The 72,089-nt window shown below is 40.3% G+C and overlaps 2 protein-coding genes across 2 annotated transcripts; both read left to right on the top strand.

Moving 5' to 3' along the window:
• The first annotated feature begins 8,490 nt into the window (after positions 1-8,490).
• Positions 8,491-14,423, top strand: LOC141014568 (phospholipid scramblase 1). Its single transcript, XM_073488415.1, has 7 exons — positions 8,491-8,515; positions 9,092-9,182; positions 10,157-10,199; positions 10,291-10,511; positions 10,691-10,852; positions 11,351-11,512; positions 13,145-14,423. Exons 2-7 carry the CDS (start codon positions 9,114-9,116, stop codon positions 13,172-13,174), a joined length of 687 nt encoding a protein of 228 aa, XP_073344516.1. The 5' UTR covers positions 8,491-8,515; positions 9,092-9,113; the 3' UTR covers positions 13,175-14,423.
• Positions 14,424-25,376: 10,953 nt separating this feature from the next.
• plod2 (procollagen-lysine, 2-oxoglutarate 5-dioxygenase 2) lies at positions 25,377-63,733 on the top strand. The gene is made up of 20 exons (XM_073488037.1): positions 25,377-25,778; positions 39,624-39,715; positions 40,735-40,871; positions 44,324-44,487; positions 47,726-47,838; positions 47,936-47,999; positions 48,288-48,385; positions 49,516-49,617; positions 52,158-52,283; positions 52,371-52,492; positions 53,654-53,758; positions 54,716-54,841; positions 56,210-56,351; positions 57,593-57,655; positions 58,931-59,044; positions 59,353-59,418; positions 59,587-59,691; positions 61,192-61,338; positions 61,551-61,676; positions 61,833-63,733. Exons 1-20 carry the CDS (start codon positions 25,676-25,678, stop codon positions 61,986-61,988), a joined length of 2,271 nt encoding a protein of 756 aa, XP_073344138.1. The 5' UTR covers positions 25,377-25,675; the 3' UTR covers positions 61,989-63,733.
• The last annotated feature ends 8,356 nt before the right edge of the window (positions 63,734-72,089 follow it).

The following is a 72,089-nucleotide window of genomic DNA, read 5'->3' as shown; positions in this document are numbered from 1 at the left end:
TACGCCCTCCCCCCAGCCTGCAAGACAACAGGATGGCACCACAACAGCTGCATGTTCTGCAGCTTTGTCCATTTAAAGCGTATTTCATAGTCTTCATGGATTTTTTTCTCCCATTTATTTTGGTGAAATGGAGACGGCGTTGTAGCACAAAACATGGAGGACTCATTTTGTGTAGGCAACTTGCGAGCATAGAGGCGCAAAACTAAAATGGAGAGGGTGATTTCATTTTTTTTTTGGGGAGGCAGTAGTGTAGGGTTGCAATGCACCGAACAGCATTCTCCTCAAACATGGACTTGGAGCACCCTCTACCCATCACAAGTCAAAATGCAGGCCCACTCCAGAGTCCAGCCATTACTACGTCTGTAATCGTCTGGGAGCCAGGCCTTTGCTCCGGCTCCCCAGAATTTTAACAGAAACCATGAGAGGGGAGGCTTCTTTAAAGGCTTCATCAACTGTGACCAACCGCCGTCAGCAGTAACCCATGTTATACAGGCCGCAGTTATGACACCCTCAAAGGGCTGCCCCCAAGGAGGCAGGCGACAGGGAGGGGGGTACGAGGGGAACAGGGCCTCAGAAGTTTCCCACCTTCCCTTGAACTGCAGCCGCACACCCTCGGCAGGAGGTGGACGGGGCCAGCTTTGAAAAATAACACCTTTGTGATCCCCAGTGTTTGGGGATGGATTGTGGTCTGCAGATGGCTCCGGATGCTCTCTGGAAAGACAGAGAGAAGGAGAGCAAACAGCTCAGAAAAAATTAGACGTCTGAGGATTAATGTCGGAAAAGTTTCCTATTAATATGATTCTAAGATATTATCAAACATTGCATAGTATTATGTCAGTTGAGTAAGCTTGTTGTTATTGTACAAAATGCAGTTTCAAGATTGTATCAATAGAGCAGGCTTGCCTAAAAATGCTGGCAACACGTGGAAATAGAAAACTGAAGAACTGGCACACTGAACGCATACAAAGATGCTTAACAGCACGTTTAAAGCCCAGTCGTGATGATGAAAACGGGCTGCAATTAAGTTATACGAAGAGCCGCCATCATCCCAAAGTTCACACGTGTCCCGCATGTGGCTAGCTAATGGGCGTGAGTGCAAAACCAAGAAGCAGACGCAGGCACGGCGAGCCGAGCAGAGTTTTGTACAGGGGGGAATAAATTATTACAGGCCCGGCAATGGTGACAGCGTTTTTCCCTCAGTCTGGGGGGAAGAAAACAGCGCGCTGAACTTCTAACCCCGGATTCCGAAATCATTTTTAGCCGCAGTTGACAGTTAGTAACCGGCACTTGACAGCGAGCTCACGAAAGGCTGGTGACACTTTCCTGCGGCTCAGCGGGCTCCTCGGATGATCCAGCCCCTCTGTAAAGGTGATCGGCTGTTTTTGCTGTTTTTCTTTCCCTCCTCTTGGCTCTCACTGTGGAATAGAGCAGGTTTGATCCCTTTTCCACCTCATTTACATGTTTCTCTTTTCTTGTTGGGTTGCAATAAAGATCAAATAATTCAAAGGCAGATGTCACAGTATGAACATCCTCCTTTTAGTGACCAATAATAAATATCAGTGGCAAAAATGATGGATTTTACTTTCATTTCTTCCTTTTAAACTTCATTCACATGGGCCTCGTCTTGGAGGCTTTTCTACCCACAATTTTAACATGATGATTGTGTTACAGTATTCGTGTAACAACTCGGCTCGCAAAGTCAGCGTGAGTGCCAGTCTGGGAGCTCGGTGCAGAAGACAGTGCCTCGTGACGGCTTGTGTTGCCTCCAAACAGCTGTGGTGCCTCTTTTGTGTTATTTGGAGGGCCTGTTGCCCCGGCTCTATTCAGGGCTTTCACACCAGTCTCACTCACTTCTCACTCCCTGGGTTCCTCCTCACAGGTCATAAATTAAGCGGAGGGAGGGGAGGCTTGAGATCAGAGAAAAAAGATCAGTCAGGACCTCATTTCGGTTCGGTTTTTATATCACGCGTTCGGTGGTATAACGGTGGCCCGAAGAGTTTCATAAGCGGTAGACGGTAAGAGGCAAGGCTGCTGCTCGGAGGGCAATTCTCTGATGTAAAGACGAGACTGTGGATTTGTGAGTTGAGACGGAGCATTTTGAGTTTATCCACTTGGGGCCACACTGCTGTTGACACTATATGTTATTTTAATGAGTGTTGCGGCGTAGTGGTTAATGTGGCCACAGCTCATGGCTCAGAGGTGCTGCAAGGCTGTGCATATGTGTGTGTGTATGTGTGCATGAAAGAGCTGGTGGGGGATGGGGGGGGTCACAATATGGTTATGGTGACAAGCGCTGGGATAACTCATAGCGCCTCTCCTGTCAAAACAAAGGCTACTTGAAGTGAATGAGGCCGGCAGCGATGTACTTTACAGCAACTGGAGGAAGCTGTAGCCACAGACTTTCTATTCTCCTTCATGTGACTTCATTCTCGCTATTCAGATTCATCTTTTTTATATAAATGCATCATGATGGACATATTGTATTCAGCAAGGCCGCCATACTCAAGCCAGCAGTGCATACTGTGACAATGACTTAATGACATGAATAGGGGGAAATATTGCACAGTTCAGTGGCTCGTATTGCGTGCTATTATCCCTTTGTGAAACAGAAAGATCAAAAATTATAAAATATCATGCGACACATGTGGGATCTATTCAGCGGTATCACAAAACTCCCATTGAAAAACGGTTAAATGGCTTTGCGTGAGGCTGTGTACAGAACCATATGGACGCCTCCACATCTCCTCATTTCATACATGTTTCTTTTGACATCAATAATGCCTCGGTATCCAGTGGCGCTTGGAACGCATCCAAAACAATTATAAAGTTGCCGTGGAAACTGAGGTCCTGTGCCAGGGCGAGGCATACTGTCTCCGCTCAGATAACCGCATGGAAAGTCACAGCAAACAAAGCACTTGACAGGGGTGCAGAAATGGGGAGAAATAAAAAGAGGGAGGGAGGTGAGGGATGGGCAGAGGTGAAGAGACAGAGACGGAATAACAAAAGGGGTGAATTTGGACATCCACGGATGATGACAATCAATTGATTTGCATTTTTGTGTGTGTGTGAGAATTACAGACATATTTCATTAGAGGACCTATTCTTCAAACATGAGTAGAAATGGTCAGGTTTAGGCTGAGCATCAGTGTTTTGTTGAGGATCAGTTAAGGGTTAGGTTCAGGAACACTGTGTGTGTCTTTGTGTGCGCGTGAACGAACATTATCACCGGGAACTAACACACAACCCCTCAGTGACACATGCAATTCTGTGTGCGGAACATTTGGGACTGGTGTAATGTATTGTAACCTTATGCTAACCTAATGAACAAGAGGATGAAAGCGGTGTAATGGAGGCGTTTTTACATTCATCTTTAGGCTCCTCATTATGCGCCCGATATGACAACCTCGTTAGGAGTGCACGAAAGATTACCCATGCGGGTAAAGAGCACCACCTTCACGCTCGAAGAAAAAAAACAAAAAAAAAACACAAACAGAGACAAAACAGGTAGGAATGTAGAGAACAGAGACTGTACAATTGGTTCACACACCCACACACACACACACTGATACACAAGCCCCTGGTGGGAGTAACTGGGCTCTTGGAGTCAGAAAGACAATCTGCATGGCTTTCAAAGACCCCTGACTGTCCGGTCTGTTTATTCAGATGGGAGCACAGAGCGCCACCATTTCAAAGTCATCGCATTAGTTTGTTTTGATCTTGCTGATGAAGAACATAAGTTTCAATGTTCTGGTTAGACAGTTGGGGTGATAAACAGGCCCCCGATGCTACCAAACAGTCCAGCTTCATCTCACATGTGGTGTTTAAAGCTAAATTAAATATATATACCTTAATATAACTGTACCTTATGTGAACAAATAAGCAAATATTTAATAGATGTGTCTGTTTGTAGAGCAGAAAACACAACTACTCATTGTATATGCAGTGTTTTCTAGGCTGTGTCAGGTCACTACAGGCAATTACTGTAACATGAATCAATTAAAAAATGTTTTTAGATGTCGGCGCCTGAAGTGTCAGCAGATCTGCGCACGAGTCATCATTTGTTCTCATTAGTGTTTCTCGGAGAAATCAGTAGCGCTTGAGGAAATCAGGTAATTTGTATTCGCAAATAAGGATACTCGACCCAACAACGTCATGTCATTTGTAACATAGTAGTGAGTGTATTTGTGTGTGTGTGTGTGTGTGTACTGTGTGTATATCACTGTGTGTCTATTTGGGACCATTTTGTTTTTACAATGAAAAGGCAATTCCTGCATTAGTCTTAGTAATGGCCATGAGGCCGAGCATCATTAGCTCAAGACTGCTCTCCAGTGGACACAAAGTAGAAGAACCCACACGTGAAGTTCAAGTGCAAATCTGTGTGGAATGATTTGTTCTCCCTGTGAAGTTATGTTACTGCATTAAGGTTTGTGCCAGATATATTATGAGATGCTGTGCAGCGTATGACTATAAAAATTAAATGTTATGATTAGATTGCTTCTTGTTTTTGACTCTGCATCCATTACTATATTGTTCTCAGTGCTGTATCATAGGCAACTGGACTTGTTTCAGTTTCTTGAAGACATTTCACCCCTCATCAAGAGGCTTCTTCTGTTCTAGGATGAGAGGTCTTCAAGAAACTGAAACAGGTCCAGTTGCCTACGATACAGCATCAACATTACTATATTGTATTTAATTTTTTTTTTAGATATAGACTCAAAATGGGTAGAAATGCAGCTGTTAGGCTTTCAAGGAGAACAATGAAAAGACACATCACTCCTGTTCAGGCTCACCTGCTTTGGTAACCAGTGAAATGCAGAGTTGATGTTAAAATCTTATTTACATTTGTTTTTAAAGCCTTACTAAGATCGGCTACTCAATGCATTATTCCATACTCCACCGTCAGGTCATCCTCACAACTCCTCTCAGTTCTTTTCTCAAAACCAAAGTCAACCAGGCGTCTTCTGTTGCTGCTACCAGGTTGTGGAGTAGTGTCCTTACATTAAATTCTGTTTCCCCATTGATAGTTTAAAATCTCATTTTAAAGAACATTCTTTTTTTCACTTGCTTTAAGTTCAGTCTTATGCCGCCCCATGGTTTATTGCTAAGTCCCCTCTAAGTTCACTTACTGCATACTGCTTACTGCCTTCTGCATTTTTCTATAACTGCCTTTTATGTAACATTTATTTCTTCATACAGACCTGAATTGAGGTACATTCTTACCCATGTGCCTAAACTGGACACAGGCACAAGGAGATTTCATATTTCAACTACAGTACTCAAAACCGCTTCTGTAGTAGTTCCCACTATAATAGGTGTCTCTGGGAGCAACAATGTGGACCCCCCTTGCTTGGACCATGCCCATCTTCGGACTTGGCCTTCATTTTGATGTCAACTACACACCAGTGTCATTTCATGACTGTACTGTATGTTGCCCAGTTGTGACTATCATGTTGACAAAAACTGTCCACAGACAGACAAAAAAAACAACTGCCAATTGGTGTTTACTATGATGACACACGTACACAACAGCCCGAAGCAGTCATGGTTGGAAAATATGGATTTTGCAAGTACCGGTTCCAGTAAGGGATTTGATTATTTCTCTAAATTACTGTTACTATCAGTTCAGGATGAGCCTGAGGCCAAAAGGGTGATTTGTGTAAATTGGAAGAACAATCTGGTTATAAGCACTGACAAAATAATCTGGGATTAATGACAGAGTAATCAGTCTCCAGTCAAAGGCACAATATAAAGTGAGTCATTTAAAGAAAACAATATTTTTTTAGGGACAGGCTTTTAAGCTTGAGGGCTTCAAATATGGCTGCCAGAGGGTTACATCATCTGAACGTCCCCTGACCATTGTAGCTACAGTCGCCCTCCTAATATTGAACAAGATGAGAATGAAGCTCACATAAACAGACCTTAAAGGTACTTAGTGGACTTTTTGAGCAATGTTTTAGTTTAGCTTTTTCACTTGAAGATGCACATGCATGCAGACGGCAAGATATACATGTCTGCCAATGATCTCAAGCCACATCAGTAATCTACAGATGTATGATACACATCAATATACCACTGATGTAAGCAATGCAGGTTTTGGAATTATGCTTTGCCGCTGTTTAATGAGGACGGGAATATATTCAACACGGTAGTTAGACCTTGAAGATACACACGATGGGTTTTAGTGAGAAATTCTTAAACATATTTTGCAAGAAAGCTCCACAGGGCACCTTTAATTGTAGGGGCTTCCTTTCTCATGACGTAAGAATTATTATTAAGCTGTGATTGAGCTATCAGAGGGTTTTTTGTCGTGTCTTCCTAAATAGAAGTGTTATTTCTGAGATGGTGCACATTTTCTTATGTGTCTTTGTATGTGACTTGAATGATACACAGACTGAAAGCATGAGATTGTCTTGCGAGGCATCACATTTTAAAATGTCTCAACTTGAGAAATGTAGACCTTAACACAATGCATGTTTACATAAAATAATACAATGACATCAGGGGTGACGTAACACAATGAACATTGCCCTTAAACCACTGCAGAGCTCTCAGCTGCTGTGTAATTAGCATGTACTTAAATGTGTTTAAATGTATGGTTCACTGTCTTTAATGTAGGTCACACTGTATGCAGATGCACTGGGATACTGGCATGAAAAGAGGACTTCAACTGGCTTCCAAGCCAACTCACATGTTTATAGAAGATAGTCTTAATGTCCCTGAAGATATCATCCAACACCCAGCAGCCAGAATATGAGACTGTGTAGATCATTAGGACACATAAAAGAAAAACAACGCATAAAATAAAATAAAACAGAGTTACATAATACATGTGTGGAATATGTGCAGATACAACACATAAAGACAGGATGAATGCTCTCTTTTAAGTATAGCATTGATTTTCTGTGAAGGTTATGTTTATACATATCGGATGTCAGGCAATGTTTGTGTTACATCTTCTGTATTCTTGCAAATTGCATGTTATGAGAGACATTATAGTTTTGCTGTCCCTGCAAATGCAATGGGAGAGTAATCGTTGACAGCTGTAACCACAAAGCTGTGCTCCATGTCACTCCGCTGCATGCACGAGCAACAGAGACATGAAAGTAAACGTTTTCTGGGTGTATTTGTGCATAAATCATCGGAAAACATAAAACCAGCTTTAGACAGAAGTCAAAGTTGGTGTTAATGTGGTGTCCTGGTAGAAAGGATGCAAAAGTGATGATGCAAAGTGTTAAAAGTTGTACATTTTAATGGGGCTCTGTGGAACTTCTGTGTCGTGCTCAAAGCTGGTTGTTAGTTTATGTTTGCCGACTCAGTTTCTAAACTAGCAACGGTTACTAAGCAGAGAGGGGCTTAAAATGACATCCTTTGGACTGTCGCAGAAAATCCAACCCGAGTCCTTCACAAAGAAATCCACAGTCCGGCAGCATTAAAGGACTTCAACAAATCATCCACAGGCTTGTACAGGCAACAGAAAGAGGCGAGGAAGGTCTCATTCTTCAAGTCACGTTACAATCCGCTCACATATGGCCAATAAAAAAGTGATTAATACAAGTTAACTGCTACAAATTGTTACATAGAGCCCCTTTAATATTAACATAACTTTGTGTTGTGATGTTATATGAGATAAAACTACAATTCTTTTTCATACACTTGTCTGTTATTAGCAATGTTGGGCAAGTTACTCAGTAAATGTGTGTAATAAATCCACAAAGCACAGGCGTCCACTGTAGAAGCTGGGATATCATCTGCAGCTCTCTTTCAAACCCACACATTCTTGGCGCAGATATAATGTGTCGCCATATTGTTTACTGTCAACTGTCTTTTTGTTAGGGCTTTTACATTTTTATTTATTTTATTCATTTATCTCTCTTTTTTTTCCTTTGGCAAGGCAATGGTGGCTTGTTTATATGCACAAGAATCTTGGTACTTGATCTATGGTATACTGACCGCTCAAAGCGCTTTACAACACTTGTCACACACACATTCATACACTGATGGCAGAGCATGCCATGCGAGGTGCCAACCCCCAGCAATTTGGGGTTCAGTGTCTTGCTCGAGGACACTTCGACGGGGATTTGAACAAGCGATTGCCGGACGACCTGCTCTACCTCCTGAGCTCCGGCCACCCTAAACAAAAAATTAAATCTGTCAATTAATTTTCACCATAAATACCTCTTAAACACACCTAATGAAACCTCTTTAAGCTTATTAAATTCTCAACAAAACTACATCATTGCTGTATAATTAACAACCCAATGCACTGTGTATGCTTTCTGTACTACAGGCTGTTTAATTAACCAAATTAGCACTTCAGGATAGTCTGATTGGTTCTATTACATCTCGTGCTTGTCTCTTCATCTCTCTTCTGTTTGCTTCTCTTCTACACTCTCGTCTCGCCATTGGCTCCTGGAGATGGGAAGTACGATGACGTCGACCAATGGGATTATAGTTTTATTCCATAGTCCTGGTTCCGGAGTGGCCTGTTATTTTCGAAGTAGCAGGTGGAATATCGGTGAGTAATAGTGATTTCTATAAATATCTAACTGTTTTATATTTAATATGACCTGTTTGGACTCTGATGTAAGACTTGGTAATAGGCTCGCCCTGTGAATGAACTAGCAGGCACATGTAAACCTCGGCGTGCGCTCTCTTTACCATCTGATCAACAGCCCACTTTTCCACACTCACACAGACCTGCACTGATATGGCCTACGTGTTATGACTCGTGTTAGCTTTAAGCTCGTTGTTTGCGCGTAAACAAGCGGAGTAAGAGGATTTCTCACGGTGGTGTCTTCCCGTCACAAGCGTCACTTCCAGATCGAGATGATCTGCGTCGTCGCCCACCATATACGGTCCCCCGGGGGCTGTGGACCAGCTGCCCCCACACCCGTGTCCACCTTAACGAGGCCACGGACACGTCAGTGGGAGAGGATGGGCGTCCTGTTAACTTGACAGCATCAGCACAGAGAGACAGAGAAAACACATAAACCGCTGTCCATCTGCTGCGATCTGTCTCCATTTGTTTATGAGTGTCACCCACATGGGCACAAGATGGCGCTGTGTCTCACTGCACTGCATGTGTCACCAGGTCTCCCCTCCAGTCTGACAAAATGAACATGTATGCTGTGCCCAGCCCGGAAATGCCAGGCTGTCCACCAGGATTAGAATACCTGACTCAGGTAAGACACAATTATTATTGTTATAATTATTATAAAAGTCTATATTTGCTGTTATCAAGTTGAATCTGCTGCTATTAATCACCTCTGCCTCCAAATGCTCTACCATAGCCTTGTTTCTATTTTGTATACCTCTTCCTCTTGCTTTCAGGCTGCAAAAACAGAATTTCCACATTTATTGCATCTCACATCGTTTAGTTTTCGTAAAGCTGAAGCTAAAGATAGGATGGCGAAAACGACAACGCTTAAAAGCAGCTTTAAAGGGGCACTGTGTAGTTTTGGAGAGGAAATTTAAACTCTAATGTTAATGAGGTAATAATACAAACTATGATAAAAAATATTTATCTTTTGCATAACTGAATAAACAAGCTGTTCTCAGAGGAAAATACTGTTTGAAGTTCAAAAGGTGGCAGGGTCCGCCAAATATAAACAAAGTAAAACAGTATGAAATTGTGTTGTTCTTTAAGGTCAGTTTGTTTATTCAGTTTATTCAGTCACGAAAAGAAAGAGTTTGTTTCTCTTGTGATGAAAATGTCTTCGCCAAAACTACATAGTGCTCCTTTAAGAAGGGATGGTGCAAAGTAATAAAACACATGACTAAAAATAACAGAAACAGCAATTTTTCATCTGTCGTCCCTGGTCAAGGTCTTAAAAATGCTTCCTAAAATACTAAAATAAATTAAGTCATCCCATCTTCAAAACTGATATTTTTTGAAGATAGAGCTGTGATGGAAGTATTTTGATTTTTCATCTTCAGTGTGTTATGGTTGGCTTGTAACCAACTTGGCAAACAGTAATTCAAAAGAGTGAAAATCGTACAATGTAGAAATCCTCTGGAGACGTGTGATTTCTAATGAAGCCAAAATTCACAACGTGATCCTTTTACTGATTTTTTTTTTTAACATGTGACTGAAGGAGAGGTTAGTGTCAGTTAACACCCCAAGACCTTTGAATCCAGTGTATGTCTGGTTTTCTAGGTGGATCAGCTGCTCATCAAACAGAAGGTTGAGCTTGTTGAAGGTAAAGTATGTAAACGTGCATCGAAATATGTAATTTATGTTGTTTAGTACACATGGCAAACAATCTTCATACGTATTGTTAATCCACGCAGCCCTCGTTGGTTTCGAAAGCAACAACAAGTATGAAGTCCGTAACAGCATGGGCCAGAACGTGTTCTACGCCGTCGAGGAGAACGACTGTCTGAGTCGACAGTGCTGCGGTCCCCTGCGTCCATTCACCATCCACGTCCTCGACAATTTTGGACAAGAAGTCATCACCGTCACCAGGCCGCTCAAGTGCATGTCTTGCTTCTTCCCTTGCTGTCTACAAGAGGTCAGTGAAGCCACTTGTAGGTGCTCATGAAATCACAGTGTTTTGAGGTGGTTTTTGGTCATCATGTCCATTATTGTTCACACTCTAGACATCTAGTTTTACATGTTCCTTTAAAACACAATTTCTTGTGAGGATATGGCTACAAATCACACTCTGTTCTCCCACAATCCCTCACTCAGCTGGAGGTGCAGTCTCCCCCTGGCAACACAGTGGGGTACATTGTACAACAGTGGCACCCGTTCTCCCCTAAATTCCTTGTTGCGAACGAACACAGTGAGCCTGTACTGAAGATCCATGGGCCCTTCTGTGGATGGAGCTGCCTTCCAGATGTTGACTTTGAGGTGGGTTTATCTAAACATAGAAATCCATTAAATTTGTGAAAACATAACAAGACACGGTAGCGGTCTCGCCCTCTGGGTATTTTTTGTCAGGGATCCTCCTCATGCTCTGAAGCCGGAAATATGTTTCCAATCAGAATGGGCTGCAGCTTGAATGAGGCCGTCGCACAGGGCATGCTCTTGTGTGGTACAGTGTGGCCATTGTTCCACGGCTCAGCTGGTTTTATTAGATTGAGCTGTGAAGGGGATTTGGGTCAGTGATACAGACCTTTTACTAGACCCAGAGGAAGGGTAACTGGAGCATGATATTACCATCTCAGTTCTTCCCGAGCTGCTTTGAAGTCATTACTTGGAATACAAAAACTCAAAAAGCTGAAATTATTTGGGATTTTGAATTGTTCCATGAGCTCCCTCCAATAAAACTAAACAAGCTTAGGGATTGATCTTTATCCTAATGCGACACATGTCAGCATTTTGTCTTCTCTGTAACTCTTTCAACAGATTTTGACGATGGATGAAGTCAGCAAGATTGGAAAAATCAGTAAGCAGTGGACAGGACTTCTTCGGGAAGCATTCACAGATTCAGACAACTTTGGTATCCAGTTCCCCATCGATCTGGATGTGAGAATGAAGGCGGTCATGATCGGTGCTTGTTTTCTCATTGTAAGTAGCAAGCATTTTTATGTGTCTATAGTTGTTAATCAATATGTCGAAAAAGCAACACTATTTAAAGTTACATTTCTTTTTTTTAAAATGTTTCTTTTTTCTTATTATTGGTTTCATGCTCAGGGAAACGTCATATTTCGAAGCTTTACATAGTATAAGGTCAAGTACAGAATAAACAATTAAACAGCAAGAAAGAAGAACTGAAGAAGCCTCATGGATGAGAGGTCTTCAAGAAAGTGAAACAAGTCCAGTTGCCTACGATATAGCACTTCAAAGCAAGAAAAAATATGAAATTGTCAAAATAAGTTTATTACATCTATCCATGTTGTAGTACAACAACAACAACAACAAAACAAACCTTGATCTTGGATCGCAGACATGTAAAACTGACTCGTAGTTTTACATGCACCACTGTGTGTGTACCATGCATACTTATATCCATAACATATATAACAGAAAATCATATGAACACGCATACACCTGCCCATACATGTCCATACTCATGAATGCATTTACAAATCAATAAGCATACACCACACATGCAATTATATTAACATATATTTATACATACATTCAAGTGTAATACCTGTGTACTTATTGCATTGAAGACTGCATTTTTGAAGTCTCAGTAATCAACATTTAGTACTTCTGTCAGTATACAAGGAATGGATCAGTATTGTTGGAAATGTTATTGCACATTAAAGGTGTTATAGATAACAATCAACCGCTAAATGTGGCATTCCATCTCCCCGTTCCATTGCATTAACGTCACCGCATAACATTGCTATCACTAGCCAACGTTAACAAGGTGAACTCTAGCCAGCTAACGTTAGGGCAGTAGAGTATGCTGGGCGTGTACTGTAGAAATAACCCTTATTTAATATTTTAACACTATTGGCTGACAAACCTTGGTAGAAGCTGGAATCAACTGTCAGATTCTTAGACAGAGATAAACAAAATAATCATTTTGGACCTAAGAAACATTTTAAAATTATTCATTCACATTAACATAATCATGTTTTTAAGGAGATAAAAATGATTTGTCTGCATAAAAATTTTATCAATATGACCTTTTAATCTGATTCCAAGTTTTGAAAATGGGGCAAGCTGTAAACTTAATAGTGTTTCAAAGGTTTATAACCATGATTTCCCACTTATATTGTCAACAATCTTCCAGTTACTGGCTAGAACTCTTTTTGAACTCATAACCAACAGACACGATCCTTTTCTTTAAGTGGAGCCAGTTAAGTTAAATTTCGTCTTTTGGAATTCCCATTGCAATTTAAGTGTAATTATTGCCAAAATATGGCTGTAACAGATGCAGTAACCTCATGTGACCCAGTTTTCAGGGGGGAAGGATGTGTTTCTTTTCGCTGGTAGTCGGAAATTTCATGTACCTACTAATTAATGTACCGGTTAGCCCACATTTTGTGGGAAATGTGACCTGAAACAACCCCAATCACCACAAATGCAAAACAGCCTGCCAGAGCGACTTTCTGTCGATGCAAGAGTCACATTTGCTTAAAGGCTGAAATTTCAGCATGTTTCTAACTCTAATCAGGCATTAGATTTGTTGCAAATCAGATGCTTTTGCGTCTCTATTAATACTTTCTTCTCCTTTCTTCACAGGATTTCATGTTCTTTGAGACGACTAACTAGGAGCCAAACAGGATATCCATGTAAACACACGACATTCCTGGAAGAACAAGGCCACAAAGCCATAACGATCACTCCCAAATGCCCTAACACAGAACAACCTTCAAATGTTTAGAGATTAAAGAAAGTACCAACCAAAAGGTACATTAATGTTCTAAATCTGCATGAACAACAGGATAGAAGGTTTGTTTTAGTCTTAGCTGCTCAGGTCGGTTGTTGAAACACGTTACCGGGCTGCGAGTGCACAGTGCAGTGCTTTTGAGGAGGTTTTCATTTTTTTGTTGACAGAATGGTTGCTGAGTCCATCTGGGCTCAGAATCTTAAGTTACAGCTAAAAATAACTTGAATGGAGGGATAAAATCCACATACAAGTAACTGAAAAGTGAACACCATTGCAGGCGAGTGCTGTTATACAGTTTTTAAAAGAAGGATTGGTGTCATTAAGGTCAGTGTGCAAAGGGAGTCAGCCAAATAGCACTTGTGTTATTTGGTCATATTAATAGTTGAGATGTTAATATAGAACACTATGCTTGTAGCTTTATTGTGTGACAACTGAAGGACTCATGTAACGTGGTAGTTTGTAGTTCAGATATCCAATGCATTATTTATTGATTTCTACTTCGGTCTGTTGAACAATTTGTCAACATAGAGCAACGCGTGTGTTCAATGCTTCGTATGCGTGCTTTTGTGTCCGTGCGCTATGAGTGTACTTGTGAGTGGACTGAAACATAAACTATCATCGGATTCAATAACGTGAGTGTGCATTGTCAACCCTGAAGGCGCCTGTTCACTTTGGAACAGATGGGTCATGGTTTGATGTGCTGTCCCAGTGTTATCCACTAGAGGGAGCTAGAATTTCATTTAAGAATAACCCCGCACAGCCCAAATGGGAAAACTCTATATACATGCTTATGCCATAGGTTTTTATTCAAATAGTAGTGTCTGATGACATTGTATATTTTTGGACTAACTCAGGTTGATGCATGCTACTGTATTATAGCGATGGATACTGCTGGCTCCAGGAATTACACACCTGCACCTTATACTACAGAACATTATTTTGGAGGTGTTTTTTGTTCATTAAATCATCGAATTATTCATATTTCACATACATTTCCTGGCATATCAGCATGTTTTTTTTTATCTTTCTCACTGTTACATTACTTATAGTGTTACAAGTTACATAAAACCTCAATTTCTGTTCAAAGGGTAATTCCATCTATTTTACACATTAAAGTGTGTTTACAGGTCGTGGGGGATACTACTGCATGTAAAAATAGTAGTATAGAGCCTTTAGTGGCTCCAGAAGAAGTTGCATGTAATCTGATAAATTGCCTCCAGTGAAGTCACTCAGTGGCAAAGCTGCATTGTGGGTAATGTAGGTTATGAAAAGCAGTCCACTGGTGTAGCATTGCACTACTTTAACACCGTTGGACTCATGGACAGTTTAAAACAACAACCAGAGATATCACCTTTTTTTTTTTTTATTCAACACATTCTTCTTCTTGGCACACACATTACCCACAATGCAATTTAGCCACTGAGTGACATTACTGGAGGCAGTTCATCATTACATGCAGCTTCCTCTGGAGCCACAAAAGGCTTTATACTACTTTTTTCACACATGCAGGAGTACTCCCCAAGACCTGTAAACACACTTTAATGTGAAAAAATTGGTGGAGTTACCCCTTAATGGCCTCTGATACTTCCATACAACATGCTTCATGGTAAAATTTAACTGAGTGTGGCAGTTTGATTAGGGATGTTATAAAGTAAAGTATTGTAGCATAGACATTATATATGTGCTCTTTTGTAGCATAAGGACAGAAAGTGTTTTTCTCTACATGTATGTCACCTGTGTACAGAAGCCCTGAGAGGCAAGTCTGGTCCTTTTTTTTTCAATCTGTAAAAACAGGTGGAAAAAAGCAACATTTAAAGGTTTTTAATTTTTTAAATCTGTGAAAAAATGGAAAATGGATCACCAGATTTTAATTTTCTCACTTGCCTCTCAGGACTTCCGTTTCTGTGGTTTTGGAAAACTTGACAACAAAACGAAAACATCCATCTTGAGTCTGTTACTAACAGATAATTAGTCTTAATTAAAGGCATTTATTTTTGTAAGACGTATTGTTGACTGCCAGTTGGAAGAGCTAATGTTAAATTTTCCCATGTCAAGAGCTTTTTATTCTGCCTTTAATATATGACTTTGTGGAGTGGATTTATCTCACACGTTCTGAGCAGCAACTTGATTTTGATACTAAATACATGATTAAGGACTTAAGATTGATGTTTCGGTTTTCACGGCTTAAGTTGTTAAGAAAGTGCTTAATTTATATCAACTTAAATTACATTGTTGCCATTAACATTAACCTGATCATTGGCATGTCCTGCTTGTATAGTATAAGATGCTGGTGCTACGTCCTCTGAAGGCTCTTTGATTGTGTTTAAAAGCCAAAAATTAAAGTCAGAATGTGATACAAAGGGAGTTTAGCTTTTTGCCAGTCAGTTATATATTAAAAAACAATTAAAGTACTTATTCTTCTACTTTTGCACTAATACTGTGAACTAACAAACCATTTAGTCATGCGATGCAAACAAACTCTGTGAGCTAAGCTTCAATTGTGCAAACTGTCCATGGAAACACTTCAATAAAAAAATATAATTGTGATGTGTGCAGTTTTGAATTTGTTTCTTCAATCACCAAAACCACTGATCCTCAAAAAATAAATACATCTAAGCATTAGCACTCACTATGAGAGGTCTGCAGTCCTTTTTCAATACAGTTTGTAATGAGAAGTGTTACAATGGTCAGACCTTGTAAATGGTCATGTAAAACCACTGAGCCTCGCTTCTTAATTAGTCAATATTCTCTACCCACTGTGCCACCTTCACCTTTTGAAGTGATTTTTCTTGAATGGTCCTTGTGAAATGTAAATGCTTCTTTTGTTTTTTTTTTCATTAAAAAATCTGGCTTGCAGAGCAATTGAATGGACCGATTACGTCAAACATAGATGTCCTTCAGGGATAACATGAAAAGGGAAATGAGAACATTTCATTTAGTCCCTTTTCAAGTAAGCCATTAACCTGAAGCTGTTGACCTTGGGTGTTGCCTAAAGGATTCTTATTTAATATAGGCATTTTTAAAGCTTTTCTTAATCACATATCAATGGAAAGAGTTATTCCGGGGCAGATTAAAGGAGCGAGGTTGCTGTTGCCGTTTGGAACAGCTCATACAGTATTTTTGTCTATCTGTCATGTCTAAAGGAACAAAAGCACTTTTTCATGACATTGATGGAAAAATTACTATTATATAATGTTCTCTAACATTTAATTGGGGCTGATGTCAGTGCATTCATGGATATTGTCTACTGTGTTGAGTGATCGCTCTTGCAATCCAAAATATTTGAGGCCGCAGCTTACATTCAAGTTTACACACAATACACTGCATCTCAGACTTTCTGAAGAACTGAATTTCTGTGTCATGACAAATACCACATTTTGGGACAGTGATAGATTTTTACACTTTGCTTGGCATGGGTTTCTGGAATATATGGGCGGGTAATAAAGCTGTGGTTGACGTGAATTGTGGAGGTTTGTGCATTGAGTGCCAGAGTGGGCGTGGATAGGGATGATAATTCTGTTTTCTGGGGATCATGGGAACATTTCTAGGGACAGCAGCCAGGGACAGGGACAGTCTTACAGTTTGTCTGTCTTTTGGTTATCATTATCATCACCTATCATTCGGTAACTAACATTTATGACCAAATTCCTGCAAAACTAATGGCATTCCCATCAACCTCAGCTGATGTTGTGTTTGGTGGTATTAGCAAATGTTGGCGTACTAACAGTCAAAACTAAATGGTGAATGTGTTAAACAATATACCTGCTAAAATTATCATGTTAGCATTGTCAGTGTGTGTTGGCATGTTGACAGTATCATTTAGCAGAGAGTCCTGGTCCTTTTTAATCATTTACTGTATTTGATAACCTGATAAAATAATGACATTTTCGATAACAGAAAGTGTGTTTGGAAATGTTCTCAACTGCTTCCAGATTTGGGTTGCAGCGGTATGAGATCTTCACAGTATAATAACCATCTTAGAAAACATCACAGTATCATTGTATACTTTATTATACAATTGCAATAATAACCTCCACCAAGGAGGTAATGTTCTCGCCCGTGTCAGTTTGTTTGTTTGTTGGTTGCTTGGTTAGCTCGTTGGTTTGTCAGCGGGATTACACAAAAACTACTCAACAGATTTCTGGGAAATCTGGATGGAGGATGGGTCTTGGCCCATGTTGGGCCTTTGGTGGAGGTATGCTCTCTACTGAGTGCCATTCAAGTTATTATTAACAAAGACCCTTTCACAAAATATTATGTCCTATATTTGTCTTATAATACTAATACCATAGAATTCAATACCTTAGATAAGCAAATGTACATGTCATGAAAACAGTAAATTTTATAATGTGAAACTGGCACACAGCTGAAACCCTAGTCTGGATCCTGGTCTACCTGTATTAAAACACACATTATGACAGACAGTAATGGGACATGTGCTTTATTTTAATTCCAGCAACTGCATAAATTCATGAAAATCAAGCAAAAATGTCTCATTTGAAATTCCAGGGTGTATATCTTGTTTCTTGCCCCCACGTTTTTGAGTTATCTAACAAACAAACACAGCCAAAAGCACATTTTTAGTATTTTGCTGGCCTTCGTAACATTACAAGTTTCAAAATGGGTTAGATTTTCTCTTGTTTCTTTTGTATCTTGACCAGCATTTCTACAGGTTCTGTAATTTTGGTGCTCGGCCTGTAAACTCTCACCGTTGAACTCCTATCGACCCAACATTTCAAATGACTTCACTGGGAGCTTTCTCTACCTTCAGTCAGCGCGTTACTGTAACAGCAGTGGTCTGCAATGATTAATGTTTAACTCTCAATTATTTTTCTTCCCTTTGGAGTGGACTGTGGAGACTTCCTTCGAAATCACTCTCTCTATGGATATCCAGTAACAGATTTTCTGGAATTGTGCTTTAAATGAATTTGTTTCCCTGGAACATCTAGACCACACAAACGTGATGTCACTGATGTAACTGCAGCTGTGATTTGCAGGGTGCGATGTCCCAGACTGGGACAAACACAGATGTTTTCTCCAGCTACAGTTTGCTGGGATCTATTTTGTGTAACACCCTATTTGATTGACGACCCTCATAATTAAACACATGTGACAGCTTTGCAGCCCATAAAATGTGTGATAATTTTGTGTTGTGTGTTCAAAACTGACACAATTGGTGACACAAGTGGATTTTAAGCCTGGAAGTCAGGAGAGGCAAACAAGCAACAATAAAAACGTCTTGAACGTGGTTCGCCTTTGTGATTGAAGAAGACACGACAGTCTTGTGTTGTACTGTATTTACACCACTGACACATTCAGGATCTGTGGGCTGAGGTTCTTCTATTGTTTCTTTCACTGAACTGCTGGGTTGAAGCTCTGCCCACACTGGTGAAAGACTGAAATGAATTCTACGTGGCATTGTGAAGGCTGATTGAGACTGTTTTGTGCAAGTACGTCCTGTTACAGTTACGATAACAAATCAGTGAAACCACTGACTTAATGGAAACTATGTTTAAATTCTGGAACAATAATATACTCCCCTGACTCATTTTGGAGCCCAACACGTGCTGAGAATCAAACAAAGACTCACTCAAAAACAGCATACAGTATTGGGAATTTCTGGTATCCGTGCTGTAAACCCACTTTGACAAACAAATGGCTAAAGCAACATCTGTGCAAACGCAGCCTAGGAAAACACCATATACACACAACTGGGAGAAAGAGAGCAGATGTAGAGTATAAAATGGGGGATGGTTATTTACTTTACACTGGCATTCCTGAGAACAAATCAAAGACTGGGGAGGTCTCAAAACACTATCTACCAAAGCTGCTCATATACATCTTATGTTCAGTACATGCCTTTCATGGACATGTTTAGGCAACTCAAAGCACTTCGTTAGCGTAAGGAAACAATCATAGTTTTGGTATTCAAAAGAAAAGAAGCTAGTCCTAGGGGTGGGCAATCTGGAAAAACTAACACGATCAATGCAATCCCAATCAGGATCCACGATTTAAACTGCGATAATTGGTTTTTAACTTGTATGACGAAGTACATGTCTGCAAAACCACAAATAACTGTATGTTTCTTTATGTTGCCACTTTACGTTTGTTTAAGCTGAATTTTTTTGTATGCTCTGTTGCACAAAAAACTACTTGGTTAGGAAAACATCATGGTTTGGCTTGAAATACCTGTTTTCGTCAACACGATGACTGATGGAGATGGTCCGACTTTCCATGAAAAGTAGCCGGTTTTGGTTGCCACAAAAAGGGCTGGAAATGTTGGCAGGTCTCCTTTAAAAACACCTGCTTTTGACGCTACATATAGGGCTGGAAATATCCCCAGGTCTCCTGAACAAAACATCCAGTTTTGTATGCACAAAAATGGCTAGAAATATCCCCAGGTGTATTTACAAATATGCAATGGTGTGACTTGAACAACGGTCAACAGTTTGGCAGCCTTTTGGCTTGTAACACAAACTCGATCCCCTCAATATCCTGATGTGGAAGTAAGCTAATATGCATATAATATGAACGTGATATGCCACTACAAATGTCAATCTCTGACACATCTGTGGTTTGCAGAAATGTTAACTGTTAACCTTATATCCTGCCAACTGGGCTGCGATTATAGCAAGATTTGAAATAGCCATGAATTGGCTGGAATTGATGCCAGCTGACATTGAACAGGTCGCCAGTTGTTGACATACTGTATAATGGCAACATTCACTTTATTGGTATGTTCCAGTAGCACTGATCTGTTAGTCAACGAGGTTATATGAAGTCTGGAGACAGAAGTAAGTGGCCATTTCATAAAGGATTATGGACGCCTTGAAGATTTCAGATCAATACTGATCTAAAATCATGAGAATGCCCACCCCTGCTAGTCCTAACAACATCTGGGACACAGGACACAAATCTGAGTTTATTGTACCAAAAGTCCTGAGCTTTCTACTGTAGAGCTATCCACCCAACCTCCTCCCTATGGCGTCTGGATAATATGAAGATGTCATGTGGTTTGAGAATTGTTGTCAGTGAATGGAGGCCAGGCAGCAATTATGCATCCTCCAAGCTGTATTTACCAAAGCTAATTTGTAGTGTATGAACATTATTTTTAAGGTGATAAGGTGGCACTGGAAGGAAAGGATTAATGCAAGGCTGAATCCTCCTCTCTTCAACCTACTTCTTGAACTTTTTTAAGCCTTGTGGTTTTAACATGGCAGCCTAATGATGACATTCAAATGAAAGGCTAGCAAGAGAGCTCATTATGTGTAATTTGGAAGGAGCACTGCCCTAAAACCCCAGTCCAGTCGGTGAAAATGCAAATTTATAGGACTTAAACTCACACAGGTTTGAAAATTGCAAACATATTCAAGTGTGCATTTAATATAATTTGCTACTCAAATCTTCACAGTAAGCTCAGGATGTAGTCTGAGACAATAGATGAAAGACCGCCCATGATCAAAGTGAATTAATCCACGTTGAACGCTTTTCACCCTTTTGTGGTCAGACTGGGTTAACATTAAAAATGTACTTGCTGTGCCTGTTAAAATTCTTTGGTCTAAGATCAAATGGGGTGTTGATGAAATCCCCCTCTCTTACCCCCTCCTAGCATCCCCTGGACCACACCCTGAACCAATGGATACCCCGTGGCCTCATAAGTGGGACTAACGTAGACAGAACTGAGCTAGGGATGACGTAAAGATAAACTTTCATGAAGACGAGTTGACTGGGGGAAAGCAGTGCGGCCCTTTCCATTGATCTGGACTTAGTAATTAAACTTTCTGCGGAGTGATCAAAGCATTGGGATGAAAATAAAACTCATTCTTTTACTATTATGGTGCAATTGTGGGTTCTCAAGCAGGGTTTAGGGGCCAAGTGACTCACCAGTGCAATTGAAAAACCATCCGGTCGTACCACCAAAAGAGGGTTACGTCAAAAATAGAGTAGAGAATAGAAAGAAACCCAAGGTGTGTCCCAACCACTGACAGCTATGTGATTTTGATATTGCCTAAAGCAGTACACTGACCTATATAAATTTGACACTTGTTTTTGTAGATTATATGCCTGGCATTATGTACAATGGGGTGACAAATTGGAGGAAAAAAAACATAAAGTGTATAATTGAGGTGTTGTTTCTCTGTGAGGCCAAGAACAGCTTTAATGCTATTTGTCAAAGATTCAAGCGTGTGGAACTCTATTGGAGGGATGGTGGTGGAGAACATTCAGAACCTTCTCAACTAAAACTACGTAAACCTCCTAAATGACCCCCAGAACCTACTCGGTGGCTTTCAGAAGGCTTGAACCTTCTCAACGGCCATTAAAACTCTGAAAGTACTGAAGAACCTCCTTAGTGACAACTATAATCTCCTAAACTACCCATATAACTATCGAACTGACCACTGCAATCTTCTTAAAGAGCCTTTAGATTCTAAATGCCATTGATAATGTTCCTAAGTTTAGAACACTATAGCTACTAAAACCTCTTACAGTTTCTCTAGGACTTCCTCAATAGCCATCAAAACTCCTCGGGTACCATAGAACCTCATCAATAACCACTAAAACTTACTAAACAACCCCTAACACCTCTAGAACCAATGACCACACTAGCCTCATAACGGACTGCTAGAACCTTCTTATATACCACAACAGTCTCCTAAAGGACTCCTCAGACCTGTTTTGGCCATCAAAATTCCCTTTATCAGTTACAAAAAGAACCCAAAGAATCTCCTTAAGGACCTCTAGAGCCTAAACAACCTCCAAAACAACCCCGAAAACCTCTGAAAAGACACATAGTACTTCTTTTGAATCTCGCATCAATGTACTCATATATGATTGAAAAGGAAGTATAACACAACCCAACAAGTGTGTCAGTAAACCTTGAAACAAGGTGCTTTCTGTATACAAATACTGATGGTAGTCAAAAAAATTAGTGAAGAAATTGAAGAAACATTTCATCTGTATTTTCCCTTGTGTTCCTTTTCTCACTGACTTCTCTTTTTCTCCATTGGAAATTTATTTTTATGCTCAATATTGGGCATCACTTTTATAGTTCTCTCCCTAACGAATCGTCTGTTTCTTCTCTCAGCTTGATTAAATTTAAACAGTGTCTGTAAACTCACTGTCTCCACAACAGTGCTGAAAATAGAGGACGAGGTCTACCATCATCGGGAGGCTGCAACACTGTTTAGTCTTTTACTAATGCATCGGCAGTGAAGGCTGCAGGCTTCTGTGTTTTATTTGGCGCTGAAATGAACCAAAATGAAAAAGCCTGCTCAAGAGCACACCACCTGTGCTGTTAAAAGGTTCCACACAGTCTGTGCTCCCTTTTAAGGTTGATAAACATCTGTATTTAGCTGTACTTCCATGCGTGTCTCCCAGCTTCTGTATCTGCCCATTTTTGTGTAATTAAAGGTAATTTTCTCACCCACACCACATGCATCCCAAATTTAATTGTCAGTACCTCTGCCACCACGAGCACTTACAATGTGTCGCCTTTCTGCAAATCCTGACTCAGAACAGTAAAGGACTATCATGTTTCTCTACAGTATCTCCCATTCTCAATCACCAGCCTCTGATGGGATATTAAACCCCTTATATAACTTCTGTAGGGTCTAATCAAATCCAGAGGACATTTTAGTGACTATTCCAACTGTTTGGTGGGTGTTCCGACATGAGCCAGTGACTTGGAGTAAGACATAGCAAATTCCCTATTGCACGCTGCCAAGATCCTGCATGAGGTTCTGTACCACAAACACTTATATTTTCCAGCTGCAGAGAGTTCCCTCACCAGCCCACGGGGCAGAAATCCCTGTTTGTCACTGAGCCGTTTTATTGAAAATAATGTGATTGATAATTCAGTTTGAGTTTGTTCGAGTTTCACAGTAGCTTTTTAGGTTGACTGTGTTTCTATTTAAGAGATAGACAGCAGAACTCAAGGCGGTAATTTTCTCGTGACACACTAATTTCCATAAACATGCCTGCCCTGTGCTCACTACAGTGAAAAGAATGTCTGAAGTCCAAGTATGTTGGGTTTTCTGGCAGGGCTCTGCATTTTCAGGGTTTATCAGGGCCTCACTGGAAAAAAGTAATTTAGCACGTAATAAAGTTCGGTTTGTACTCCCTCTGCATTCAAAACTGGGAACCCGGTGATGTCATTGAGTAAAACAATCTGGGCACTGGCAGTCATTTCAATTGCAAGCCGTTTGCCAGACAGGAATGGTTTTTAGCCGGGGGGCACGTCTGTTGCTACTAATAAAAAATGAGAGACAAAATGAGACAAAGTGCTGGCTTCAAGGTCAGCTGAGAAACTACGAGACACACAGACAGACAGATACAATCCAAAGGTAAATGGAGGCTGGGATTTAATGTTTGGTTTCTGTTTTCCCCTTCACTTCTCCCTCGTGTGTGTATGTACATTGCTGTAGGGAATCAAGAGCAGCTCCAACATCTGCAACATCAGTTAACTGTATCATACACTCAACAGCTGGATGACGTCATGGAGTTATCTACTGTACTGTACAGGAAAGTGCTGGAAAGAAGAGCTGAAGTCATTAGTTGGATAATGATTAACATAAAGATACTTGGCAGAATTTTTTTTTAAAATTGATTAATTAGTTAATACATTTATCTTAAAAGCAAATTGATGATGTCATCTTGGCATTTTTTCACTATTTCTGACCTTTCAATGACCAAAAGATTAATAGATTAATGAAGGAAATACTCAGCTGCTGCGGCTCCAGTGGAAAATAACTGAGTACACATTATTACTCAAGTAATAATGTTTCACATCAGTATTTACATTTGATCCTTTAGCTTTGCTGAGTGTGGGAAGAAATAGTCAGATCCTTTACTTGAGTAAAAAAAAACTCAAACCGCACTGTAAAAATACTTAGGCTTAAGCTTCTTTAAATTAAAGGGGACTGTTAAACCTTGGTGGAGGTATAGTTTGCAGTAAATCATGTTTTAAAAGTGCATCATATTCTTTGTTTGTAATCTCCATTTGTAAAGTAACTATGTGTCATGAAATGGCAAGTAAAGCACAGATACGTATAATTTGTACAGAACAGTAAAGAACTTTAGACACTTAGATACATTCAGCGTATCTATGTTGCAATTCTTAGTGAAATGTTAACACACTACATGTCCCACATCTATACTGTGAAAAATATAATCATATAATCAATAATAATCACTAATAAATGGTAAATATAGTTAAACTTAATAGTTATTTCACTGTTAACAAACAATGAAATGCTTCATAAACCATGAGTAATTGTTTATTGTAAAGTTGCAACTGATGTTAATAATAATACTTTGTAAAAGGTTAATAAATACTGTGTAATTTGTCTATAAACAGTAATTGTTTGGCCATTATAAAGTTACAACTGGTGTTTTCTAAATCTTTACAATTGCTTATTAAATGGCTAATAAAGTGTTTCATTTTTCCCAACAGTAAAATAATCACTATAAATTAACAATTTATTAATGATGGTTATTATTAAGTGTTATCGTAATTTTTGTAGAAAACATGATGTAAAGTTATAACTTTATGTAGCTCCACCTCCACCAAATAAAACACCAAAATGCTGAATCTACATTCATGTATCCATAATATTGATGTAATATAGCCTACACATGGTACTTCTGATACTTTAAGTACATTTTTCTCTGTTCGACTTCTAAGAGATTAACAAAGTAGACTACATTTACATTGGTAGGTCTATTTCTACCTTAATTTAAGGATGTGAGTGCATTTTTATGTTATATAACCCCATGTACAGTAAAGGAAAAGTTCACTGGTGGTTGGATAGTCTGTGTGATCTGAGGGGGGAAAACTGATATCAAAATCCTTTTTGTTTGTCCTTTTACTCCACGTTTGATGCGGCTGAATGAGAAGTCTGTTATGGGCTGGGTGGAGAAGTGGAGCAGTGTTGGTCAGACAGGCGCTGGGCGCTGCAGGGGGAGGGGACCAGGGGGAGGGATATTCAGCAGTCGTGGTGGGGGGTTCAAATACAGCTGTGCTCGGTCACACTTTCACGCAGGACGTTCGTTCCTGTGTCAGGGGGTGTACACGGTCATCTTTCTCCTCCAGTGTTTCTCTTCACGGCTCTTCACTTCACTCCACTTCACTTCACCGGGGACTCAAGTGGCAGCTGTTGCAATTAAGGAACCGCGCCTGTTGCTCTCTAATTCCCTTGCCTTTGCACCACTTTCACCACCGTTCCCCTGGAGCAAAAGTCTCAAGAGCAGAGGATTTCTTTTTCCTCTTTATTGTTTTATTATCGCGAGAGAGAGCGCAGCCTGCATTAGGAAGGACCCCCTGATCCTGATCCTGGATCCTAACAGTCCAGCCGGTCACCGGGAGCGCGCACAATATAACAGCAATGGAGTACCTCAAGTTTTGTTTTGTGTTTTCATGCTGGCTGAAGTTTGCAAATTCTGTCTACTCTACTGAAACACCTCAGGCTCCTGCGCCTATTCCTAAAGGTGAGCAAAAAACCAAAACAAAACAAAAAACTTTCTCTCTTCTGTTCCCGAAATCCAATAAATACGCGAAGCTGCATCATATTTTATGGCTTTTGTCGAACTTTTTTTTTTAAGGTCTAGCTGCATCTCAGATCTGTCATATCTGTCAGGTGTCCAAACAGAAGAATATCTGTTTTTCTGGGATGAGATTACTGTACAAGAGGTGCAGCCGGCATGCCAGGGAAATCTGTCCAGCGCTACATACAGTATGTTGGAGCGTAAAATGACATGATGATAGCGCACCGAACAGGAGAAGCGTCTGCGGTTTCTCTTCACACTATCCGATTTTAATTCCATGTTGTATGTTGTTTTTACAGACACACACCAAACACACACACACTGTCAGGCCAGGCTGTAAAAAGTCAATGCTTTGGTGCTCTTAAGTTTGCATTAAAAACTTGGTTTTATAGATCAGCAAGTGCGAGAAATCCATTTTATTTAACAGCAAACAAGCAATTATGTTGCTTGAGACACAGAGAATCAGTTGTAAAGCTGTTATAATTGAAGACTCATGGGAGCACAGCCAAGATGTAGGCTGCAACCTGTTTGAGTGCTCAGCTGCTCAGACAACCTATATACTGTGCATGTATATGTTTATGAACCCCAGATGTGTCACAGTTTTATTGACTGGCTTGAAAGCCCTGCCCCTGTTAGCATGTCGCTGCGGCTAAATTGCTCCAAATTGCCCTAAAATCATTTCAGTTAAACACGGCTCCTTTCACACTCACAGGGCATCTTGTAAAAACCTGTAAACAACAACGTAAGTGGGTACATATGTTCTCTGTATACCACAGTGGTGTCACAAGCAGTGCGGGTTTATTTTTAAGATATGTCTGCTTCTTTTCTAATGATGCATGCTGATAGGAGAGGCAGTGCACCATCAGGGCACAACAGCTGCTTTCAGTCTCCACAGACTTGTTTTTGTCTTTCACACAGTAGCCACTTTAACTGTACGAGGGTTAAAATGTTTACGAGAGCCTCGTCAGTACACCTTGGATGGGTTATGCAGCTGCTTTGGACGCACACACTAAATCTACTAAATCTCTCATGAATGGAATTTGATTGGAGGTAAATCAGCAGTTGTAAATAAAAGGTTTCTTACTTTATGTGAGCGTGCAAACGTCATTTAATGGCTGATGTTAAAGACGCACGATGTAGTTTTTGGAAAGACATTTTAATCATTAAGTGATTTTTATGCATAAACAAACTAAACAAACAAAGTCTCTTTGTTTTCATGACTGAATAAACCAACTGACCGAAAAAAGGACAACACAATTTCATACTGTTTTACTTTGTTTATATGTGGCGGACCCTGCCAACTTTCTAGCTTCAAACAGTGTTCTGGGGGCCTTATTTTCCTTTATTCAGTTATGGACAAAATAAATATTTGAGTTTGTATAATTACCTCATTAACATTGCAAATATTAAAATTCTGAGTTTGAAGTTCTCTTCCAAAACTACATAGTGCCCCTTTAATATGTGATTGAATCATTGCATTTTAACTGGAACTGGAATTTAGACTTATTCACTCATTCTTGAACTACTAAAGACAGTTTTATGGACCAAACAAGGCACCGGAGATTACGTCTACAACCTCCATGAATACCCTTACCTTTTATGGTCAGATATTATAACACAAGCCGAACAGAGAAACTCAAGACCCAACACATTGTATTTTATTATATGCAAAAGTTGTAGCGCATTATGTTCTCTAGATTTTTCTCATTTTCTAATTCAAATAGCAACCAGGTGTTTTTGATTGGGTCATACTGTAGTGATAAAACATTGTTGTACACCAGTTATGAGCCTGTCTGGGTCGTTACATCAGAAAGACTTGTTTCACCTCATTTATGATGTGTTAAAAGCAACAAATATCAACTTGATGACTCATGTTTCCCTCCCCTCAACACTTTTCCTTTCGTTCCTGAAGAAAGCAGGACGTATTGTTTATTGTGAGCAAATAACAAATGCCTATATATTCTCTGTTAGAGCAAGGTCAGATGTAGCGTCAACCATCGCTTCAACAAGCAGCAGATGCGCAACTTCTTCAGTTATTTTAAACAGACTTTCCTGTAAGGGGGGCAAGATGCTGGTTGTCATAGCGACGTGGTTTAAAAAGCCAGAAATATAAAGGTTAAAGAAAAAAGGCTTCATTAACCGGTATTCGTGTTAAACGCCAGCTGTGCGAGTTGAGGTGTGGGGTGAGTGTTTTCTCATTTGGTGCAAAACAAATGCAGATATTTGTTGTAGCACAGGTGCGAATGGTGTGATTCAGCAGTGGAAAGGGATGGCAGAAGAAGCAGGAATGCAGACCTCTGCCCATTTCTCACCTATGCGCACCTGGCCGGCCACTGTGAACAGTGGACGTGGCTGTTGGTTTGTCGGTGTTTGGAAAGTTACAAAAATTGGGCGGCGTATACCCCCACTGTCAGGCCATCTGAAAGGAGCCTTTCACTTCCCTCTGACTGACTGTGTGAACAGCACTTCGGATAGAGTGTATACTGGATTTAACATGTAGTTCTTGTGGTGTGAGTCTGTGCGTGACTACTTTATCCAACTGCAAGCCAATCAAAGACTGAATAGTTTGCGACAACAGATAAATCCTCATTCAAATCATTTGTTTAAATGAATTTGACTAGATTTAGGAGGATCTATCACCAGAAATAGAATATAAGATTCACAATTATGTTTTTATTAGTGTTTAATTACCTGAAATTAAGAATTGTGTTTTTGTTGCCTTAGAACGAGCCCTTTATATCTACAGATGGACCAGCTCCTCTTCCCAGCAGTCCACTATGTTTCTTAGGAGGCCCAGGAAGGACAAACAAAACGGAGGCTCTGGGGCGCGCCTTTGTGTTTTACAGCCACCGTAGCTTCTTCTACACGCCTGAAGGGGGGGATCTGCAACCTCACTGCTCGATGCCACTTAATCCTGCACACTGGACCTTTAGGTTGCTAATCCAATCTGAATCCCACCCCCCTTAGTTACTCTTGCTAGGTTGGACAAGCTTGACAATAAGAACTATGGACAAAGATAAAAACATTTTAGGATTAATATAGTACTCTGTTTTTATTCAGGACTACAAACCACATGCTTGACCTTTAATACGTTAGCTAGCCAGGTAGCTTGCCACTTAGTTAGTGTTTTGCGAACATAATCTAACCTAAGATGTGACTAAATACAACATGATTTGATTTTGTTCAAAGTCAATCCCCTTATACTGATGTCACAATCTTCAAACAGGTCTTTGGTGATGGTGAGGTCTACCACACAGTCCAATCCACTCTCTACATGGGACAAAAGTTTGGGAGTGTGAAAGAAAAACGCACACCTCCCACACAGTCAGGGTGTAGTATTGGTTTTAAAGGTTCCCAAGGAACATCTTTTAACCATCTCGTTAGCTTGTTTTTCTTCTCAACATAGATGAACCTAGCAAATAGCACACACATGTTTAACAGGAAATGTGAAAGAAAAGAAAAATGCTCATCTGTTTTTGGGCCACAGAGCCAAAATGCTCAGGATTTAGGATTTCACAACATTGGTGTCCTGGTAAACACGTTTCAGAAAGCCAGTGTTTCTGTAGTGTTTTCAGAGATGTGCTGAACTTATTAACTTGGGAGTTTTGTATTCCCGTCAGTCACTAGTGCATATTACTTAAGCTAGTGTAAGTGTGTGTGGGCGTAGAGGACAATTACTCAGAATGATCCAATGGAATAGTCATCTTTAGATTAGATCTTTCCCAGACATCTCTGACGTGTCAGCAGGCAGAATTTTATAGAGAAGAAAAGGAAACTCCACCTAAAGTTGTCCATGCCTTGTATACTGTATAATAGCGCTCTCTATTGCCTTTAATTCCAGTCTAACAAACTAACAAACCCTGTTGGCAGGTCTAGCCTATAATCATGTCTTAGAACATTGTCACTATATCACCACAAGGTTGGTTCTATGCCTCGTTTTCAGCCAAATATGCGTTGTGTTGTCTGCTTTTTCGCTCCCCTTTCTCTTAGCTCAGTCTGAGGTGTTTTCTGCCAACTATCACAAAGATAAAAACAACAGAATAGCAAGCTGACAGTTCCCATGATGCAAAGCCTTCCTCTTAGGCAGGACTGAAAACAGACAACGTTTCAGCTGTGTTGTCAGGACTATGGCTACGGTACAAGTACCTATTGTTCTACCTAGCGAGTCATTTTAAATGATGAGTGTCTGAGAAATGAGCATCGGTTCATCTTTTGGCAAGAGATGTGTTGTCTGAAAGTTGATACAGCTGACAGGTCTACTGTCTGAATACCGTATTGTTCAAACCCACAGAACTTTTCTGTAGCATATGAGTGTAATATACTTTTTAAAAAGAGAGAAATGGCAACAAGTAAGTTTGGCCGTCGCAGTAAAAAAACAGCGTATAATTGTCAGAAGTTGGCAGGACCAGTAAACTTGCCTTTGGTTGAATCAACTAGAATAAATTCATACAGAAGAGAAAACAACAAAGGTATTTCCTTTTATTCAGAAGTTCTAGGTTGTTGTTTGAGGTTGATTAGGGTTTTCCTGTTGCAAAAGTACAGTCTTTATTTCTGGCTTTTTATGAGCTTGCGATTGCTAATCATTGAAGCCTGTTAAAACAAACCTGCAAGCTGAGAAGAACAGGCAGAGAAGCCAACGCATACACTCAGGGAGCAGCTCACTGCTTATCTTTTGCAATTTTCAATTCTTTTTCCAAGTAGAGAAACATTTGTGGTGTGGTGCATGTGGTTGAAATTAGATTAAAATGTTTGGCTCATATCCCTTTTCAACAAATACTAGCAAAATATAAAAGCTCAAATCATAAAATTGCGTCCTGTTTTTCATTTACAGTAATTTTAGCATACAAATTAATGCACTAACTGATTAAAGCATTCTTTTGAGCCTTAAATTGTTAACCTCTAAGTGCTGACTGAAAGTAGATGTGTGTTCATGTCAACCATGAAGGATCTAAAGCTCATCAGTGACCTCGGATTGTGGCCAACAGAGGAAATTTCTGTCCTAACTGTAATCATTCTCGCCTAACAACAGCTGAATTAGTTGTTTTCTTCCCTACATTCTAATTGTTTTTTGTAGGGTAAAACTAATGAGCTATTCCCGATTCAAAATGACGTCTGATGGGACTACAAAATTGTTTCCTGGCATAATGCTGGTGACATCATGCCACATCCTAAGGCTGAAGTTCCTGTGGTTAGACGCGTGTAATTGAAAGCACAGACCTTTTCTGCGGATGCCCTGCAACGCTCTTGTATTATGGATATGTTTTATCAATTATGGTGGCTCTGAAATGTCTCCAGTAAATTAACTCTTTTAGTTGTGGACAGCTAAAATAATGTCCAATTAACCGGCCTGTGAGCGTCAGGTTTTCAGGTCCCTTGGGTACCCACCTCTCAAATTTGGTGTCTACTGGTAATTACAAACACATGGAACAATCACCTAAGTAGTAACAGTGGTGTGAAATGTTTTAGGTGAAAAGGAATGTCAACACGTCTAGGGGCAACTGGCTTTTAGACATCAAAAGTGCTACTTCTCGGCCAAACCTGCTTGTAGTTCCATTAAATGTCTAATGCATTCTAAAGCTAAGTCTTTAAAAGTAATTGCAGGTCGATTAGCTTGCTTATTATGGTAGAGTTATGTATGTGAGGACTTGACAGTAAAAGAAATGCATTGGTCTTAAAAGACAAGATTAATGGATTTCTGTGTCCATTTATCCTCGTTATATGCATTCAGTCTCGCACAGAGTTTACAGATGTGTTCAAGAAGTCTTTGACATTAAGCTGCCTGTATGCTTTATCAGAACTGCTTGTTGGATTGTCAGACAGCTTCAGGAACCACCGTCAGATTGGAGGGGGCTGTGTCCGATTCTCCGTTTCTGTAACTTTCCACTTCCCGCAGTGATTTCGCCGGCTGTGCGTATGTGACAAAGGAGCCAGGGTTTGAACTTCTTCGTCTAGCTCTCTTTTCCTAATTCGTTACTCAGCTATTTCTGTGCCTTCTCATGTGCACAGCCGAGTGAAACACTATGAATGCCTTCCAGGAGAGAGAGACTGTCTGAAAATGTGCGTCATTGTCCCCGTATTTAAACTCTACGATGGCAGGCTTTTCACACCGCCTTCAAGTGTGGCCGTTTGGAAAAGTTATGAACACTTTTGGTTTCCAATATGGTTGAACAAAAACCCAGAATAACCCAGCCCTGAGACTTGAAAGCTGCTGTAAGTGTCATTTTCTAATTAAAATCAATGTTAAATAGGTCTGTATTAAAACAGTAATCACTGTCATAGACTGTTTGGTCAGTAACCCATGTCACCCAGAGAAAAGAAAGAATAAGACTTCTGGTATCCCTGTCCACTTCATCCAAGGGTTAGATACGACTGTACAATATGTGCTCACCACCAAACAGAAGACCGACGCAGTTCGTGACTAGCTGCTGAACAAAAGCAGGGCAGCTAAAGAACCAGAAATGTCTCTAAGGTGTTGAAAGTTGCACCATCGCTGCCATATCAATTTAAAAACTCTCCATATCAACTTAGTAGCTGATGATGTGTGTGTCAATATCAGAATCACTTACTGGAAGTTCTGAACTACTCCACAGTAATGAGCTCCAGAGATCAGTAGTCATGTCTTATCTTACTGCTGGATTAAATGCACGTTTGCACTGATGGTCAGATTAACACCTTCCTGGTTCCAGCTGTGACAAGATATTCCAATAGCAGCACCATATGAATGTGATAAGGTCTGCTTCCAGGTAAAGGAACATTTTTTGGATGATTTTGATTCATAACCTGAAGAATAAGTAGTGCAAGAGTTACAGTAACCTTTACAGCATACAAGAACACGATTTTTGCCCTTTTATCTTTTGCAAAATGGCACTGAGGAATGTTAAGCATGTTATGGTCCCTCTGGACAGAGATAAGCTTTGTTTCTGCTCTGACTCAGCCTGTCAGTATCCAACATTTGGATTGTGAGTGTGTCTTTGTGCTTGTCTTCTCTTTGCTGGGGTGAAAAATAAGGCCACTGACATATTTGCCTTTTCATTTCTCTGCTTAGGTATTGCTTTTCATTTACTTGGGACTTGGTGACAGATCCGTCTTCACCTAGGTGTAAAAACTACTTCAGCACATCATGTTTGGACCCTGAAAACATAGCAAAAATGTTGATTTTGCCAACCGCGCATAACATACCAACATAATACTGTAGAAATTTCCGATGAATTTTCTTATTATTCATCCTGGCTCAAAATCTTGCCTCAACACTCCCTTTCAGAGGAAGCTGCTGTCAGGATGCTGCCTTGAGTAATGCAGGGAGAAGTTTCAGCTGTGCATCTGCTAAAATTATGGCACAGCTCCAAGGCCAAGGCCCGTCCATGTAAAGTTAAGGCCTGGGAGTGTGTTACAATCAGCACTTTTAACATTTCCTACCACTCGTCTTCTACCCTGAAGTTAAATTTTAATTTCATGTGATGAGGGCCGTCTTTTCAGGATTGCGGTCATCCTCAGGCAGATCTCCAGGTTCACGAAGGGCACATTGGGTTACATGAAAGTCTGAATATAGCCTTATTTGGTTAAAAGCAACCATTTTTATTTTCCCCCCAGCTCAGCATATCTTGGACTGCACAAAATGGCCAAAAAAAACATTGTAATTGCAATATGACTCACAATTGGGAATGATAAAAACTGGAGAAGAACATTTGTAGTCCAGAGCATCTCTGCAGCACTACAGTACATCATTTTAATGGGGGGGTTTTGTCACAAATTTGACCTTTTCTTGTCATTTGGATATTGCACTCTAACATATTGCGATTTAGATTATGTCATGATTAATTATGCAGACCTGATGTAACAGTTTCTGGCTTCACCTGGAGATTAAGGGCAGGATCAGTCAAATAGGAAGGACAAAAGAACGTGGGCTATTAACTGAACTGCTTGCACTTTCCTTTGCCCTTTCACTTTCCAGATAATTTTGGAGAGCTGTTAGGTGAATGTTGGTGGTTTATTTACTTGGATTACCAAAATAGAAAGAACAGGGTTTTGTGTTCACTGGCCAAGACCGTCTCATCAAAGTGGAAAGATCCTGTTTTCCTTATATTCAAGGCCAGGGCTCATTCCCATGATACCTCTTTCCGTTCTGCAAGAAATGCTTACTTAAGCTTAGCCCCAGCCAGTGAGTCAGAACTTTTGCTCACTGAAGTGTGAAAGTTTACCTAGACGGCTGAACCCCATGTGGTACAGAGAAAGAGTGAGAGGGAAAAGCCGCTTGGCCTCCATGCCTTACTTGGAGAAGAGTTACAGCAGCACTGTATGAGCTAAAGTACGTTCCTATCCTCCTGTGGGCTGTTCTTACAGAACTTACATGAGAGTGTGCTGTGTTTACTCTGAGCAGACACTCATCTCCCCAAATCGCAGTTGTCTAAAAAAACTCTTCTTTTGAGTGTTGCCAACTGTCTCTCGGTTCTTCCTCATTATTAGTGTGATTATGGTGTTTATATAGAAAACAACATCAAACGACTGGACAGTTGGCCCTGGACTCAGTATTGTAGTTGGATTGAAAGGTAGATTTGTGCCTCTGTTGTCTGTAAACAATCATTTTTTCTCTCCTCAGGGACCAATTTGAACAATGAGGCAATATCTGACAAGCTTACTGGCAGAAAATAATATTTGGTCTGAGTGTTGCATGAAAATGGCAAATACACAGATTGGTCTGGAGACTTCCGGCACTATTTCTTAATTATAAGCACAGATAAATCAATTGAGACATTTTGGATGGACCAGAGTGATTGAATTATTTATGTTTGTAGTTTTGAGCTAAAAGCAAAGCACTATCCAGCACAGTCATGTAACCATGAGCCAAATCAGTAAGAAAATGCCCATATTCCTTAATATAACAGAGGAAATGCACACAATAGCATAGCTCTTAGCTGGCCTGGTTCAAAGTAGTCCCTTGGAATAATTTTGCAAATGGTATGAGCCTGTTCTGATAATATTTTAAATATGCAGGTTCAAAATGTAATAAGTGAGAAGAGTAATACACAGGTTGTTCACCTCAGATGTTACTTTTAAATAATAAGTGGCTGCTGATCATATAGCCTAAAACAGACTCATTCATTGGGATGTCATGCCTCCAAAAATAATCACTTCTGGGTAGACAACTGGCAGTTTAATTGCATTGCAGAAATATATGAAATCAGGCAGCAGAGAAAAACAGCGTGTAGGGCTAGAATATTTTACACATGACTCTGTGAATTAAGGGTTTTATCGATAAAACCAGAGTTGGTGATTGCTCAACCTGTGGAAAGACTAACCAAGACAGTTTTGGTAAATTTATTTTGTTTTATGATGAGCTAACGAGGCAATTAAGCTAGTCTTAGTTCGGTGAAAGAGAGGAACTTGAATTCACAAGGTGTACAGTTGTATTTTTCTTTTAATCAGGAAAAAAGCTGTAAGAATATTTGTAGTTTATTTTGTTTACTCCCCGCCCCCTGTGCATCCACACACACTTGTGTAAATGTATCCGCAAACACTGTTTGTCGGCCTGTTTTTAACATGTTGCTTCTGAAAAGATATTTCTTAGGTGTGCAAAAGGACATGATATAAGACCAGGGTTACTTTTATTGATGGTGACTAGGGTCTTCGGGGAAGGAAACACAACAAGACAACACAAGCTCTGCGGCACTTTAAAATCTGCTACTTTTCTGTATAAAAATGGTAAATCAGCATTTTAAGAGTGCAAGGTCGGCCACTTTAAGCTAGTGATTCATAGTTGGATGTACAATTTAACAATGAAGGCAAATCATAATTCTCTCCTCTGCAATTTGTGTTTTATTTGGAGACAATATCATATTATCCAGCTAAGGTTTCCAGCCATGGTTCACATGAGGCCACTCTGAATCCTAAGGGATTTTTTTTCCCACCGGGAATTATGTATGGAAAAGCCATGAGAGAAACTTGCCGATGTGTTTGAACAACATTTTTAATGTAGGACATAAAAGTGTCTATCTCATCTCATTTAAATCAAAGGTGGTTTGCATCCCCGGGCTGTACTTAACTGGGAGCTTGCTTGTTGGGATCCACTCATGTGGCCCGCATGTTTACGACGAGGGGAAAGTTTGTGGTTCTATAAGGTCAGGGAGAAGTCACGAGGGGTTAATGGGTGTAAGGTGTCAGCCTATTCCTTCCCGATGGGAAGTGTATCCTTAACATTACAGGCAAGTCAGTGGTTTTGAATTTAGTAGTTTAGTGTTAAGGTAACTGACATAAATAAGTTAAGCTTACTGAATAAAAGCAGGGTTCACAACAAGTGGCACCCTTGGCTTTACTTGCCCAAATACGAACTAAGCTACTGGTGATAAATTTCCGATTTATGGGAGCAGAAAAATGTATTAGAATGATTGCAAATACAAAACATATGTCCTGGCTGTAATCTCAACATTCTGAAACAGAGAATTTCCATGTAGGTTTCAAAATGTTGGCAAGAAATCCCTGCAGAAAATAGTTAAGGCAGCAGTACGTGGTCGGAACCGCTTGTCCGATGGTTGAATAACTTTGGAAACCATAAGATTTGCTTCACACAGCAAAAAAGGAGGAAAAAGTGTATAGTTTAATTCACTCAACATCTTTTATCCAAAGGAGTAGGCCTCAATGCATAAATTTAGCATACATAATTGCCTGACCTCGGCTTCAACCTTGCCACTGTGAGTCGAGACTGATAGGAAGCATGTAAACCTCACCCTGTAGCCATTAAAATCACTTGTTTTACAGAGCTGCATGGAACATGTGTTTCCCAAATGTGGTAGACACCCCCCCAAGCCAAGTACACGAACAGGGACACACCTGTGGCCCATAACAGGCATCTCTTCCCTCTGTTAAAACTCACTTTGTTCTGAATCTGCTCAGTTCTTTGCTATATTTCATCTGATGCTGTCAGGTTAGAGGCAGAGAGGGAATTATTTCCAACGCTGTAACAGAGCCTCTGTGTCAGAGGAGTACTGGAATGGCTATTAGAGCGATGACAGGGCCAAAGGCGAGACAGGGATGAGAGAATGGCTAAGTCACAGTGACAGGAAATGGATGGAAAAGAGCTGCAAGGAGGCTGCTTGTAAATGTACTTTATAGGATGAGTGGGGGCAGGTAATTTTGATTTTGCAGTCAAATAATGATTCAGAATCATACCTAGGCTTTTATATGGTCTCGGGGTTTGTATATACCCCTTTCAAACTGGACAAAAACCCATTATCATCTGGTTTTTGGCTTTAATGTGAATGGATCCAATCAGCATTCACTCCAGCTCTGTTGGAAACAACACCCAGGTGGACATGTTTCTCCCCTTGCTAGATATGATGTTATGATGATGACTGAAGTTAAGGTTGCACGCTATTTAATACTTTTCCATCTGTCTCTGTTCAAGCAGCACTTAAACATTGTTCAGTCGGCGCTGAGTTTGAAAGAGAGACTGAAGTAAAAGATATAGGAGATTTACACCGATCAGCCAAGACATTAAAACCACTGACAGGTGAAGTGGATATCACTTGATCATCTCGTTACGATCAAATGTTCTGCTGGGAAACCTTCAGGTCCTGGCATTCATGTGGAAGCCACTTTACATGCACCACCCACTCGTGGAAACAGCACTCCCCAATGGCTGGACAATACGCCCTGCCACACTGTAAAAACTGCTCAGGAACGGTCCAAGGCGTGGAACTGGCCTCCATATTCCCCAGATCCCAATCCAATCGAGCATCCGTGGGATGCACCGAAACAAGTCTGATTCATGGAGGCCCCAACGTTGATCGGATTTGGCTCTGACCCATTGAGGCATGGACACACAGGCCCTCAGAGGGTATCCTGTGGTGTTTGGCACCAGGGCATTGGCAGTGGATCCTTTGAGTCCTGTGGGTTACGAGGGCCTCCGTGGATTAGACTTGTTACGGTACATCTGATGGATGTTCAATTGGATTGGGATCTGGGGAATTTAGAGGCCAGGTTGATGCCTTGAGCGCTTTGTCATACTTTGGGCCATTCCTGAGCAGTTATTGCAGTGCGGCAGGATATGCATTGTCTTGCTGCCATCGATGAGTTCAGTTGCCATGAGGAGATGTACTTGGTCTGCAACAGTGTTTGGATGGTTGATTTGTCTCAAGCATCCACATGAATGGCAGAACCCAAGGTTTCCCAGCAGATCAATGCATTGTAACAAGATGATCATTTGACTGTTCACCTGTCAGTGGTTTCAAAGTTGTGTTTATGTGGTGTATATATATATATATATATTTACATTGTCAGTGACTTCCATATCACTACACAAACCTTGCCAGCTCCCTGATTGGTACTGTGAATGTGCAACTCTCAACAGAGAAGAGAAAGAAGCGAGATGTCTCACTCCTTGGCGACTTCCATTATCAACTCCAGAAATAATAATGAACCGATGTGTCTAATTTAGAATATTACTTATGTCTTCTGGATGTAGTCTGATCAGGTATATGATCTTCTGCTTTCTACTGTTACCTGTTTTTCTGTAATGTTCCTGATGACGAACTTGACACACAAGAAAAAATACACAGAAAAGCAAACTTGTCTCCTGGCAATGGGAAAGGAGTCAATCACCTATTTTTGTTTGCTTCCGTTGCTATCACAAATTTTGTGTTTCATGGCAACCACAATGGGTTTGTAAGACCACTTTATTGGGGCAGGTTGACGTCACTTACCAGCTTGAATGTGAGATGTGTGCATGGTGAGATTTGGTCAACAACACAAATAATCAAATCCAGGCTAATAGAAAATTGCTACACAAGATGAAACAATTAAGATGTGTTAATCTCTGTATTCCAAAGCTCTTAAACTAACTATTCTGGGCGGAGTGCACTTCATATGTTCTCTTCCACACTTTCAATCCTACTTGCCAATGCCTAATAAATAATTTACAGGGGTTTAGCAGAACATAGTGCTGTATATTAAAAAGAAGGCAGACTGGCTCTCCAAACATGAAAAGCAGGATTAGTATTCAAGTGGTCTTATAAAACCATATTAAAGTGTCATTAACTTTTTGTTGGCCTGTCTCCCTACTGGCACAGAACAACATTTTGCACATTTTGAAATGATCTTTTTGGAGGCTGGAAATGAATGAGCGCTGACCCTTAATGCAATAATAGAGTTTGATGAACCAGATCAGGGGTACTTCCTTCCTTGCCTCACAATCACAGATTCCATTCTTTCTAATCACAGCCACCCCCAGTTGGTTTTACAAAACATAATAGAACAAGTGAAAACTGGCTTTGTGGGTTTAGTCTGCCTCTCTCTATCTTCTCATGAGGCTATGGTGCTAATTTGTATCTGGTTTAACCCTTCCTTAAACCTCAAACTTCAGCACTCACAGCCACTGGAAATGTCCTGGAGGTTTGTGGGAGTTCTTCTAACCAAAGACGAAAGAAATTATTGAGTCCACATGTAAAAATATGTTTCTGTTTTTAAATCAAATCAAAAGTACAGTAGATGTTACTAATATAAGATGTAGGTTTAGACTGCTAACCCAAATTGTTGCCAGTTTGTTGACATAGGTTTGAGGTTTACATGAAACTTCACGGAAGTGGGAATCTCAATGCTTATAAATAAACATCAAATAGCATACATATTTCTGTGGAAATGTAACATAAAGCTAGAAATTTACAACTGGAAACTTTTCAATTTTAAGCTACAAGAGTATATTCCCCACAATCCTATAATTTGGTAGCCAACAAAACACTTGATGACTTTATAAGTCACATGTTAAGTTGTGTAAATGTGTTTTTCTTTGTTTTTCAGAAAAATTGCTCGTCCTAACTGTTGCGACTGAGGAAACAGATGGCTTCCTTCGCTTTATGAAGTCTGCAAGTTATTTCAACTACACTGTGAAGGTAGGACTGTCTTCTCATTTTTTAAATGATTTTAAAATTGTGCAGTTTGTCCCAGTTAATGATGCTACGCACACAAACACACACCGAGCCAAATGTTTTAAGCACACACTTGATTGATTAGGCCTGTTACAGGAAACAATGAAGTGCAGCAAGCTGGGAAAACATCCATCTTATACTCCTAAACGTGGGTCCAGAATTCCCCTCTGTGGTTGAAGCCAGCAGTAAAAGAAAATATAGCTTTTTTTGGGGGGTTTCAGCTCAAAGTATGTGCACCTCAAGCACTTGCGAGGTCCTCTGCCTGCTGAACACTTACAGACAGAAGCTACTTCGCTAGGTTGCTAAGATGATTCTTGTGAAGGATCTTTCTTAATTAGTTAACGTTGTCAATCTCCTGTTATTCTTTGCTGGGTTATACTGTTCAAGCTTGATGTGCATCCAGTTCTTTTAAGCAAACCCAAGTGAAACTACATTAGTCAACAGAGAATAACAGGGAACTCACAATTTGACTGTAACTCAGCTGTTAACTCAGTACTGCAGCCAATCTGGTCTATGTGGATTTTTAGTATGAGGCTCCCTTAAGGCTCACAAGCATATCTACATCTCAATCTTCAGCTGTGTGCTTTTTTCATTCTCAGTGAGATTATGTGGTATTCTGGCTGCACTTATACACAGGAGTCTATAAAATATGCCATTCTAGCTACCACTGGAAAATCTGCCAATGGGGTAGCATACTTGCCCCCTTTTTATTGCACTTTTTCCAAAGTGTAATTTTCTTGGACCCATCTTACTCTGCCCTATTTTTGAAACATTCTTCAGAATTGTAAGACAACTGAGAACTTTCCTCCCACTGGCAGAATTCCTAACTAAGGAATGAAGACATTACATAAAATGAGTGACATAAAAATCAGTGTAGATGGATAATTTTTTAAACTGCTGCCAGGCTTGCCCTCTGGTGAAATTTGGTGACAAGCCAGTTCTTGTCTGGCTCTACAACTTGTCCTCTGTGTGCTCTGTCTCAGGTGTTGGGAATGGGAGAAGCATGGAAGGGTGGCGATGTGGGTCGGTCTATCGGCGGAGGGCAAAAAGTCAGACTACTGAAGGAGGCCATGGAGGCTCTGGCTGACCAGGAGGATCTTGTTGTCCTTTCCGTGGATAGGTAAGATACTCTATTGTTTTATTAAGTTTTCCATGACAGTATTATTGGACTATTTTCATGGTAACCTCAGAACAAGGCGAGCTTTCTTTGGTTGTCTGACTTCTCTTAATAATTCAGATATATATTGTGTGTGTGACTGACTGGTAGCAGTGAGTCAGTGATCTCCTGCTCCTGCCTCCTTCCCTGAAAGAGGGAAAATAAAAGCCATCAGATGAATTGCTTGAAAAAAGTGCTTCCATATGTTTATATGTTTTATATAATCAAGACGAAGACCAAAAACTGTTATTCATTTTTTCTTTGCTCACTTATGTGTGTCTTGCTTTTTTTTTTTTAGAGGCTCTGTTTTATTGAGCTTTGTTCTGATTTAGCTTGGATTCTAAATATAAGACATTTCCTTGACAAGAAAGGGATGCAAAACACCTTTTATTGCTGTGTAGATCTATGAATTAAAAATTAAACTCATTTTCACAATCACAGACTGTAATAATTGCTTTCAAAGCGATGCTTCCTCAGTGAGAGCTGTTTCAGAGCATTTATGTAGCACTTAACCGCCCTCTACTCATTCATGTAAAGGCATTATTATAGAGCACATTCAAATATATGAGGGGCGTAATTTTCACTTGCAGGTAGCTGAATTATGAGTTTTCAAAGCCAATGGAAAGTTTTCCTGAGATAATGTGTGCGGTTTAGAATAATAACAGCTTTGCAGGCCATATTTCCTTAAATAGAGCTGAAGATGATGATACTTACTGTACCTTGTCACATGAATAATGTTAGCTATAATTGCTGTGCAAAGTTGTCACACCCTTGAAACAGGTAATTGGAGTAGTTTTTTTTCTTCTTTACAGCGTAGTGTGAGAAACTGCATCTGCATTTCACAGATGATTATGAGATTTTCAAATACATTTTGAAGTCTATAATCCTGCTGGACCACCTTGGCAGTTTCGACACTGTCTGCTTCTTATGCAGTCACAGTTTTGTCCTATATGTTATTCACTGACTGAAATATAGGTGACATTGAAATTCATTCATGGGTGTTGTAAAGCTTTTGAGCGTGGGCTGAATTCCCCAAGTGAAAAGAAAATGATTGCATGCAATCTTAAAAGCCATACACATTAAATGGAGACCACAATTGCAGTTCACAGCCGGAGCATTTTGTGTGAGTTGGCTACACATCAGTCGATCTATGCATATTTGAATTGGCAGAAATTTGTCATGTGTATAGTAATGACTTCTGAGCTGCTATGGGAAATTTAACCTGTTAGGAGGGTTTCCTCATTTCCAAACACTGTACCTCTGTAATACCAGCATGAAATTAAAAAAGGTGGTGGTTATTTTAAACTTTTAAATTCATGAGGTACGTTTCCTTTACATATTTTCAGATAGGTTTGCTCCTGTTTGGTGGGTGTGACTAGTCTAGACTACAGTGTTCAAAACACAATTTGGAGTATATTGTGTGCCATTAAACACATATTTAAGCATTGGCTTTTAGTGTTCTCTGCTAATTACTTAAAGAAGAACCATATGACAGCATTGCATGCAGCTTGAAACACAACCCTGGTTTCTGCCATCCAAGCTATTGATTGAATTCCCTGGTAAATCGGGTGCAGATGACTTTCTTAGTTAAAGTGTATTTTGGCATTTTTATAATATTTCATTTTGACTCCTTTTCCCGACGATATTGATTAGCCAAACCCTTTTATTTTTAACATGTAACCTAATTTTGTACTCAAACAAAGCTGTTGCTAAAACGGAACAATGACTCACGACTATAGTGCCAGTCATACTCATAAATCTCATATGCCATCAACCAAGCTTGGCGCATTGAGAAGGGAGTCTGAGAAGCCAGCACAGTCGTTGTCTCCCGTAATGCGAGCCAATTTCTCAAGTATACACAGTGTTGACAGACTAGCGTGGCTCTGTTAAGAAATAGGGCATTGCGTAGTGTGTGTGTGGTTGAGTTAAAGAGAGAGCGGTAAAGTTTAACATTTAAGTTGTCTAACAGCAGTAAATTTACAGTTCAGGTTACAGTTTGCCTTCCTTAATACACAAGAAGACTTTATGTTAGAATGACTGCTATCGCTATCACTTCTTATATCCATGCCTGTGCTATTTATGGTAATGTTGATCTTGCTAGATCGTGTAAGAATGGCAGTCAGTTATCGATGGTAATGGATGTACGTCTGACTAATTGTCTAGACTAGTGACTGGTTCTAAATAAGGCTTCAAATAATATTGTGATATTTTTCGGCGATACACAAAATATATCTTTTAGAGCAGTCTGATAAGCTCGGAAAAATGACATCCCTTTACTGTAATGCAGCCTTTAAAATCGGGAAAGACAACGCTTATGCCATATCACGATATAAAGATATACAAAATCTAGATGATATTGTGTCTCATGTCACGATGAAAATATAATGTTGATGTATTGCCCAGCCCTGGTTCTGAGTACCAAGAGTCAAAACCATTAACGATCTTACACAGTATTTTATTGTTCTCTAAAAGCAAGTCAAAATCAAATATCACAGACCCATCATAGTTTGCACCTTTAAGTTCTGTTATAGAAGCAAAGCAGTTTGTATCTCACCACAGTGACAGCTAAATAAATATCTTTGATGATAAAATAAGCCGAAAAACGGTTCATTCCCTGGCCAGGTCAGTCTTAAATTTATTTTGATATAACGAACTTTTAAACACTGTCATGAATGTTCTGCGGGCCATTTTATACTGCAGCAATAACTATGATTGATGACTTAACAAAGGACAGTACTTGTATGAACATGTGTCGGCCAGATGTGGGTACTGTAGAGCACGCGGGCTTCTTCACATAGGTCAGACTTCACTTCCCCTCATTACATGTGTGACTGCGGTGGTTCAGGTTGTCTAAAATCCCGCCACCTTACATAAACTGCTTTACTTTATATAGAACAGGATATTTTGGATCGGTCCAGACTCAAAGTCACATATAGAGGAGGGTGTTTTATAGTCAGTGACTCTTTGGAAATGAATCGGCTCTTGTTGTGACTTCACACCTTCAAAGTAAAATCACCAGAAATATCTAGAGTTTCCACATCCTAAAATATCTGCCCTTTGAATAATAGCATGCTTTTAAACAAGTCACCACTCACCACCAGCCAATATAAAGGGTTAGGCACTTTTTCCCCCGTCTGTCACAGAACTCTCTCGTCCCTGCATGTATCAGCCCAGGACTCTTTCGCAAATACCTTACACTACACTCCAGAAATGCTTGTCTGTACAAATACCCACTCGTGAAGAATGCCCTCTGTTTACATTTAGATTTCTATCTATCTCAAGCAAGCATGAGCCGAGGTCTGTGTGTCAGATGCAAGATAAATCCCATTTGTTTAAGAAAACTGTGAGAAGTTCCCTAAAGGGGAAATGAGAATGAGAATGATCTGTTGTGTTTCATCCACACTCCTCCCTTTCAGCTACGATCTTATCTTCGCTGGGGGACCAGAGGAGATTCTCAGGAAGTTCCAGCAAGCCAATCACAAAGTGCTTTTTGCTGCAGAGGGACTGATATGGCCAGATAAGCGGCTGGCTGACAAGTACCCCTCAATCCGGAGCGGCAAACGCTACCTCAACTCTGGAGGTGGGTTACAAAAATTCAAAATATGATTGAAATGCTGAAATCTTTTGACCTGTTCTCTCTGCTTCCATGTTTAACCCTGACCGTATGATCCCCATATTTAATTCTAACCTTATCCGACAATGCTTTTAATTCTATTTTTAACTAAAGGTTGTTAATGTTAATGGTTGTTTATAGACAAACTAAGAGTTGCTTAAATGAGAACCATTTTATTTATGACATGTCCATAGCATTTTCATGTTCCATTGGATGTGTACTGGAGTAATCCGGTTGTAAACTCATAGCATGTATGGGTGCACAATGGTTTACATCAGAGCTTGACCGATACTTGATTGTTAGGGCCGATGTCAATACCAATATACAGAAGAAAAAACGTTGAAATATATACGCACATATTTCGCAATGAACCCCTCAAATGTGATTATAAAACACTTATTTTTAATGGAGGCAGGATAGTTTACAGTTTAACAGTAAACTTTATAGTTTAAAACGACATTAGAGCACTAAACGACGAAGGTCACTGGACATGTAATAATTATTAATTATCCCAAGTGTCTTTATCTGCGTTATAATCTCTCTATAAAAAGTCTTCATATCGGCACATATAGGACAACATATACGCCGCCATCAGCTGATAATATCTGCAGACGGGTATATCGGTCGGCTGTAGTTTACATTCCACTGTCATCGGTCAAACTCTGAAGACTTGCAGACCTAGTCGGAATTCAGGGGGCTGAGCAGCAGTGCTCAGTGTTATTGCTTTAAAGAGTGTTGGGATGACTTCAAGGAATGACAACAGACTGGTGTTAGTTTTAAGATAAAAAAAAACCGCAGGACTTTTATTAGTATCTCTTTCTGTAAAATGGAAGTATATTTTTCCTGTAATCTGGCTCCTTGAGGTATTTCCTGTCCAAGTGGACAGGAGGTGACAAAAGCCCATTCATGTGAATGTTAACTGCAGACGTTGTCCAATTTTTAATCTTTCCAGTGATCATCCAGCAACTTTAAATGTTTTAAAATTAAGATGTTCGAGGCATAATGTGACATCCAGTACACAAGGGATGCTCAATGAGGGGAAAATTACTGAATATCTGGAGGCATTTCTTTTTAACAAAACAGTATGTTCTCATGCATAAAACCACGTGGCAGGGCCAGCTGCATCCTGCCATTTGTCAGTGTCCAGTCAGGACATAGAATTACTACTTTCCTTGTGGTCATCAGCCTGGTCTGACCTCCCATATTGGAGTTTAGCTGCCTCAGACTGATCACAGACTGTTTTTAGCATTCATTGTCATTGACATGACATGTGGATTTGTCTTGGCCCCCAGAATGTGCCACAGTTTGTGTAAAATTGCAGGTTTTGTTTGTGTTTCAACGGCTACCGCCCAAAATGACCATTGGGGAAGGTTTTATAGCATCTGGACACACACTACGTTGTCACAGAGAGTACAGTGTTAAGAGGATGGAATCGAGATACAGTAGGGTTGTGTTTGTGTGTGGCTCTGTGTCTGTCTATGTACATGTGTTGTATCTTCTCATCAACAAAACTAATAATGAAGAACCGGCCAGTCCTGGTCCAAAGCTCCTGTGTCTAAACACCAACACTCCCCTGGTGCTCCGAGCTCTCAGTCTGGACTGCTAGCTGCATGACTGACTGAGCTAACTAGCTAACGGTGGCGACAGTTAGCAGCCGTTAGCATTTATTCTGGTGATATATTGCCCCCTATTTGTTTTGAGTAAGATTTCAATGTCAATTCTTACATATTGCACCTTAAACACATAATCCAGGCTAAAAGCAACACAGTTACAGCAACCAAATACAGGAAGGACAGCTGGCTGTGTGGATATGTAAATTAATTGGCTTATAATCACTGCCCCATCATTAGGACATGAGTAGATCCGACTATAATTACATTTATGCATTCCATTAAATTAGTAAGTTGCTTGATGTATTTTTATGGCATATATATGACAGTTTTAGCATTACTGTTTCTGCTGCAACCCCCGCGGTATCAAACGGACTTGGGAGTAAACAAAAAAGTAAATATAAAAGCATAATTCAAAGCGGTCCTTTCATATCTTCAGGGCTTCAGTGTCAGACTGTCTCTGTTGTCAGAGAGTATCAACATAGGAAAGCACAATAAAATGGCTTTGACATTGCTGGCAGCCAACAGGAAAAAGATGAGAACCCTAACCCTCTATGAATGATTATGCCATTATCCAGAGAATTGATTGGTTTAAAAGGCACTTTCATGTGTTGATCTGTTATCTCGAACATAACCTGCTCCGGAGCAGGTTAGGTGTGCAGCCAAGTTACCATGGCGATTTACCCCGGTAAAAAGTGCACTGCCGTCGTACCCCTCAAAGGTTAACCCTAAAGGACCTCGCTAAGCACAAATCCTGCTTAATAGTACAGGCCTCAGGGACCTTCAACCTGTAAATAAAACAGTTTTCTTACATTTCCAATCCATAAGTTCTGTTGTTCCAAGTTTGTGTTCATTTTTCTTGCAACTATGCAGTCAGAATATCACATACTTCCAGAAGAGCAGTGCAAAACAGAACATTTTTCCCAGTGCATCGGGTCAAAAAGGCATGCATTTCACAGCACTTTCTGGGATCTGTTCCTTTTAAAGCCCTCATTTTGAGGATAAGCTACCTATTTGCGTAAAATGCCATGATTTCTTTTGAACCTATGCTCTAGCAATTACGATTATGTCATGTCTATCCATCGACTTGTTTACAATGTCTCGGGCTTTTTTTAAATGATGGGATGCAAAACGATGCAGACCAGAAACACAGCCAAACCCTGCAATCTGTTCCTGTGGTCAGTGTCCTTGAGCATGAGAAGAAAGAAGAGGAGACAGGGGAAAACTGGAGAAGAGATTTGCCATGAGAATGTACATTTAGAGAGTGTGTGAAATACTAGCACGCACTGTTCCAGAAGCTCAGTGAGTTGTGAGGCAGCAATAACATATAGACTAGAGCTTTTCGCTGCCCATTATTGAATTGCTTTCTATCTGAAGACTGTGGGAAGGGAAACTCCCTGCCCATTTCTTGTGTGCTTAGGATTATTGCCAAAAATCACACTTTGTGTAAGGCATTCAAGCTTGCTAGAGTGAAGTCTATGGGCTGAGAAGCCAGCAGATACAGTGTAATTGTCACCAACAGTCTGCCAGATATATATATGACCTTGTAAACACTCAAACCTATACTTTACAGCTGCATATATGTTTACTTATAGGTATAATCGGCTACGCCCCATACATAAACAGAGTTGTTTCACAATGGAACCTCCACGACAATGATGACGACCAGCTCTTCTACACCAAAATATACTTGGATCCTTTACAGCGAGTGAGTATCCTGTGTGAACGCCAACATTTAAATGAAAACGTATCCTAAAAAACATATTTTAGATGGCTAAGATACTCTGTGTTTTCATGTCTTTCAGGAAACTCTCAACATGACTTTGGACCACAAGTGCCAGATTTTCCAGAACCTGAATGGGGCCGTTGGTGAGAAATGAATCAATTTCCTGCTAATATGTATATTATTTTTTAAAATATATGCTAAAATTATATATTTAAAACTCCACTTTTATTCTGGTACTTGTAAGCGAAAAAAGGGCATTGAATATCTTGCTGCACCAGCTTAAACCCCTGTACTGTTTCACCCCAACACAAGATCGCACTTGTAGGCTTGGCAATCACACTGCACGTTATAAACCTTTACAGCTCTTGACCATGTAGTATGTCAATTTTCATAACCTGGCCTGAAACATCTCTTGTTCCTGTTTCTGGCAGATGAAGTGCTTCTCAAGTTTGGAACGGACCGCGTAAGAGTTAGAAACACAGTGTACGACTCTCTGCCAGTGGTTGTCCATGGCAACGGAAACACCAAAGTGAGTGAGAAATGAAGCCCTCAGGGGCACCTAACACATCAGTGTACTTATTGCACAACATACATACTTTTAAGTTAATCATTCTCATCTAAGACATTAGCTTCGAGCTGAATTATGAAACTCTTCTTTCCCATTTGCAGATGAGTTTCTGTTGGTCCGCACTTTTCAGATCATATCAACGTAGCATGGATTATAAGATTTAAGTGAATAAATTCCCCACATGTTCAGGAAATATAAATACTTCTCCTGTGGTACTTGTCTATGACCCATAAAAGCCAGCTCATTGTTCCATGGACAGGAGAAGTGTGGCCAAAACAAGACTATAATTCTTGTCTCCACGTGTGCCCTATTTTCTTTTTCGGCACCACTCTGTTTATTACAGTGACAGGCTCCGCCAGCTGAAAAGCAGGATGTCCGTACGATAGCATCATCTTTTTGTGGAATTTCTTTTTCCTTCCTCCATTGCTTTACAATTCTTGCCCCACCACCGGCTGCCTGTCTCTGGTCTGCCTTGGTAATGAACCAAATCCACCTAAATGTTGAGTCATTCTTCCCAGAGGCCTCAACATCTGGAGGTGAAGCTCTTAATGGTAGATCACAGAATTCTTGCCACAGCAGTGGTTTTCTGCCAAGCTCTGACTATTAGCTTATTTTAACTTTCCAGCCATCAAGTTCAATGTGGTTACAAATACATTGATGTCTGTGATAAGAGACTTGTGAACAGTAGCACACTGAAAGTGTTGTTTTCCCCATAAATTGGAACTTTTCATACACACTAAATACAGAGCGGACATAATTGTGATTGCAACATGGCCATTGACATTTTTTTAAGAGAACTTACAAAAGGCATCATTAGTGTCAGTTTAACTTTCTCGAGAGGAGACAATTAAAGCTCTGTGGTCTTAAGTCTGACAAGTGATTCAGCCTGGTGATTATATCTTGTCTTATCCCAAATTCTCCTTACAATAAATCATTGGACCAATTCCCACTGTCATACCACAAGGTAGGATATTCCAAACACATCACTATAATGAGAGGGGGCTTCACCGAATTGCGCAAAAGCTTTGGATATTTTGCTTATGCTGATACTAATTTACTTTAACACCTGCTCTGAACTCTTTCCTTTACAGATGTACTTGAACTACTTGACCAACTATGTCCCCAATGCCTGGAACTATGAAAATGGCTGTAGCCACTGTGATGACGACATTGTGGACTTGTCTCAGCTAAAAGTAAGTGTTTTAAATTAAGACGTTTTCCTTCTATTTGCTGTCCGATTTAGTCCATTCCTTAAAGTGCAGCTTTGGAAATTCTGTATGAAGCCACCTCCCTGTGGACAATGGAAAGGATGAAACATTGGCTGGTCTTCCAGCATGAACCATCCATCAGTTTCTGTCTAGACAGCAGGAGCGGAGCCCAAGTTTGCCCTATTTCAACAGATAAGCAAGACTTGTGGTGCTGCACACATTCCCTTTCCAGAAATAATAGGCTATGTGCCCGTTGGTCCTTTTGGACCCTTTTAAAAGAGCACAAGTGCCAGGGAAACTACTCGGGGGAAAAGGAAGCAGTGCACTGCTGTGGTGCAGGATATGGCTTCTGGGGTTTTCAGAAGGGCTCATTTAAAGGGGTGTCACTGTCAACCGGCTTGCCTTTTAGTGGGCTTCTCAGTATGGGTTTTATCCACAATAGTAAGCTATGGCGGTTATGCTGAAAATTTGTTCAGCCAAGGCTGGCGATGTATAGGCAGCAGGAATGACAGGCACTAGGAAATGTCTCTGGCTGTGTGGTTACATCTGTCAACAACCTTAACTTTACCCCTCTCTCTCGGGCATAGTGGTGAAGATCTGGTGTATGGACAAGATCCCAGTTAATTAATTCTATAACCTTGCTTTAAAAGGAGCAGTTTTAGTTTTAAACATTCAAAAACTGAAAAAACATTGTCAACAGGGTGTGAAGAAACAACAGTGCTGACGTTATGTCAAGGAGGTCTATGTACTGTGTTGCGGAGATATCTACTGAAGTTAGCATGTTAACCAGCAAGAGGTGATAGCAAAATAGCCTCTGTAGTTTCAGCTGAGAGATATATGCTAGCTTTTCATATAATAAATTTAAAAAAAAAACACTCTGCTGATGTCCAACTCTCTCTAGCTCCTCTTCCACGGCACGCCTCTCCTGCCATGTCTTATCATCCCCAAATTCATAGTCCTGATCCGCTGTAAATCACCTCCATACTAGCCCCTGTCTTCAAACTGACCTTGTTGGCTCTCGGAGGCTGTCTTCAATCTCAGGCTGCCAAATCCAGTTAAGCTGAGCCTTGTCACCTGTGGTGACTCCTGTGGCTCCATGGCTAAGTGAGCCATGAGTTAATTAGCTAACTGTAGCTAGCTACAGCTATGGTTAGCTGGCAAAGAGCAACAGTTACTGGTTACTCTGGTGATAAGCTGCCTATGTTTTTAGAGCTACCCTCAAATTTTTGCCATATCTTACAAATTACAAATTAGTTTGGTACAAACCTGTTCAAAAGTGCAACAAAATGTGTAATTAACATCAGGGTCTTCACACTACACAAACAGCACAATGTCTATCATAAAATGTAATACTGACACATGAATTCCTTAAGATTTACCGTAACCCTGCAGGCTCCGTAAGTAAATGTGCTCCACTGCTTTAACTGGCGCTGATTCAGTACAAACCCCAGCTACATGAAAGGCATCTTTGTAAAAGTTGCTCTCAGTGACCTTCCACCATGAATGCAGAAAAACATTGCCTCTCAATAATAGGCAAGTTAGTAAAGATGTCATTCCACTGTGCCACTCTGTGTGTTTGGGACAGAGACTTCTGGAAGATCAGGTCATGTGGAAACACTGGTCATATTGTGGTAAACCCAGGTCACTGGCAGACTAGCTTGGCGCTGTGTGTACTTTGGGAATGAGCTATGGCTTTGCAAAGACACTGTGAGTGTTGCACTACCAAAGCCTTTTACTGAGCAAGCCAGACCGCCTTCGCTGCTAGTTTTGTCGCTTGTATTTAAATCAACAGTGTTGCTTCTTTCTGCTTTAATAAATTCTTTATACTTTACAGCCCATTTTGCCACTGTATTCCTTTGACTCCCTGTCCACTGTATGTCCATAACAATTTAAGCTCAATTTGGCAAAATGCATGAGTTCCCCTTCTTGTGCCTGAAACACAGTCATTGCGGATCTTGCAAATTAGACGGTTCTGCGCCGATCCCTTTTCATCCCCGGCCCAGACCTTTGCTGTGAACTGGTCAAGAGGATCAGGATTCCAGACAGAGCTGTGTGGGCTGGAGTTGGAGTGTCATGGGAAAATGTTTCCTCCTCTCTTCTCTGTGTCTCTTGCTCTTTTTCTCTTCATGTCTTGTTTGCCCAGACTGTCTGAGCAACAATTTTGTACATGGGCTTTCTTCTGAAAAGAGTTAAACGTGGCAATCTCAGGTCAGGAGTTAGAATACCTGTACCTGTTTAGGACCGTAGATCACTTACATTAACCGGTCTATAGAACCAAGAGATGATCAGTCATTCTTTGCACAGGTGACATTATATTTTTTAACAAGGCGACAGAACAGAGCACAGAAAATAACAGGGATTGCATTGCTTGATTAAGTTCAGTAAGCGATGTGGAAGTGTTTGTAGCAACTTTGCTTATGTCTGACGAGCACTGTCAAGCAATGTGATTAATGTTAAATAGTGTTCCACAACGAAGCCATTTTGTTTGAAATATAACTAATTTGTCTCCCCTCTAATCTAAACAGGAGTATCCAAATGTGCTGGTTGGAGTATTCATTGAGCAGCCAACTCCATTTCTTCCGGAATTCTTCCAGCGGCTGCTGACCCTTGATTACCCCAAGGATAAACTCAACCTTTTTATCCACAACAATGTGAGTGTATGCAGCTGCAGTAGATCTCCAACATGCATGGCTCCTAATACGTGGCTTCTGATCTATTAATATTGGTTCCCTGCTCAGGAGGTTTACCACGAGAAGCACATCCAGAAGTTCTGGGAAGAGAACCGGAATGTCTTCGGCAGTTTCAAAGTTGTGGGACCAGAAGAAAATTTGAGCCAAGGAGAGGCCAGAAACATGGGCATGTATGTGGACCATTTCCTGAAATCTATCATCTCTGCAAACTCTGTGGTTTGAAGGAGAAAACTGATGAAACCACATGGTGTGTTTGGCCCCGGATAGTCATTGCCTAAAGGAAACTTTTAAACCTCCAAGGCCCTGTCCACGCATACGCAGGGATTTCTTAAAAATTTTAGAAATCGACATTTTAAGATCGCTGAAAAAGGAGCTTTTGGAAAACTCCTTTGTAATTACATCTGGACAGGCAGAAATGGAGATTTTTTGGAAACGATGACGCAGACACACAAGTTTATCAATGTGTGTAGCATCATGAACGAATACAAACTCTGAGTTAGTGTTATCATATAGGAGTATCTGAGTTTGTGGACTGATGGAATGGATGTTATATTTAGAAAGACACAAATGGATAGTAATAGTACAATGACGGAAAAGATGTTTTGCTGACAAAGAAGATTCTGTGAAGAGCAGTCACATTTTCCTGCCTCGTTCAGTGTTATCTGTAGCTAAGCAGCCGACCGGGGATACAATCTACTTCCTGTTAACAATGGAACACGCATGCCCAGTGTACCTGAATGGCCATTAGATATGCGTTGTCAGGCTGATCTGACTGAGATTGTTTTTCAAACAACGTTAATGCAGTGTTTCCCAGGTGGTTATAACGGTCCTTCTTGGCCTCTAGGTGTTCATACCAAACAATAAAACATTTATGCTTTATGGATATGTACAGAATGTAGTGTACCAGCTCAGCAGTTATCTGTCCAGATGTCTGATAATGCTTCCCTTCTTGGTGAGAGAATACAGAATTGTGCTTGTGAAATACTACATGGGAATTAAACGGGTGCAGTATTTCTCCCAGATTCCTCCGATCCTTTAAATAAGTGATAGCCTGTTCAGTGTGATAATTCAATCTGCGCGGCCTCTTCACAGGGATCCTATCAAATGCCCAGCATGCCTAAAAGCACTGGTCAAGACAGCCCTATAATGAAGAAGTCTATGGTTTATTAGTAGTCTCTAATCTTCCAAAAAAATCACATTATCCACTGGAAGCTTAAAGAGAGTCAGTGAAAGTCTGACTCTCTGCGACTACTACCAAGTATTTCAGTGACTGTAATCAGGTTCAGATTGAACAAGCACTACTTTCTCTACCTGTGTCTTTGTTTCATCAGGGATCTCTGCCGTAAGGATGCCACATGCGGCTACTACTTCAGCATGGACCCAGATGTGATGCTCACCAACAGACAGACACTGAAGCTCCTCATTGAGCAGAACAGGTAATCATATAGTTACTGCAAAAGAAGCCACGCTGGAACCCATTTGACATGCCTCCCTGGCTGGTAGCTGTTGTGATCGTTCAACCATTGAATTTATCCCTCAAGTGGCAAAACCACAAGAACATTACAGCCGAGTGAATGAAAGTTAAAAATAAGCCGTTTTGGCTTCCTGTTTTTGCCCGGCCATATGGAAACACTGAAAGAGTCTGTTGCACTAACCCCGAAATGCCACTTTGCATTATACTAAAAAACAAACATGCAAACCCTTCTCCCTTCTGCAGCTCATGAATGAGAAGAAACCGTCTTATAAACTACATGTCATTGTGCCAGTGGCATGGCATTGTGACTTGTTGGAGGCATGCAAAGCAAAAGCTCTTTCGAGGATATTTAAAGACAGCATGAGAACTCTCTGCTGGCATTGAAGATGTGGGAGGAAAATGTCAATTTATCTTAACCAAGAAACTTCAGAATTGGTATACAGTACTGTAGTGCATCCATATCAACCAACACTGTGATTCTGGGTTCAATTATTCCAAGTCTGTTTAGTTTATTTCATATAACAGAAAAAAAAATCCCTCTCATTTTGGTTTGGGTTTGTAAGACTAAAAGACCAGCAGTGGAAAAATCCTGTGTTACTGTAATTCATGCAAATTCCAAGAAACAGACCAGATGCAGGGTTTAAAAAAACAGACTGCTGCAGCAAGATGTTATACTTGACTGAATCCAGTCCAGTGTGTGTTATGTGTCTGGTTCGCTTTATGCACTTCCATGATCTGTTAGTGACTTGGCAGTGATCATATCTCACCACGGAGAGGTTGATCTCCTTGATGCAGCACGCTGGTTTCACCACTTAAAGGCCGAGTACATTAGATGGCTGGCTGTCTGTGAGATGTCGCTGAGTTTTATCTGCTCTGACGGAATTACCATCTCTCCATTCTGCCTCTTGCTTCCTTACAGAAAAATAATTGGACCCCTTGTCACTCGTCATAGCAAGCTGTGGTCCAACTTCTGGGGAGCCTTGAGTCTGGATGGTTATTATGCTCGCTCTGAAGATTATGTCGACATCGTGCAAAGAAAACGTGTGTAAGTCACAAAGTGCAACAAGGATGCACACAACAATGCATTTTTATGGTTCGCATGCCTGTGTTGGATCCCTCAGCGTGTCCACAACCAACATAAATCTTTTACTGTTGTTCTAGAATAGTTCTCATCCTTGTTTTGCCATAAACAACAAGACACATAAAATGGCTTTATTATAACAAACATCCTAGAATACATACATGAACAGTCATTAAAGCCATAATCAACCTGAGCAGTGATTAGTGCTGAGCATCAAAGCCTGAGGCGTGAGCACAGCTGTGGTCAAATGCACTTCCTCTCTCTGAGGGGCACACTATTTATGCATTTAAAAATAAGTAAAGATGGTGACCAGATGGCGCAAAGAAGTAAACATTCAACCACCCCAGTCCTTGTCGCTCTACTAGGAACCTATTGATAGGTCATGGTGTGTGGGCAGAGGGTTGGGATCTGGAGATAGCATGGACCTCCAATACAAATACAGCAGTGCAAGTGGAATTGGCCATAACAAACTGGGAGGGAAAACAAAGCTAAGTTTGACAAAGAAATGCAAAAAAAATCTTTAGAAATTATCTGTTAGTTGTAACTAAATAGACAAAGATTCTGAATGAACTAGAAAGGCACTCAGTAGAGCGCATACCTCCGCCAAGGCCCAATAGTCCCCTTTAATTCAGTCAAGACAAAAAAACATACCATTTTTCAATGTTCAAGAAAATGAAAAAAAAAAAAAAAAAATTTATTCTGTCTTTTTATCCGGATCCACATCAAAAGTTTATTGGGTCTATTCGGGACTAAGATCCATCCTCCATCCAAGTTTTGTGGAAATCAGCTAATTAGTTTTAATGTAATCCTGTTGACAAACCAACCAACCATCAAACAAACAGACAAGGGTGAAAACATGAACTCCTTGGCCCAGGCAATAACGTCCTTTATCATATTTGACATGCGGCCTTTTTGCAGCGTCCAAGCCATTTTTGGCACCATCGTAGCTGAATGTAAAAACAAAGTGGAGAGCATCAAAACTGATAAATTACTTTTCCCAGATCTAAAGGTTGTACTTGGTCCCCATTAGACTTCCTCTGCAAGTTTTGTCTTTAAGGGTTAGACTTAAGATTTTGGGAGTTGTTTATTTATTATCTGCTTTAGCTTTTACAACTTTGGTAATAATAATGATCCAAAATTATCTGAAAATGCATTGTTTTTTATTGAAAACTGGGGGCGTGGTCCGCACCTGTTAAATTCCTAAAAAAAACATGCACCTATGTCTTCCTCAAAGACTGCATGTACTTCACCATTACATTCTCAAACAACTGCTACAACACATCTGTAGTCATATGCTCCTCTTTTCTCTTGTTCGTGTCTTGTTGTTTCTAGGGGAGTGTGGAACATTCCTTACATGGCACATGTATACCTTGTCAAGGGCAGTGTCTTGAGGAATGAGCTGAAAGAGAGGAACTACTTTGTTCTGGAGAAACTAGACCCAGACATGGCTTTCTGTAGAAATGCCAGAGAAATGGTAAGAACACTTCCATCAACCGCCATGTGTTGGGATTCCTGTCTCAGTGTGTGACCTAGTGCGAAGATATTCTTACAGTCTGCAATTGAGTTTGGACCGATCCAATTCCAATGTCTTTCAGTTGCCAATATTAACAAAATTCACTCTACGATCCAGAATCTGTAGTCTGATGTTTTTCTGAATCTTATTGAATGTAATCTAAAATATGTGTATACAGTATGTTATTTTAAGCCCATAGTCAAATTGTTGTAGCACCAATGTATTAATTATTTAGGACTTAAACATTACTACAAAGATATCCAATAGTAATTGGTGATTTATTGTCACCCAGAATTCTATCCACCTTGAATTCTACCCAGAAATCCATCATAACTTTATATTATGCAAGGCAAGGCAAGGCAACGCAATGCGTCTGCAATTGAGTAAGCTAGTAACAGTTGGCTAACTCAACATGTTCTTAGGTTAGAAATATTTTAGTCCTGAAACACATAAAGGCATCAGTATTGGCATAAATCCAAATTCGGATTGGAATTGAAAAAAAGTTGATTGGCACATCTCTAGTCTATTCTGCAAAGCATCTATGAAAACATGCCTGTGTTAGGCCATAGCAACTCCGAGGGATATGCATACCACAAAATTCTGTAAAGGTCCAGTAGTACTAGTTTAAAAATACAGTCGTTTTAACCCTGACATAAGTCAACAGCTCAACGGAAACCAAAGACTGGCAAGTATAAGCAGTTTGAAATGTCTTTGTCTGTCATCAAGGCATGAGCCTCCTCTGTTTGTGGTTGCTCTATGGTGCTTTAAGGATTTCTGCTCCACTTATATCCCATCATCCTTCACTTGCTCCTTTTCTCGTTGACGTATGACCATAGATAGTGCAACCAGTTGCAGTGCCTGGCTAGCTGACAAAAGTTGTTTTGTTTGCTATGTGTTTCTCTTTCCACTCGTAAACCAATTTTGTTTTATTTCACCCACATGTCACCTGTGCTCTGAACTAAACAAAAAGCATGCTTGATCCAAACCTGGCCTACTTTTGGATTTCTTTGCCTTTTCCCCGGCATGCCATTAACCTACAAAAAACATCAGCTTCAGAGGGAACCTTGCTCCTTTTTCATGCAGGCGCATTTCCTCTCCTCCTGATTTGCTATGTTTGTGACATTTCACCTGTCACCCTGTCTCTGATTCTGAAACAATAATACATGTTATTCTATTTACATGATGCTTCTCCTTTATTTTAGACGAGTCACAGAGAAAAAGACTCCCCTTCTCCGGAATCATTCCATATGCTCAGGCCCCCAAAGGTTTCCATTTGTTTTGATTATTCTGCTTTCTGAAACATCCATTTCCAATGGGTTAGCACTCAAGAGCCATTCCAAGCGTTTGCTCAGCAGACTCTTAATCACATGCAAAAGACTTGAACCTGATTTGACTGAGGATTTATTTGCATTGCTGAGTTAAGTTCTGTAAATGTGTAGGTATTTAGTAATAGTAAAAAAGTGAAAACACTGAAATAGCATGTTTCTACGTTGGAATGTAGTATTATCAACACTATTTTAATATTGAGTTGCTGTTTATGTTGCTGCCTATATCCTCATGTAAGACATCAGGATGTCTGGCAGCACTTTGGAAATTGATGTTGACCATTTTGCTTCAGTTTAGGTTCAGAATCAGATTTTTTTGTCAAAGCTAGAGAGAGAAAAACCTGTTTTCTGTCCTGTTTTTTAAAATGCCTTCCAAGAGGAGATCAAGGAGGAGAAAGACGATTTGAGAGTCAGTTCACATGCAAGTCCCCTGTCCTGATGCTTTACCCCAAACAGCTGAAACCCTACAGAACACACACGTAACCCAGCTGCTCCTTCTAAACACACTGACTGATCTCAGACTAGGCTCCAGCAATATTTCTCTCTCATGTAAACCACCTGGTCTAAATCACAGCTTTCACAAGACGATTTTGTACATTTGCAATTTGGAAACCTACACCAGGAAATTGCCAAACCACCCGTAATTAATCATCTCTTGTCCTCCACAAAGCCTAGTCTGATAGTGAGTCCAAATCCAGCCCTACACACACCCTCCCCATGCTTCACTGTAGAGGGAATATCATTCCTGGATTTGCTTTATCCCAAGCTGCCCCTTCTGTTCCTGTTCTCCTAGCCTTCTCACCTCACTGCCCCACCCTGTCCTGTTCCCAACCCACCAACATCCTGCAGCCCACCACCCATAAATAATCTGAGATTATTTATATGGCATCTGTGTCTCTATCCAAGTTGAACACAATTGATTACAGTGTGTTAAAACACACTTGAATCACACTTTTTTTCATTTTTGTGCAAATGAAGCTTCGAAGTAGTTTGCCACAAGGAACGGTTTGTCAGTTTTTATGCCAGTGCTAACCGTTAATGAGTGTTCGAGTCATAAACAGTTGTCATAATTATAACCCGCAGTATGTACTGTAAATGTGCATGTGTTATGGTTGTGTAGATATGGACCTGTTAGGAATTGTTTCTATGAGATATTACAGAGATTTCAATACTAACTTTTGTGAAACTGACTGAACTTTTTCCGGTTTGCTGCAGGGAGTCTTCATGTACATAACAAACCGGCACGACTTTGGGAGGCTCATTTCCACAGCCAATTATAACATTTCTCATTATAACAATGACTTGTGGCAGATATTTGAAAACCCTGTGGTAAGTCATTACGATCTCTCATTATTCTTCATTATCCCACAGAAAAAAAGATAGTTTTTCTGAATGGCTGAGATAAACAGCAGCCACCTGTAAAGGTTATTAGCCATAATGGAAGGATTGCAGGTGCGAGACGATTTTGAAATAATGACTTCAGTGTGATAAGACTCCTGACTGATAAGGCTTTGTGATTTACTGCTGGATCTGGCATGCTGGGACCCGCTATGTGGGGGATTAGCTCAGTGAGGTATGCAGGTCAGCAAATAGTCCCAAAAAAATGGCCACTAATCTGAAATTCTTTCTCTTCTCAGGACTGGAAGGAGAAGTACATCCACCAAAACTACACTCGTATTTTCACTGAGAACCACATGGAGCAGGTCTGTATTTCAGTGTGTGTTCGAGACAGTGAAAGAGAATGACATAATACTGCACAGAAAACCCAACATCTGTTTTTAACATCACTGAGTATTACATTACAGCTCAAGGTGAAGGTGTGACTCAAGTCTGTTCTCAGAAGTCTGTCTGACTGTGTGTTTGTATTGCAGCCCTGTCCAGATGTGTTCTGGTTCCCGGTATTCTCAGAGAAGGCCTGTGATGAAATAGTTGGGGAGATGGAGCACTATGGATCCTGGTCTGGAGGCAGACATGAGGTCAGTGCTGTTTCACTGAACACAGAGCTGTAGTCAACACACTGCAGGCACACATGTACTTATGTTTTCTGTGTTTAGGTTTACACATCTTTATAAGGGCAAGATTGTGAAAAGAATAATATTATCTCTATAAAAAAAAAACATTGGGAAGCCGTGCAAACGTAAATAAAACAGAATGCAATCATCTGCAAACTAACTGTTTTTTACTTGCAACGTTCTGTGTAACAAAAACCTAGCAGAACAAACAAGTATCATATAAAGCAAGTACCATATATTACACCATTAATAAATGGAAAATTGGCCTACAATAAAGATCCTCATATATATATAAAAAATATTTTATATAAAGCTACAAAAACAGTCATGATACAGAAAAGCAACCATACCAAGGTTTTGTCGAGTCATGGTCTTCTTCTACGTACCTGTCGATCTACAAGTGTGCAAAAATATTGCTGTTTTTGGCATTTTCATTTGATAAATCACCCTGAAGTTACTTCCTCTTACTGTTGCCTTTTTTCTCTCTCAATAGACCAATTATATTAGCACTAAATAAGACCCCCAAAAGTTTGTGACAATAGGTTGGCATCATTTCCAGCAAGGGTTGCACACAGTCAGCACAGTTGGAGACATGAGGGCTCATTTTCTAACCTTCTGAAGAAGCCATTTGCTGTAATTTATTCAGTATCCATAAAACAAGAACTTTCACAACTTTTAATTTGCCAGAGTCGGCTAATTATCATAAAAGACAAAGCCTTCGATGTCTAATTGTGTATGAGCGTTTGTTGAATGTGTATTTTGAGTTTTGTGTGTGTAATTAATTAAACCCATACACCAACTGAAAGACACGGGTTTAAGGAGTAATCCCTCATGGTGCCCTGTAAGCTTTATTGTAACAGCCAAGTCTTTGTTGTCTTTGATGAGCTGTTACTTACTCAAGTAACTTTCACAACCTTCTGTGGGGGGTCAAATGTTAGCCAGATGGAGGTAGAAGTAAGTGGACTTTTCCTCTAAGGTTGATTTTATTTATTTTCATATTTGTTAGGACACGGACAATCTCACACACGCACACAACACATGACGGGAGTTCTGCACACACGTTTAATTTTATTACCATCCTCTCCAGGTCCGTCGTTTAAATATAACCAAATAAATGGTTATGATGTTGTGTTTTAGGTTTATGGCATCTAATTCATGTGGCCTGTTTTATGTAGTTTGAAATTGGTAATTTACATGATGAAAAGTTTGCCTGGAAGACTAAATGTGCACGGATACTTTGACTAACTGCGTTCGGGAAAAGGCTGAGGCTGGATGGGTCATTAAGCCTCACACAAGCAAAGAACAGTACAGCCTGCGGTTTTAAAGACACACACAGACACGTACATGAAGACACATCATCATCCTCATCACTAAACACTGTGGTCACACAAGGATGGTGGGTCATTTGTTCCGTCGTTAATCACACTGCAGTATGCTTTATTTTCTCTCCTTTTTTTCTCTCAGGACAAGAGGATCGCCGGGGGCTATGAGACCGTGCCGACGGACGACATTCATATGAAGCAAATCGGCTTCGACAAAGAGTGGCTACACTTCATCAGAGAGTTCATATCGCCCGTCACGCTAAAAGTTTTCTCTGGCTACTACACCAAGGTAAGCGTGACCTAATGGAGAAATAAAAGAGAGCTACCTCTATTTGCCCAGAAACTAAAACTCAAGAAAACGTTCATAGGGCCTGTCGTCACATGAACAGCATAAGACATTCTTTTGTGAAATGTGAGCCTGGCAGGTTTTCCATCGTATGAAACACTCAAAGATAAACTGACTGTCAGCTAACCTGATGTATTTCTGTGCTTTCATCACAGGGTTATGCTTTAATGAACTTCGTTGTAAAATACACGCCTGAGAGACAAGCGTACCTGAGGCCCCATCACGACTCCTCCACCTTCACCATCAACATCGCCCTGAATAGCAAAGACAGCGACTTTCAGGTAAGGGGTTTGTATTAAAAGAGCTGAGTCATGATAATGTTAGAGAGGAACCTCTGAATGAACCTGAATGTCATCAGCCTTATTTCACAGTTATATGATTCAGATTTTAAAAAGCTTAACCATTTGTTCCTTTCTTACCTTTATTTCTCGCATTAGGGCGGAGGTTGCCGTTTCCATCGGTACAACTGTTCCATAAGCTCACCAAGGAAAGGCTGGAGCTTCATGCACCCAGGACGACTTACTCACCTCCACGAAGGCCTGCCCACCACCAACGGCACCCGCTACATTGCAGTCTCCTTCATCGACCCTTGAACTCTCTGATTATACTGTAAATTAGTATTTTGATGTTGCTTTGCTTTTTTCTGTCACGTTTGTTTTGTTTTGTCTTTTGTCGCGTTATGCCCCAGATGTTGTGGCGATGCAATTCTACTTCAAAGCAACTGCTTTAAAAGAATAAATGACTGAATCTCTGTCAAACAGAGCATAGAGTGCAAAGGAAAGTGTCAAAAGTAATTCACAGTTTAGATATGCGAATAAGAAAGAAGCAAGTGCTAGCAGGGTACACGATCGTGTCACACTCATATTTCCATTAAAACCATTTATTTTACATTCAAAATCAGGAATTGTTGGTACTGTAGCTTGTCATGATTTTTACAATACTGATTCAACACTGTCATGGTAACCATTAGGGTTGGGCCGATGGACGATGGCTAATAGCCATCGACTACTAATCTCTGACCATCGTAACATCGTGATTTAAAAGGCGCCCCACCAGAGCGCACAATTCAGAGGCGTGTCCCCTCAGAGTTGCCGTAGGGTAAGAGTTGTTGTTGTTTGTGATATGTGGGGAGAGGAAATGAAAAGAAGTATGTTACTGCTCAGTGCACTAAAATTACTTCTCCTTGTCCCATTTATTATTTTCTTATTAAACCTCAGATTCGAAAAAAACAACGATATCATCGTCCATCATGATGTTTCACTGTAGACGTCATCATATGCCAATTCGGCAGACATCGCCCAACCCTAGTAACCATTATTAATACGCACTGGCAGCTTTGCTAGCAGTTAGCTTTTTCATGCTAGCATTCAGATGGCTGTTGTGTATCCATAGCCGCATTTCTGGGGACTCTGAACCTTTGGAGTAAGTCATTGTGTTTCCACCACAGGGACCGGGCTGTAAATTTAGCTCCAAGGAAATTATTTTACCCCCCAAAAAGCCCCTACTCAGGAGTATTACTTTCCAAAAGTACAGGAATTTTGGGGTGGGGCTTGCAGTGCTGATTATTTGTGAGTTGCCGAGTATTTGCATTTAAAAAAAAAAAATCTTCATATGCAAACCAGTTTAGTATTTGTACATTGGGCTTTGGCACATCAACATGGAGTTTCGCGAGAAAGCATTCAACAGATGGACCGATGACGATGATAGTTGTTGCACTCAAAAATTACATGTAAAAACATTTTTTTTTTTAATGTGTGAGCTGAATAGTTTTGCCTAATCTTCGTGGGTCTTTGGACCACAGTGGAAATGCAGACAATAACGAGCTGAATGAACCTGGTAGTTCCTTTAAAAAGTAGCACCTGGGGCTAAAAGTTCTGGGTATTATGGGTGGAAATGTGGCTTATTTGTATTTCAGGTAAAATGTCACTGAACGCATTTATACTGTAAAAGTTTGTCATTACTTAAAAAATGACGACTGGTGCTGATGCAGCAATTATTGTTTCTGCAGTGGTGGTGTAGGTTTTCTACCCTGACACAGCTCAGATTCTATTTGTGATTTCAATTAAATAAAAGTTTGACACGTGCCCAGCGAAAAATAAATCTCGTTTCGGAATTTTGCACACCAGAAACAACAAGACAGCAGAATTCAATATGTATTCTGTTTGAATGAAGTTCAATGTTCTGTTTGACTTGAAAGGTTTTTCTTCCTTCTTTATTGAAAATGTTAACAACCATTTGCTTTCCTGAAAACATTTCTGCAATATTTTTTTTTTTTTTCCTGAGAGATGTGTGTGAATGGATTTTGAAACAAAAAATAAAGTTGTTTAACTTATTGTCAAAAAATAATAAAAGCCTTTATCAAAAAATTATGTTTTTTCCATTACTGCATTAAAGCATGCAAAATTCCTTAAAAGACATTTTTCTACAAAATCACAATGCAGCAACAATTCAACAAGAAAGAAATTCTGTCATCTCTGCTGATTCTTCTGGCAGAAACAAAGCAAGGTTTGGAAGTGATCAATCAACACTGCAGACAGCCTGCCATTGTGTAATCACTATATCACTTCATCTTATACATTTCACAAGCTACTCTCCACTGAACACGGCACATGTAGAAACACTCAGGCTGGTCTGGCCTGGAGTAGTGCTCTGCTGCAGGGACCTGCTCTGAGAGTGTTTGGGGTGTGGTGTGATGATGTACACCAGGGCAAGTGTAGTTCAGTTTACTTTAGGGGCCAAGTGTAAACATGTACGTGTAACCTTATGAAAGTTATACAGATGGGGGTTGCAAGACTGATGACAGGCTGAGAGGGAAAGTACGGAGGGTGGGGTCTTTTAATTTTATCTCACTACATTTTTAATCAGCCAGACAGATTGAGCAACTGTTGAGTCCTGGAAACAGATAAACGACAGAACTGGGAGCAGTTACAAGGCAGTAAGTGTGTACCGTCTGGAAACAAAATACAATCTCAAGCTTAGATCAGTGCTTCACTCATGAAACACCATCTAAGGTCTCACCTTGCTATCAAATCTCATTATTTTCTAGCACCCACAGCCTCTGGAGACTTGCCTACAACCCCTGAGGCCCATGTTTTCCCCCTGCAGGGTTGACTCCCTGACTAGGCACACGTCTCTGCTCCCTGTGAAGCCTCGATGAAGGCTGAATGTCTGAGTAGCTGCTAGGAAGCAGAGAGGAGAGGGGAGAGAGGGAGGAGATTTAGGTCAGCATGGGGGAAAGGCTCTCTCCTGCTGAAAGAGCCCTTTGTGGCCATCATTTCCCCTGGTCTGCCCTGCGTTCAGACCCTCTGAAAGGTGACATTGATCCCGGCCAGGCGTGCAGGAAGACCTGCATACCTACTAAACTAGCAGGTTCTCACAGGAATGGCTTTATCAAAAGGCAGAAACGGAGGAAAATGTTTTAAGCCTAATGTTTTTCTCAAGTCAGACAGAGAATAAAGCAGACTGGGTCTTTGAAATGCAAAACCACATTGTTTTAGATCCTTTTACACCTTTGAATTATAAGAACATTCAACTCCGGAGTGCATGTTTTTACAGTCAAAGCTGCTCACACCAGGAGGGCGAAACTCCCTGTTTATATACTCATGCTTAGGGTCAATGGGAAACGCGATCCCATACCAAAGTAAATTCAAGTGTGCCACTAACTGCAGGGTGCCCAGTGATATATAGTGATTTAGCCATTACTGTGGCATTTACTTTGGTCCTGACTAAACACAGGATTTAAATTAAGTGTTTGCAACGATGGGAGAATGCAAGTGCCTGAGGTCAGTCAATGTGCGGCCATATCTGGTGCCTCTCCTGCTTTCTTAGAAACAGTCTAAAAAGGTGAAAACATGAGGCGCTGTCCAGGTTAAACAACATATGATCTTACACTGCCACAAGCCCATTCATTCATAGTGAAGACATGAATGGATAAACCTCACAAATATATAGTTTCAATTAACTTTATTCTCATTTCCTCTATATTATTTTTAATTTCCTTTTTTTCCTTTTAATTTCCTAAAATAGCTGGGCACGAGAAAAAAGGACATTAGTTGTTTCTGTTAGAAGTGTCATGGTTTGGGTTTGGGGTTTAGTTGTTTCCTCTTTTATTTTGTAGATTATATCCTTGTGTCATATTTTACTTTACACTTCCTGGCTTTGTCTTTTCCCCGTCCTTTTCCTGCTTACACTTAGGTCCGTCTGTGTTCCCGTCTTCTCTTTTTTGTTTTACCTGCGCCCTCATGTTATCCTGGTTTAGTGCTTAGTTAAGTTTGTTCGCCCTTGGATTACTCCTGTTTTGTTACCAGCCTTTCTTGATAGCCTTTTGTTTTGTGGATGAAATCTTTATTTAATAAAGCCCTCTTTTTGTTTTTATAACTGCCTGCTGTGGTGTCTTACAATTGGGTCCTTTTTGTCTAAACAATAATGAGAAGAAACTGATACCCTGATATCCTGGAAGATTTCAATGTCACGGACAAATATATTTGTATTTTCGGCACCAGGATGGTGTACTTGAAAAGAACAACACTGCCAGTCTTAATCATAATGAAGTAACATGTCGCCCTATTCCACGATGTAGCTCATTGATTGAACTCAATTTTCATTTTCAGGGGATTTGTTGAGTAAAAACACAGATCACCATCAGCCTTATCTTTTCACTCATTTATTGTTGTTCTTATTGCAGTAATTTGAAAACAGATATTGTATGTTAAATAAATAACTGACCCATTTGAAATCTAGTCTAAATCAACCTATACAGCCAATCCAGAGCGATAAGGATGCTATGCAACTTGTTGATCCAAAAAGCCACAGTGTGTGTGTCTGTGTGTGATATACAATGTACCGCATGGGTAATTCACTGTAAACTTCTCAAATTAACTTTTAAAGAGAGGGCGGGGGGGGGGGGGGGGGGGGGGGGGGGGGGTTTGTCCGAGTTCAGGCGCAGTGCAATTGTGAGTCAGAGATTAGTGGAAAAGTACCGGGATAGAACTGAATACAGTGGGGAAATGTTCAATACAGCTGGGTACAGATGCAACTGAGTGTGTGTGTGAGTGTGTGTGTGAGAGTGTGTTTGTGGGTGGGAGTAAGTTTGTATTCATTATTTTTTATTAAGATTTACATTTCATAAAAATGGGACTTCAGGGAACAAAGCATCCAAGGAACTGTGTGTGTGAGAGAAAAATACATTTAATACAGGAATGTTTGAAAGCTTGAAACAAGACCCCCTTCTGTGTAATTTGCCACTTGGCAGTGTGAGACCTCTGCCGAGCGTCCTCATTTTTAACATTCCTTGAAAAATGCGGATGATGAAGTTCAAGGCCAGCCGTTATTTTGAGACTTGTTCATTAAAAAGAGCCAGCATGAAACCAAAAGAAAGCCGAGAATTAAATTAAAGACGCATAAAAAAGGTGTTTTATAGGAAGCTATAGTCAGTAAGTTCCACCATTAAAGCCTCATAAAGATGAACCTTCTTTACCCTCCTGATCTCACCCCTTTTTTAACTTTTCTGAAAGAAAATTATACAAAACCGTTCTGATTGCAGACACCTTAATCCTCATTTAACCAAGCGTTTTGTAAATTTGCTGCACAATTGAAACTTGTATACCTCCACCATCATATGGTGAGCTGAAGTGCTTTACCAGCTGAAGAAAGGGGGCCTGTACCTCTTACATTTAACAACTTAAAACCACTGACTCTGGCAGCAGTAGCAGCTCTAGCACGTTGTAAAAGTTTTTTTTTTAAAGTAAACTTTATTAGGTTCTTAAAAAATTCCCATGTGTATGTGTGAATGCAAAATCCTAGTTCATTTTTGCCTCTTCTATGATTATACAGTGTGTGATACAAAGCCAGGTTCAGGTAGAACGTGATCTAGTGAACGTGATCCGTATTCAACCAAAACACTACTTATTATTACAAGCCTGCCATCATGCCTATCTCCCAGGTAAGTAATCAAATACGTCCACAGTCCACAATACCAATTACAGCTGATTGTATGCTTTGAGACTATCAGCGCACTCCCTTTTTACCAGCCAGACTGTTTACCATCTCAGAGTAAACTGGGTGCAAGTGCCATTTAGCCAAATTACACAGCAACGCTCTGTAAAAACAATCAGCAGCCCCACACTCCCAGACAGATATTGATTTATGGAAAAGACAAAAAGTGCAATGGAAGAGGGGTGGAGGATGGGGTGTTGTCAAAAAGCCACAGGAGCTCCGTTTATAGCAAGCAAAGAAAAATATAAGTCGCACAAAGTGCCTTTTATGAGTTATTTTGGGGTTCTTCTGAATGATCCTTCAGTTTGTTTAGTCTGCTTTTGCGCCTTCATCCAGTGCTTTTCAAGTCGAAGAGATGATGAAAGAATGGGAGTGTAGAGCATTCTGGTGTCAGGGTGTGTGTGTGTGTGTGTGTGTGTGTGTCCCAGTGTACGTGGAGGCTACGTGTCTTAGGTCAATATGGGTACAGAGGGAGGAGTAACAGCAGGCCGGTGTTCAGACCCCCAGAGCCCCCGTGTGGGTACAGACTGCTTGTGCCATTTCTAAGGTGATGTCAACCGTGGTTGCCAGTGAGGTGAGGAGGCTGTGTGCAATTGCATGATCAGAAGAGGTTCAGCTTACCACACACATCGCAACAGTTCAGTTTTTTCATGATGATTGCTGCAACAGTGATGCAAATCCTTGTTGTTTGCACATGGCACTGCGAATAATTTCAACATCCATGTCAGAAATGATGAGTGACAAATGACAAGGTAATACAATATCACTTTGCAGGATCTCGTCTCACTGCCTGTTCCTATACAGCTGTATTTGAAAAGCTATGTACGTATATAAGCACGTATAGTATAGGTAGAGAGATTGTTTATTTGCATTAAAGAAACGATTGGGGACAGTTGTCATTCTTAAGAAATTGGAAAATATGATCTGGGAATAGGAGCGGAGAGAAGATGTAATGTCTGCTTCTTTGTTTTAGGCTGGCAGTGAAAAAGCCCAGATGTCAGCCAATGCTACTTGCGGCAATGTTTGTTGATGTCTGTTGAAAAACTTTGTCTCTGTTTGTTTATGTGCACTCAATTTCCTTGTTACTTTCAGCAATGTTAGTTTGTGATTTTTGGCAAAGCGCTGGAGATGGCCACCCACACTCGCCACGTCCATGACACAGGGGGAATCCGGTGTTTAGGGGCAGCAGGATTACTCAAAAACTTTCAACAAAACATTAACAGTGCAAGATAGGACGTTTTCCGACATTTCTGTTAATTGCTCAGGGAATAATGCATGGATCTCGGTGGAGATAATCAGGCGTAATCAGGTGTCTGACATTTATAATAATATTTTGGTTATGAAGGTTATTGATCGATTTTATTCAACATAGCTCACCAACTTGTTCAGTCCCTTAAATGCCAGACTTCACTGGGTTTTTTTTTCTCAGTCTTTTTATGATTTTTACTTTCTTTATTATAATAGGATGGAAAAATCCCAACCAGCTTCACCTCAGCAATCTATAAGAAAAAGCTTTTGAGTCAGTGATGCAACCTTAGTTCTTTGTCAATTAGCTGTCTGAGGAGTAGAGATTGGAAAAAAAAAGAAATAAATGTACTATTTCAAGATAAAGGTTTCCGTAATTTGAAACAGATTTTGTGGTGACGCCAAAGTTGTTTCCTATCCTTCCAGACATGCGAAGTACAGTCCACAAACAGTGTTATATCAGTAATACCAGCTAGGGAGAACCTGCGGGGAAAACCAAACAAAAAATGAGTGCTTCCTTAAAAACATCAAATATGCTCTTAGCATAACTGTGGTTTTCAACAACACCCTGCAACCATCTATCAAAACCTGCGACTACTGTGATAAAAGACTGAGTTAAATATCTCACTAATCTTAATGTGACAAGGCATAATCAAGGCTCATCCAAGATCACATAATGAATCCACCACACTTTTTTTTCTGGTGTCTAAGTCTATATTTATGTCACTTCTAAAATGTTTTTTTTTTTTTTTTTATGGAAGCTTTACTCACTGAGAGAGAGAAAAAGAACCGGGTTGTAGCAGTGTTCGTGACAGGAGAGCATTCCCACCATAGCTCTTGACCTCATGCCATAGAAAGCTTTCTCCCAGACCCTGTCTATCCATTGGTATGATATAATTGTATGTTCTCAGTTGTGTGGCTCTTGTTGGATTTGTATTTAGCACTTCTTCTTCAAGTCCTATCAGATACTGAAGACGAGGAATCCCTTAGGAGGGGTGTGTTTGTTTTCAGCCATGCATGTGAACCTGTTGCCCTCCGACGAGCCAGAAGCATTACAGCAGCAGACTGGCAATCTGGTGACCACAGCACATCAAGACAAAACCAGTGGTGATCCACCCTAATCCGTTTAATTGGCTCTCTGGCTCCAACTTGAAAGACCAACCGCAAGTCAGGGAGTTTTTTTTTCCCTTGGATACCTCTGGTGTATGTACAAAAGAAATCTTCCACACTGGATCTTGTGGCCTGCAGCTCAGTGTTGTGGCATTCTGCCTCCGTCCGGGCACTCTGCCATAACCCTCTTTTTGTTTTGACTTTCACAAGTTTACGTAGAGGGATAATTTATGATCTGGGTCAAGTGAAACTAGCCATGCAATGCTTCAATATCAGCTTTCATGAGGGGGATTTGCTTAAAAAAGACACACACCATGCATACAAATAGTGTGAGTGAATTTTCCGTAAGACAATTCCATTTTTTTTTTTACCAGTTTTGTCCTAGAATCTAAAATAATATGCAGAAAAAGCAAGAAAGCTACTGGCAACCACAAAGTGGTTTCAGGTTTTAACCACAAAATGTTGAAGAAAGGGCTGAAACCTGAGCAGATTGTCATTGTAGTTAAAGTGTAATCACACTCCCTAGATAAATAAATGAAGTCGACTAGAAGTCTACAGCCAGGCTACTGGCTGTGTGAGGCTGTACTGAGCTAAATGCAAATGCTAGCGCGCTTCGGAAAATTTTCACCTCAAGATATAATATGTTGGTATTTTGTAATAAAATCTCTTACAACGAGCACATCTTCAGGATATATATCTTGATGAGTTGTGTACTTACATTATCCCAAATGTTTCCAACAATGTTCCAACCCAGAGAAAGGTTTACTCAATGTAACGGTACGTTTCATTTGTTTGCCTGTCACTACATCCAGGATGCGGAAATCAGCAAACGAGACTAAACTTAACATGAATAAAACTTTAATCATTACCTCTTCTGTGAATATTTGTGCCTGAATTGAAAATAGATGTTCATTAGCAGTGGTGGTTGTTTAATGGTGTATTAACCACAGGCAAAGTCCCTGATGTACAGTACAAATCCCCTCCATCTCAAGTCAGCCGTTAGCCTTAGAGTACAGAAAACGTGCAAAATTTGAAGTACCTGCTGCGGATTGCTGCTGCAGTCAGGTTGATAAATAGGAGTGAAGATGAATCCAAATCTCTCCAAATCTTTAGTCCCAAAAGTAAAAAAAGCAAACCGCTCCAGATCAGAGCAGAATTGAATGCGACTCCAGATGAAAGCCCACAAATGTCAACCTCATGGTTGCACATGAAAAAAGTCAGGGCATCACTAAAGTCATGAAAATACATCCCCTGGGAACTATGAATCTATGCACAAAAATGTTGTACCAGTCAACCCAGTAGATGTTGAGATATTTCACTGGATTAGGGAAAACTTTGGTGACCCCCATGACTTTTTTATTTTGCATCAGCAGCAGGTCAAAGTCATTAGGACTCATCCTCTGAAGCCATGAATTTCTGTACCAAACTTAACTATTTTAAAATGGACCAAATTGGTGGACCACAACTGCTATTGCCAGGCATGGCTTAAAAGCATGGAAATGGAGGTTATGTAAAGTTTGGAAACACAACTAAGAGGATATCAAACACCGCAACCTGTATGATTCACTTGAAAATACTGGTCCCTTCCCCACAATCTATGAGCAGTCCATTATCAAACTCAGAAAATAGTGTCTGATCGAACTCTCGTCCTCCACTCAGAGTTCAGCTCTTATCCTCTCGTCAAGGATTCATAGAAGAATGCCTTTATTGTCATTGCACAGTGTACAATCCATCGTCTTCAGGGTCCCCAAGAGCAGACTGAACCTTTTAGACACAATCAATCTTGCCTATTTCCATTAAGGTCCTCAACAATAACAGGTGATGTATGATGTTGTGCAATGTCACTACTGTCAGATTGAGTTTATTTGAGTCTGCACACTATTACATGGAAGTTATATGTTTCTGAGATGTTGATGTCTTTTCTAGTACCGTGCAGTACAGTATGCATGTTTATGTCTTCGGTGGAACTACAGGATGGAGTTGGGTAGCAAATTCAAGATTGCCCAACCCCTAACTATGCATGATTGTCTGACAGCTTTTATTCTATTTTGTTGAGAAAGAATGGCACCGATTAACAAGCTACTTCAAGCCCAAAGTGGTGGGCCGACTGGCAGCCATTGCTATCCTCAGCGTGGCTAAAAAGAAGAAAAAAAAACAGGATTTGGACTTGCAGAGGGGAATGAGTCATTTTAGAGAGTGCATTTTATCTTTTCCATTTTACCAATTTTAGCCATGTCTGAAATCTTCCAACACAGATAGTTCTGCATGGTAAGAGGTAATAAATAACAAGAACCAAGTCTACTGGATCTTCGCACATTTTGCAAACATCATATTAAAATGTACAA

The sequence above is a fragment of the Pagrus major genome, chromosome 19 (assembly GCF_040436345.1).
Source record: "Pagrus major chromosome 19, Pma_NU_1.0".
Lineage (NCBI taxonomy): Eukaryota > Metazoa > Chordata > Actinopteri > Spariformes > Sparidae > Pagrus > Pagrus major.
Note: the sequence above shows the minus strand (reverse complement) of the source record. Positions and strands in the feature narration are given on the sequence as shown.

Coding starts and splice junctions, on each gene's coding strand:
- LOC141014568 (XM_073488415.1), top strand. CDS start 9,114: ATGAACATGTATGCTGTGCCCAGCCCGGAAATGCCAGGCTGTCCACCA. Junction 9,183..10,156: donor GATTAGAATACCTGACTCAG/GTAAGACACAAT, acceptor CTGGTTTTCTAG/GTGGATCAGCTGCTCATCAA. Junction 11,513..13,144: donor TCGGTGCTTGTTTTCTCATT/GTAAGTAGCAAG, acceptor CTTTCTTCACAG/GATTTCATGTTCTTTGAGAC.
- plod2 (XM_073488037.1), top strand. CDS start 25,676: ATGGAGTACCTCAAGTTTTGTTTTGTGTTTTCATGCTGGCTGAAGTTT. Junction 49,618..52,157: donor TGGACTTGTCTCAGCTAAAA/GTAAGTGTTTTA, acceptor TAATCTAAACAG/GAGTATCCAAATGTGCTGGT. Junction 59,045..59,352: donor AGATATTTGAAAACCCTGTG/GTAAGTCATTAC, acceptor TTCTCTTCTCAG/GACTGGAAGGAGAAGTACAT.